We start from the raw sequence: 72,089 nt of genomic DNA, 5'->3' as shown, positions 1-72,089 counted from the left end.
CAAAGCCAGACCAGAGTTCAGAGGATGCCACAGCAGTGACTGCACCATAGATCTCCACAGATGTCAACTTTATCACTCAGTGCATGTCTCCCTGCTCCTCTTCCTTGACCACATTGTCCTGGTTACCTCTTCTCTTCTAGGTGTGGTGCTGAGAGGGTGCCAGAGCTGCTACCGCCCATGGGCCACATAAAACTGGCCCGTTGCTTCTGTAGGATATTAATCTTGGAAGTGGTGTCATGGTCCAGGATAAGCTGCTTTTCCCAAGGACAGTAGCTGACCTGAGAATACAAAACATACTGTTCCTCCTTCTCTGTTGGGAAGGTGCCCCACAAAACTGCCCAAAAAGCATAGGACAGAACTCAAGAGGGCTGCATACAGCCTTCAGTCTTAGGCAAAGTGCCATGGCTTATGCCAGCAGAGGAGAGCTGCTGCATGATCTTCTATCAACCATTTGAACTGGAGCCTGCATTTGGCTAAATCCACCATCTCTGGAATTTAATTTGCTGTTGAGTCTTCTTCTTACAGTGGAAAGGCAAAGCCTCTGGTGGGAATCCCCTTGCATGCAGACTCCTTGCATGATGCAGCAGGCACCTGATTTGGGGATGCTCTCTGTCCCCATCCCTGGTTCAGGGCTGGCACTGGCCCCTGCCGTGTGTGTGTGTACGCAGCTCTGTGCTTGCTGCAGTGATTTCCCAGTGGGCCAGGGAGGAAAAATGAAAAGGAAAACAAAATTGCAAAGCCACGTCTGCTCTGTGGGAAGTGCTCAGGTAGTATGAATTGCAGCAGAGATGAGGCAATCCCCTACCACTTTCTAAAAAGAGCCAGCAAGCATATGCAACAACACTAAAACTAAAATGATCGTCACCTTCCCCTTGAAGAACTCATACGCTTCTGAATTTATTTTCCTGATTGCTGTACGCTCTGTTCTTCTGCTCTTTTTTCCTTTCCTTTTTGTTCTTCTTTTGCTTTTTTTTTTTTTTTTGTAAATACAGTATCTTGTACCGCTCTTCTACAGTTTTACAAGAGATGGCAGCTTGACCACAGCTAGTCAGTGTGTAGATGCTGAAATCCAATGCAGCAGGCAGGGCCACAGCAAGGTCCCGCGGAGAGAAGCAGAAGTGAAAATGTCAGTGAAAAGTGAGAAGGTAGTGAAAAAGTGGTTGGAGAAGGAACAAGGGTGCCTGCGGGAAGTGATCCCATGTAGGCAGCCTCCTCTGTGTTTGTTTCTGTCCGGGCAGGCCCTGGGCTTTCATATGAGGCATTCAGATATGATCTCCTTAACACCTTTGCTTCTCAAAATCTCCATACCTGTAACCCCCTCCTTGCCTAGGATTTACTTGCACTGTTTCTGAAATGGCTTTCCTCTGGTGACATCCTTGTTGAATAATATGGACTTTGCAATATGTGAGATGGGAGCAGCTGAGTCATGTCTTTCCTCTGTGCTCCCCAAAGTGGGAAGCTGGTCAGGCCTAGAGGAAAAAGCAAGGTTTGCTTTTAGCTACCTGAAACAAGCGTGTTGTCTTCACTCATCACCTGAGGTGTTTTACTTAGTGCTCTATGCCAGAGCAAAGAGGGTGCAAGGCCATGACCTTACCAAAATGTTTCCCACCTCTGCTGTCCTGGGAGTCAGAACAGCAGGGAGAGGGGCTCACCGGAGTGCTCCAGATGTGCACATCTGCTGGGGGCCTTATGGGCAGTTGGAACAGCCACTAAGACTCCCAGTCCCCAAGTGTTTCAGCCACCACATCTTGACAATGGCAGGGAACACACCAACCCTTGAACCACAGGCCCCCAGCACAGCTTGGAGGACCACTTCCACCTATAGACAACAGGAAAACCCAGGTAGAAAACCAGTTTAATTCGATTCTACAAAATGGTGGTGTCAGGATGTCACGAACTCAGGAATTTCCTCCCTTTCTCGGTCCAGCTCAGAGCTCCTGCCCTCAAATAACCCTCCTGAGCAAGTTGTTCCCTTAGCCTTTAGCTACAGTGAAGAGTTTGCTCCTGGAGCCACTGTTTTTCCTTCCTAGAGGCAAACATGGCTTGACCTTTTTGCATGCTTTCTGGGAAATATTGGCTTTGGTTTAGCTCAGAAGGGCTCTGTGGTGCCTCAACAGAGCACCCCAAAGAGATGGAGATCGCCACAGTGTCCCATTAGGTTTTCTGCCTTTATGTATTTATTTTCCTGATTGTAATATACTTCTACGGCCAAAAAGAATTTGATAGTTCAGATAGAAGTCACTCTTTATTTTTATTCTAATATTTTATATTCATGGCAATAATTAAGGGTTAATTATGATGGTCTGCCTGCTTTCAACTTTTTATACTTCTGTAACAATTTCTGTAGCAAATTTCTTACGTACATGGAGCCATGTGGAGCTCACTCTGAAGGGCTCTGCAAAACTGTACAGTTATATATATATATATGTGCATTTTTATACTGCTTGGGAGTCAGATCTGAACTGAGGGTGATTAACAGAAATTCACCGTCACTGAAATATTTTCCAGCGCTGAGCACTTTACAAACCCTTCAGCCCACCTCTGTCTCTTCTATCATTTCATTTGTCTCTCTGTTTTTTTTAATCCAGGAGTTGATAGTTTCACTGGCCTTTTGCAACAGAGTCTTGTACAATATCATGACTGCTTTCTGTGAGAAAGCACTAAACAAATACAATCATAGAATCACACAACTGTTAAGGTTGGAAAAGACTCCCAAGATCAGCTGTCAACCCAGCACTGCCTAAACCATGTCCCTGAGTGCCACATCTATACATCTTTGTGCCTCCACAGATGGTGACTCAACCACTCCCTCAGGCAGTCTGTTCCAATACTTGATGATCCTTTCCATGAAGAAAATGTTCCTAATACCCAGTCTAAACCTTCTTTGGTGCAACCCGAAGCCATTTCCTCTTGTCCTATTGCTTATTACTCAGGAGAAGAGACTGATCCTCACCTTGCTAAAACTTCCTTTCAGATAGTTTTAGAGACCCATAAAGTCTCCCTTCAGCCTCCTTTTCTCCAGGCTAAACAACCCAAATTCCCTCAGCCCCCTGCCCCATATGACTTGTGCTTCAGAACCCTCACCTTCAGTCATGGAATCACAGAATAGCTGAGGCTGGAAGGGATATCTGGAGGTCATCTTGTAGTGCATGAAGCCTGGCTGATAGACCAAAAGTGTGATCCTCTTCCTGCTTGTGGCAATATAAATCAGAAGTTAACATTTTCTGCCAGCTTTAGGTTGCAGACCCATGGTTAAGCCTGAGTTGATTTGTTTTGGCGATGTGCTTGGATTGCTTTGGGAGGCAAACTCCAGAACTTCCCAGAGGATCTCAGAAGTGAAGCTTTGCCTATTCCCCCGTGATATCGACTTCCAATTAAGATAGGATTCATTTGCCGTGCAAAATATGAACTCTCATTTTGCACAGCAAGTGCAATATTACTGACTTACAGAGCCAAAGAAGTACTCAGGCTAGGTAGGACCAATGAAGCTCATCCCTCCACCAACTTTCCACAAACTGGGCGTGGGTGCAGTCCATCCCCTTCACCAGGCTATTGAGAGGCATCTGACAGGATTCTTATAGAAAATAGGAAAACATCTCCAGAGTATGGAGGTCAGTCTGGAGTCAGGAGGTACGACAGTGTAGGGAAGGAACAAACCTGAGCCAGGATCTGAGGCAGAGGCAGCCTGGCTGAGAGACCCACTGTTACCTGCATGCAGTGGCAGCACACTCATCAATTGCTGCCAGCAGTGCCAAATCCTATTTTCCAGGTCATCAATCTTACCAGTCACTGCAAAACATTATATAACTCCACTTGACTTGATATTCAGCTTTCGTCACATCTCTGTAAGGCTTAAGCCAAAGATGTGGGCAGATTTTGCAAAATCAGATCCAGCCCGTTAACAGGTGCCTCACATTTTTATTGCTGTGGCTTAGTGTGTGCTGCTCCCTTTCTCTGAGACACCATGCCTCATTCACATGGGTTGTATAAGGGCTGTCAGGCATCCCCCCAAAAGCTTACTAAAGTGTGCTGCCAAGCTTAATGTAGTGAGCCACCCTGTTAAATGTCTGGGAGAAGCAAATATCCGTGTGATGAAAAGAGTTACTCAGCTTTGTTGGAGTAGCTTTCTGTAGCGCTGGGCCTGTGGCAGGACCAGCACTGTCTGGCAGTACCCCAGCCTTGCCCTCCATCCTTGCTGATGGGAGAAGTACACAGCCCAAAGTGAAGAGTAAACAGGTAGGGTGTCCTAAGGGAGGAGCTCACCACTTTGAAACCCCAGTAAAAGGCTGAGTGCTGGTCAGAGCATTTCCCAAGGCATCCCTTAGGGCTGCCACACAGCCCACAGGGTTGGTTTTTTTGCTCCCTGCATCAGCAGTGCCTAAAATATCAACTCACCTTTGTTTCTGGTCCTTCAACCCACAGTCTTCAGTCCAAAGTCACCCAACCACACAGAGCTCTACAGTTCCCTGTATCTCTTCTACACCTTACCCTGTTTGGAAATTTTGCTAAAGGCAGAGGACAGTTTCAAGGTGGGACAACCTTAGCAGGCCAGACCAGAAGTTCATCTAAGCAAGAATTCTGATGATCTCTGGACCGAGGAGGAAGTTGATGCATAGGAAAGAGTGCAAAAACAGCATGGGAGAACCCACTGTACAGCTTTCCAGCTGGATAGCAAGTCTACTGCAGCTAATAACCATCCAAGACCATAAAAGTAGGAACAACCACAAATCTTCGCACTCCCTGTGTGCAAGATGCATTGCTGCGTTTTTTGCTCAGCATGCCGAGGGGGGGTGACAACAAAAACCAATAAAAATACTAAAAGTAAACTCTCCTCAAAAATCACCGTGGGGCTGCTAATGCAATTCTTTCCTGCAGGACCAGCTGGGGGATCAGCCACACCTGACAGATGTGAGTTGCTTTGCCAGGGCACCATTAGACAGCACTCGGATTCGGTGGAGATGAGGGTCATGGCCAACCCTGCCTGGAATTCACATGTGGCTCCTGTTCCCAAAATCTTTCCCGCCTGCTCTCTGCTAACATTTAGTATCTGTGCAGTTCATGTTCACAAACACTTCAAAGCCCTAGCTAGTCACCATAGGCTAACTCCACATTTAAATATTTGAGGAGAATAAATATCACATTATATGTTTAGGATAAGACAAATCGCTCTTTGCCTTGAGTTGGCTAGATGGATGACTGGTTGGTATGAATCACAAATGTTACAGTCCAATACATAATTCCAGACTGAGCACGGTGTTATGGCACATGGTTATGTTCCCTGATTTGATGGCTTATTTAACTAATCAGCACAGCAGGAGCAGCTCATTTCTACTATTCCAATAAATGAGAGCTCTGTAATTTGCACATGCAGCTGTAATAGTTGTAATGCTTCATTCCTGCTGTGCTGCTTAGTTACATAAACCATCTAGTTGGAATCAATACTTATTTACTGTACCTAATCAACACAGTTTGAATTATAAACATGGAGAATTTGCATATAAGCTGAGCCGCTGAGATTTCCCGCAGGTACAAATATCTGAGAGTTTCTTAATCCGTTCAAAAGGTCAGGAGAAAAGGATGTAAAAAGCAGCGGAATAACTAACAGCCCATGTGAAGGCTTTGTTAGATCTTTCATTGGAAATGCAGGGGTTTGACATTCATAACAAGAGGCTGCTGGAAGCCACGAAGGAAATACACAAGAGCAGTCTTTCCTGTGCTGCAGAAACTTTGACTAGTAATTTTCTGGCAGCTTTCAATTACCAGTGGATGGGCTGATGGGCTGGAGGCAGAAGGAGGAGATAAAGGTCTGGATCTCATCACGAAGCCTGGTGATATTTGACAGCACCTGAGGCAGGCAGCGGCTGGTGAAAACCTCCCTGCCCATCAGAGCTTCTGTATCACAGCTGGTGAACAGCACTCCCAGAGGAAGCCTGATAGTAATTGATCCTGTCTATTTCCTACCTGGTATCTAATAGATAGCAGAGATTCAATGTTCCTATCTAAGGCACACAGGGCTCATCCTGTGTAACACTGCTTCTCTTCAGAACGCCTCAAGCCTGAGCTCTTGCCAAAACTGGTATTAGCAGTGAAAGATAGTTTAGGCCATGGCTCACCACCCACTCCATAGCCCATTCTGGAATCTTCCTTGAAATGGTGGCTACTGGTTACCCTAGGTGCCATTGGGGTGAGCTGTGCTGGAGGCAGAGAGGTCTCTGTTCTCATGGGTTGAGAGGCCGCTGGGCCAGGTGGGGGCCAGGGCTCTGCTGGACCAGTCAAGGTGGCAGCCAGAATCTGCCTGACTTCCCCTCACAGTGCACACCTTGAAAGATTAAAAGAGCACTGTACCCTATGTCCATTTGAAAAGGAACGGTACAATTTTGATTCCTAAGATAATTTCCTCCTTTTATAAAAATAATACAGGGAAGAGGGGGGAAGTTGAAAAGGACTTCATCCTCAAAAGGACACAGTTTGGAACTCCCAGTTCTCAAACAGGTTTGCCTTGTCAGTTTTGTTTTGATTTCAATTTAAGATCCTTGTTTTAATAGAATATTCTCCTGGAGGAATGGACAGCCAGTTCGTCACAAACATGTGTAATCAGAGCAGATGGAGGGCAAAAGCTGGTGATTTCTGTGAGCTCATGTGCCTTCACATGGTGCATCTGGGGTTGTCTTTCAGAACTGACTCCGGGCTTCACAGTGGTCTATGCAAAATGGAGTTTTTCAGCCCAGAGCAGGCAGATGAAATGAGCTTGCCTGGGGAGGCAGGGTCACTGCCCTGGCTGCCCTGAGCTGGGAGAAGGTGTTGTCTCTGCTGGTGTCCCAGCATAGCCCCTGGCCCCTTTGGGAACAGCAAGCTGAGGAGCTCTGCTTCTCAGGGTGTCAGTGCTTGGTGCCTTAGCCCTCAAGCTGAACACTCCTCTTAGGTCACCTGCACAGGCATCTGAATCTGTTTTCAATGCTTCAGCATGTCTGAGATGTCTGTTTGGAATAGCAGCAGTGGCACAGGTCATGGGGCAGCAGCTAGGGGCAGATCTGGTTCATTGAAGTATCTTAAATGCTCATCTACTGAGCACCTTGTTTTAAAACAGAGATTAAAAGATGACCTTTCCTGGCAGAGAAACTGCTGGGTATTGTATTCCTGTATTTGGAAAGCACTAATATACATGGGAGAAGCATTTGGACTCAAAATGTCTCCCTGAAGTAGAGTGCCTGCTCCCTGCTCTTGCTGTGCCATGGAAAGAATATCCCAGTGCCACAGCAATACCTTGCAAACCACAGCCCTCTGGGCATTAGCTTGCTTTATGACTGTCCCTCTGGCTTTTCCAGCAGTGCTAAAGGAAATGACAGCAAACATGACAGCCTGCTTCCCTGGGCTTACCAGGGCATTACATGGCAGGTGCCTTTAAAGGGATAAAGGCTTTAAATGGGGGCTATCCCAGCAGATGAAGGCCAATGCCCCTGATATGAGGGTGGGTTTTGTTCCCATCCTACTGAAAGACTTCCTGAGGTGAAGACATGGCCTCTGCATGTGCTTTCCCCAGTAAACCACGACGAGACCTTTTTTGTAGCACAAAGTGAAGTGTGTGAGCCTCTGAGATCAGAAATTGGTGCTTCTAAGGCAAATGCAGCGCACCAGTGAGCACACATGGGTATCTCCTAGAAACAATTTTAAGATCAGCATGTAGAATATCATATCCTAGGGTTAATTTTTGCTATTATTTGAATTCTTTTACTAATAGGCATCCTGTGATGTACCTGGAATGAGCCTTGAACCCCCTCATCCCCACTACCTGTGACTGCAGAGCTGGACAGCTGCTCCGAAATTCAACAGAAAACCCTCCAAGCCCACAGTGTTGTAAGCAATAGTTGCATCGAGACACTTTGTTGCAGCATGTTTTCCACAGCATCCCATAACCTGAATGCATTTCCTAGCTGAGCTCCATGGGATGCTGGACAAAAAAAACTAATTTGAGCACTTCTCAGATCTCAGCTTGCCCTTGTACCCACAGTGTGTAAATCCTGTGACAAAAAGACACAGATTTAACACAAACCTGTACAGATTTTTCACCTACAAGTCCATACACTCTGAAGGCCTCTGCCTGAGTCTGAGGAAAATCTAGTTAGGCTAAGGAAATTAAATCTCAATATCACTTTGGGCATCACAGGATCCCCTTCATTAGGATACAGGTACAAGCCAAGGTAGGCAATTATCCCTATGAGCATCGCTATGAGCACGTGTGTTCCCAGTACACCAGTACAGAGGAGACCTGCACTGAGCTGCCCGGCTGTGCAGGTGCAAAGCCTTGAACACAGCCCAGAGGGTGCCTGCCCCTCTGTTCCTCCCCTCTTCCCTTATTTGCTGGCAATCTTCTGCACTTGCCAGTTTTACAGCATCCCAGGTTCCTGCAGGCTGGTAAGACTTCTTTTAAACACAGCACAGCTGCCATTGCATTTGCATCCTGAGTTTGTCCCCGTGCACTCAGGTTTGGGCTTTGGTGCATTGTCAGGGGGGTTCTGGTCAAAAAATCTGTGCATTCGGGTGCTTGTTGCCATGTTCAGGTTATGTGTGGAACCGGGCAGAAAAATGCAGGGGTCTCCCCCTTCACTTTTTATTTCACTCAAATGTGTTTTCAGTCATTAGTTATTTTGTGTCCATGAGCATTTCAAATAACTGAGTGGAGGTGGATGCTCAGATATATTAGCTCTGGCCTTGTTAACCACCTCGGACTGTGCTGGTTCAGCAGAGACAGGGCTCTCAGAACACTTCCTCCAAGACATAATAAAAAAATATAAAATAGTAGTACAAAATTATTGTGATAGTAATAGAAAACCCGTAAATATAAATATTATCAATTATATTGGTAATATAAAGGAATAGCATAATTATAATTGTAAATAACATGATATAAATATAAAATAACATGGTATAAACAATAACTAGTTTTGACCATTGCTCTGATGTTTCTGATACGTGTCTACACACGTTTTATAAGAACAGGGCTGGATAAGTTGCAGTTTAAACTGATGCTCATTTGATTAAATCTCAGTTTTTTAAATCTCCTTGATCTTGTTCTTTTTCTTCCTTGTGGGAGAATCATCCCTCTCTCTCTGCCAGTCCTCTAGCCATTTTCCTGATGAGCAGGACTGTGGCCATCACAACAGAGATTAGGAATCTTTACTGAACTTACTGACACAGCCTAGATTCTCCACAGGGCACCAAGTCTGAGGAGCCATCCCAAACAGATTAAGTGAATGTGAACCATGAATAAATTTAAAAGGATGTTTTTTAGAATAATTAAGAAAATATATATTTTTAAAAATGACTACATGAATAAAATGCAGTGGAAAATATTCTACACAGAGCTCCTGGTTTCTTCAGTAGTGGCTGCCCATACCTGCCCAGGTTTGCAGCAGACTGAGGCAGGGGCTGGGAACAATGGGCACTTTGTGCACCATGGGGTGTTCATTGGAGCAAAGCCCCCCACAGTGGGGCCAGCACTAGTCAGCAGAGGGCAATGCCAATATGTATTTTACACATACTTTAAAGGGTGGAGGATTTCTTCTTCAGCACAGTTGGTGGATGGTGAAGAGAGGATGGCTGCTGGGACATGACTTGACCAGCACCAGCAGAGCAATCTTAGCAGCCCAGGCTCAGGTTTCCCCTCTCTCCATGGCCATGACCAGGCAATGAAGCTCAGCTCTCAGCAAAGACAGCTGCCCCCCTCCCCTGTCCCTTTCCCCTGGCATGGTGCATTTATTAAAGTGTGTGTATGTTGGCTTCTTTGTACAGCTGCCTGTCAGGCATGTTGGCTGGTTTGTTATAATCCTAGCACGAAATGCAGCCAGATTCTATGAAGTATCATTTAAAATACTATTTATTAAGCCTGATAGTATAAAGGAAGAGGGCATAACATAGAGGAGCTTACATCCCTTTAGGTGCTGGGAGCCTCGCATTGAGCAGCATCCAACTGCCCTTCCATTGGCTGCAGCACAATGCGGAGACTGCCCGTAGAAAGGGTTACCTTATACTGGTCATTCAAGATATTACAGGGGTTTCTTACAAGAAAACATCTCTGTTCATCGTTTCTCCCACCCAACAGGCAGGCTGTTCACATGAGAACTTGTTGCTGCACTGTGAGATAAAGGCAAGGCCAAACAGGGGGTGTAATGTGGGACAGAGTGAGAGGTGCCTGTGGGATCCTCCACTGCAATGGCCCAGCTCAGTCTGTCCTGTATCAAGGGAGATGTGTCACAGCCCTGGAGCCAGCTGTGGGGACCACCAACCTTTCCCACTGGGATCACTACAGGCAGGAGCACCATACTTCCCTTTCTGCATTCCTTGGAGAAATAGTCATCATGTTGGTGCTTGGGTTTTCTCCACTGCTTCAGATACAGACAGCTGAAATCTAAGACTAGGAAAAATCAAAGCATTTAACAATGTTTTCATAGGGTTTTTTTTTTTGCTCAACAAAGGGTGCTATGTTTTCTTTATATGTTGGTCCCAGATTTTAAATAGCTGTCTTCCCTCCTGACAGCAGAAATTCTATCCTGTGAAAGACACTCCTTTCATTTTTGTCTCACATTTCTGCCAAAAACCATGTATATACCTATATTTAGTCAAATGTCTCTATCCATGACAGGCAAGAAAGCAATTCTGGCATGAATATACTTGTTCACATGCCGACTTTTCATTTGCTTGAATAAAATCCCTTCTCCAGACATCTGCTTACCCATCCATCCAACTACTCATCCATCCACACAAGCAGAAAAACCCATAAAATAGTTGCAGAAAAACAACCCAAAAGAGGTACAGTTACAGCTCTAATAAACTGTAGGTAATGGAGGATCCTATTTTTAGATTTTTGTGACAACCCATCCCCCCCGATATATGCTGTGCTGCCAGTATATTTATGATAGGAAAACTAGTTGAAGAAGATAACTAGTTGTTGGCTGAGCAGTTTTTAAAACTCTTCTGTAGTGCTGCTGTTTACCTTCTGAAATATTAGGAAACAGTCAGAAAAGATAACTTGGAGAGAAATTCCACTGAAATCTTTCCTCTGGTGTGTTTTTTCAGGCAGTTGTATTAAGTAATAAGAAGAGAGCTCTGCTTTCTGACAGAAGGCATGTAGGTAAGAAATACAAGTGTTTTAAGAATTAAGTTTGTCTAACCTCGAGAAGGGGAGGCTTGGGGGAGGGCTTACTGCTCTCTACAACGCTCTGAAAGGAGGGTGTAGTGAGGCTGATCTCTTCTACCATGAGATCTCTTCTGCAGTGAGAGGACCAGAGGAAACGGCCTTAGGATGAGACAGGGGAGATTCAGATTAGATATTAGAAAAAATTTTGCACTCTGATAGTGGTCAGGCCTTGGAAAAGGTTTCCCAGGGAGGTGGTGGAGTCACCATCCCTAGAAGTGTTTAAGAGGAGTCTGGATTTGGCACTGGGTGGTGTGGTTTAGTGGTCACAGTGGTAGTGCTGGACTTGATGATCTTATAGGCCTCTCCCAACCCTGATGCTTCTGTGATTCTGTGTGTGTCATTGTGATATGGGACACCCCAAGAACACTTAAAACATGCTAAATAAATGATCTTGGTATAAAATTATCAATTTTTTCAGCATCTTTCGCCTTCTCCCCTGCCTTCCTGTGTGCCTCATAATTTCTTAGCCTCACCTCCCACAAAAGCATGACCAAAAATAAGTGGTCTTACACTCCCTGTCCTTCACCAGGTCTTTGTTGCTTTATCTCCTCCTTGGGCTTGATGGATTTTGCCCAGCCACTCTCCCTGTAAAACAGCATCTCTCCAGCTCCTTCATACAAGACCCTTTTCGCTTTGGGTGGTCCCTGCTTCCCCCTTGGAATCCAACAGGAAGGTTGCAATAAACAGTAGGTGAGGGAGGTTCCTGATGGGAATTCCCCCCTCAGTCAGCTCCACTGAAGCCTCTGCTGGGAAGAGTCTTGGCCAGCTCAAGCACAGAAACATTTGCAAGCATGTGCTTCCAGGAAGATGATCTTGTATCTTTTTTAGGCAGACCTGACATCATAGGGACCATCCTTACCAAAGTCAGCATGGGACATGCCAAAATACAATCCTGAGCTTGTGCTGCTCTCTTGCCCTAACAGTGGCTCAGGACACCTTCCATGATTTATTCCTCACACACCAAAGCCATTGATTTATTGATATCTCCATTGTAAGGAAGTGTTTAGCTTCCCTGTGGCTTTGATATCATCAATAATTTAGATGTTGCTTCAGCTGTGAGCATTGCTTCTGCTGGTCCCTAAGGATTGTGCCCTGCCCTGCACTGCTCTGGCTTGGGTATCCTCATTATTTTACAGAGGATAGTTCATCTAGAAAAGCTATTGACAAATCTACCTCAGAAGGAAAGCAGAAAAATCCGTAAGTGATCAGACTTCCACATCTTTGGTTTTAACATTAAGACTGTAGCACATTTCAATACCATGTACTTTATGTTACCACTAGAAAGGCGTCTTGAAGCCTGTGGACTAAATAATCTTACAGGCTACTGGAACTTAGTCTCTAAATTAAGGAAATGGGGCAGTTCAGATGTAAAAATGGGATGTGGTGAGCTAACACAAGGAAAATCAATTCTCTGTTAGCTCCCAGCATTTCCAGGTCAGTTTAGGGCATGCACATCACAGAACCTGACAGTGGGTAGAACACAGGCATATTTCATTCCCTGCCTTTCAGATTTCAATATCAATGATGATCTCTGGCCAAAGCAGTTGCTTGGGAATTTATGATCAATTGAGGTTATTGGGCCTTGGTCTTAAGTCAAACAGGTCTCTAAGGGGTCATTAATATCTATTAAATGCTCTGCATCTCTTTTATTGCTGTTTAAATGATGAGTAACTGAATTATAAGAGTGTCTGCCATATATCAAGGGTTCAAGGTTGGTAAATCTGAAATACATTAACAGAGGCAAATTGAGCTCTAATTAGAAGTTTGTTACCATTCACTTGTACTTTCTGTCACCGTTTTGGTGGTTGGGCTGTACTGAAAGCTGATGTGAAATAAAACTTGCAATACTTTGCAGAAAGAAGAGAAAAGAAATACTGGAAAATACAATACAAAATTATCTTCTGCAATGCCATTTATTAAATGAGGTCTCTAGCCTCTTCTATCTGAGATACACTTTATATTGGCAGCATGAGTTTTGGAGAAGGCATAAAGATGGGGGAAACAACAAAAAAGGGAGTGTATTTTACATACCTTTCATTTTCAGCAAAAGAGAAATGAAAACATGAAATGAAAGTTTATTAATAGGTAATGCATTTTCAGTAGCAAAAAACCAAACCAAACCAAACCAAAAACCCCCCATGTTGTGAAGATCTTTATGTTAAATTGACCACAATTGACAAAGTAATATTTACATGATTTGAAGGGCAAAAACACAGTGTGAAAGAGAAGATGGTGTGAGCCACAGGTGTTATTTACCAAAATGAAAAGTCCAATATACCTCTCAGAAAAAAGCTGAGAGGTATTGTGTATGGGAAGTGCTTCTGGCCCTAAACTGAGAAATCCATATGAAATTTCCCAGTCTTGGGCATAAACATTTGCTGAGGCATCCCTCTCCTGGGTCACTTTTTCTGGTGCAGGGTTGTGTGTGCATTCTGGACTGGACACGGAGCAATTTTGGCAGCTATGATACCACTGACCTCTGCTGGGAGCAATCAGACACATTTAGCTTCTGTCATGGGTCCTGTGCTGCTCAGATGTGGTGCAGATTCCTCTGGCAGAGGCTGACCTGTGTGTGTGTGTGTATAAATGTAAGATATGCACACCTTTGTGCAGCTGCGTACACCTTCCATCCTTGCTGTCACTGCAATTTCCCAGGTGGCCAAGTGGTGCAAAGAAGTAAAATCCATCCCGGAAAAAGAAATTTTTACAAAAAGAAATTTTCTTTGCAGTGAGGAAGATTTAGACCTCCTAAAGAGAAGAATCCCTACCATTTTTCTCTAGAATATAACATCATACACATGTAAGCCTACAAGATTCATGGATCTTTGAGTTCCTAAGAGGTGAATGGTGATGACAGGAATCTAAAGGCTGGGCCTGTAACTGATGTGACTGAAAAGCAGAGGTGTTTGCGATGACTGGCACAACTTCCAGTTTCCTGATGGACACATTGCAAGTGAGCTGAGCATGAGCAATACAGTTCCAGTTAAGTAAAGGTTTAAACTGGCAAAGCACAAAATAGAGACAGATTGTGCAAATAAAAGAGCTCAGATAAAGAGGTGTCATAGAGGAATCATCACCTTTCCCATCAAAGTACAGCTAGCACTGAACCATTTTGTAAACAAAGAAAAAGATCTTTATCTGCATGACATCCAGTGTAGGCATGTTCAGTCGGTGGCTTGGAGAACACAAGCTGGAAGCAGCCCACTGGAGAAAGTGTTTTGATAGGAAGAGTCAGAGATTATAAACTGAATTAATTTGTTCCCTTATAATGAGTGGCATGAAGTAATTACTGTAGAGCAGAAAACAGATCAGATGACCCTACAATGAAGTAATAAAGGAAATTCAAAATACCGTATGAAATTTTGTTCAATAATGTTGAAAAGTGGTACTGGCTGTACAATTAACAGCACAGAGAACAGGACTACATCTAAGGTCTGCTTTGTCCATGAAGCAAAGTCAGGTTATGACGGAGTAACAAATCATTCAGATTGAACAAAAAAATGTAGACAAGCAGGATTTATTCCTGTACTGAAACATTCTAGCAGCATTCCACTTATCTATGTATTATAGGAATTTACTGTCATAAGGACGGAAGATGAATCAGGTGTTAACACTGGAGATAACAATGGAAAAAGACTGATCTTGATTACATTAAAAAAGAAATGACAAGATTTAATGAGACAAGATTTAGTGTGGTTGAAGGAGAGAGGAGAGGCCAGATTACAGGACAGAGACAAGAAAATGGAGTTGTCCACAGTGACAGATAATGCAGAAGAGGCCAAAGGGAAGAGATCTGGGTTTCATTGTAAGGAACTTACATTGAAATGGTGGATAGACATGCACGAATGTTGAAGGAATTAAATGCAAAGCTGAAAAAGAGAAGTTGAGCTGGGTTTGAAGCCTGGCCAGAAAAACAGTATCTGAAACTCTGGGAGAGGTTACAGTTGCCATTAGAAAATACACAAAAAGAGAAAACAGAGAAATGGAAGGAGGAATCATATTTTTAAATATGAAAGAAGTGTGTTTTCTTTTATAGACATTTGGATGATCTTGCAATATCTTCACCTAAGTTGTCTCATAAATATGGAGGGAAGCTGTTAGAAACAGAGGACGCCAGTTAGAAAGGACTGGAATTAAAAAGAGCTGGTTGGACTGTACCTCAAACTGCAGCAGGATTTAGTTCCATTTTCAGGCAGAAAATAATGAAGGTACCAGCTGCTAAGCATTACTGATCAGCCATGGAGATCCATCCTGTGCTAACAAAATTTCCATGTGACCTTCAAATAGCCACACAAGGCTGTTTAGCATTCTCCAGCTGGGAAGTGGCAGAAAAGACAAGTCCCACATGAAAAAGGAAAACCACATCCTTTGTGCTGTGCAATCAGAAAAGACAGAGGGCTATTTCACCTTCCTTCAGGCTCTATGGGTTGGTTTTTTTTAAAGCAGCTCAGCCTTTGACAAACCAGAGCCATCTGTGGGCTGTCATCCTGTCCTTCCCAATTGCAATGGCCATACAGATGCTGTCAAACTCCCACTTCCATCTCCTGGTGGGTAACACGGGTCTATGCTCAATGGCACAATATGGTCTTTCACCCACCTGTCTCTACTAAACACAAACTATAGTTCAACATCTTTACGTATTTTTAGGTTTTTTTGCTTATCTGAGGAGAAAGGACACTCACTTTAATCCTCTCACTGCTTAAAATGCCTAAATATTTCTAAATAAGTACTTTGGCCTATCCTTTCTGACCTTGAAGAACTTCTAGGCATGGCCACAGGGGCAGCTAGAATCAAGACTGTCTGCCTTTATGCAAGCCAGATGGTAGTGTTTTTTTCCCATGTACATTTTTGTCATATTCCATATTAAAGACACTGTTAGAGAGCTCTGCATTAGCACTGTGACCTGTCCCTGTGCATGTTTCTGGCAGCTCCTAAGTCCTTATGAGCACCCCATAGGAGACAGGAATGGATTTGCTATGTGAGATTGTCAGAGTCATAACCTAGCCATTCAGAAAGTCACTGGACAGAAGAGATTTTGCCAAAACCAGGTGCATGTAACGATCTCCCACTGGGTTTTGACTGTGCTGAAATACTGAACTAACCCCAGCTGTCGGGCAGTAATTTTGGAGCAAGGCAAGTAGCACAAAGTACTGGAACCAAAATTTCAGCAAAAAGCCTACAGCTTTTAAGAGCATAAAACCTGATATTAACGTGCAGCCAATATCATGCTTATTAATAACAAATACTGCAGAGTTATCCAGGAAGGAACACAGGACTAGTGTGGCAAAAGTTATTTTAGATTTGTTTATTTGGTTACCTGGAACACAGTATGGGTAGAAGCGGTAGGTGCCTCATACAGGCAGAGCAGCACAGGCTGTACTCATCAATATTAAAGCAATTACCTGTACAGATGTAATACCAGTGATTTGTTACAGCACTGAAATATAAAGTGTTACTATATTGCTATTACATGCTCATCTTGTCAAATGAATAGGGAAGGATCCTGGATGGGCAAATGCCAAAACCCTCTGTTCAGTCTTTGTCTTACGAGGTAATAGCTCAATTTACCAATCTGATTTGGTGGATTTCAATTTGGGAAGGAGACAAATAAAAGTGCTTGAGTGAGTGTTTTGTGGGTTGATTTGAGGCTTTGCTGATATTGATCAAACAGTACTGAAAACCCAGGGAAAAACGTGCAGTTGCAAATTTCTTTGTGATTTAGATATTTGGGGTGGTATCCAGGTCCAGCTTAGGTTCCTCCACCTGGGTGTCTATGCTGCCAGCTCCAGCCATGTGCATCTCATCACCTCATGCCCTCTGAGATGCCCTGTGGTCCCATGACACCTTCTCAGAGCTGGCAGATAAGACACTGTGATTACAGTAGGTCCATGCCCTGATACACCAGACAGGAAGGATATCCTGCACCATTTAAATCAACGTCAGGTTGACACCACAAATGGCTCCATGTTTGTAGAGATGTTTGGACAACTGAAACCCAGGTCTGTGTTGGTAAAGCCAGAGGAGCCTAATGGGCCTCTGAGCTGAGCAGTTTTGAGAGGGGAGTCTCTGTTAGCATCCGTCATACCCTGGGATACCCTTGGGTACCCCAAGGCTCATTGTCATGTCTCTTGGCCCTGTGATGATGTTGAAGGATCACTCAGTGGCACTGCATGTGAGTGGCTAAATTGAGCCTTGAATCACCGCTGTTGAAACTTGAGACTTCTCACTGACGCGGAGACTGATCTGCATCCTACCCCAGCTGTGTGTGACAGTAGGAGAGCACTGAGTGTGTGTGAACCTGCTGAGAAAGGGGTTTCCCTGCACCCTGAGATCTGACAGCCCCAAACAACAGCTCCAAGGCCAGAAGGTGAGCACCATCAGGCTTGCTTGGGAATGGACTCATTCCTAAGAGACTTCCCTCCTGCTAGTGAAAAGTCTTTGATAGACCAGATTTGTCTCATGCCTCTCCTAGGTGTGGTAGTTTGGACATGGCTATGCAATAAGAAGTTAAACAAATACTTGTGAGAAAGCTTTTTCCCAACAGCTTTTTCCAGGCTTCTCAGGCTTCCCTTATCTCAGTCCATGTGAATGGTAGGTGTTCAGGGAAATGGCCGTCTACTGCCCCAGCGCTCAACCATGCCCATGGTGTGGTTTGCTGTGCTCTGCTCTTTCCATCTCTTGTGACTGGCAAAGCACTTTCCTGGTGTAAGTAGGTGGTGTGCATTTGTGTGCGGACATTTATAACAGTTTACTCAACATCCAGGAAATTCCAATATAAAAGCAAGGCTTGCAGCAGCTTTTCAATTGTGTTGCCACTTAATCTGTCAGGTGTGGTATGATCTGGAGCTGCAAGTTCCTCAGCATGTAGACATTTTTCAAGTTAATGATAAGTAAATTATCAAGTATCCTGTTCATAATAGGGGGATAACTTAGCTGGGTATATTGATTACTCCCTTTGTTTAGATCACAGACAAATTTTTCTCTTGAGTTCTTGGGTTTTGGTCCTTGGTAGGAGGGCAGGTGTCTGTAAGCTGGCACATGCAGAGGGGTGCTGAATGGGTGAGATATACGGAGATGTGTCTGACTCCAACCAGACACCACAAATGAGAAAAACATTTTGAACTGCCACTCATGATACCTTAGTTCTGTGCATGTGCATGTATGAATGCGTACATGTGTGAGCGAGGGAATGATTTGAGACCTTATTGCACCATCTCTATGGAGAAACCCTTCCAGGCTCCCTCCACCTAACAAATCCAGTGGCATCTCCAAATAAGCAGAAAAACATCCTGATTTTCCACCTATTAGTTCTTCACCAGAAAGTCACTTTTCCTTGTACTGTGGGAAAACAAGATGTTTTATAATAGGAAGAAACACTGAATCTCTGTTTTTTTACCATGGCAATTACAGATTCCTGTACCCTGCTCCTGTTGCCAGTGCACAAATCCCACACTCTTTTGTATCCCTTACTATAAGAGAATGTCGATGGTGTAGCTGGAAGGACAAGTGATGGCAGCCTTTAACTCTGTAGAGCAGTGAATCTGGGTGTCTCTCATCTCCCCAATGTCATCATAAAACATACGTACCTTTAATATAAAGACCTATTTGTTAAAACCTTCACCCCTCCATTGTCAAATAGGGTCGTAACTGGCTTGCACATTCAGAAGTTAGTGCAGGGAAATGACAGGCTGATGAAATGGTCATTTAACTTTGTTTTTTTAGTGAAGAGAGGTAAAAATACAGATGACAGCAAGGACTTTCTGAGCTGAACTCCTGGAGAGAAGCAGAGGTGATGGTACAGTCAGGGCAGAAAAAACCTATCCCCAAAGGGGCTGCTGGGAAACACCATCAGTTAATCTCCTGGGTCCTCTGCTTTCGGCAGCTCTGGAAGTTTCTGGGATGTAGTTACCAGCTGTAGCAGGTGCTCAGATACCTCCTTCATCCATTTGCATCCTCCATTAGATGGGCTCAGACATGGATCATCTTTTACAAGACATTCCAGCTCAGGAGCACCCATGAGTATCTTCAAAATCTTTAACTGTGAGCAGGTAACAGGAGTGACCTATGATCATTTGAGGATATTTCCTTCAACTCTATTTCCTAACATGCTCCTTCTGCTCCTCCTCCCTCCAGGCTGTAGTCTGTGGGTAATGGGACTTGTCTGTGATAATCAATAATTCATTGCCTTATACATTTAAGCTGTATATTTTCCTTGCAGAGTTTCTTTGCATACAGCTGAAAGCACCAGAAGAAAATGACCCTAGAAGTGACTGTAACAATGCATTTCTCCTTCCTGATCACTTCATTTTCTAATGAAGAGTCTTTATTCACCTGGGTGCTTTCCCAGCTAATGGGCTATTAAAAAATCCACCACTAATATAGTGAAAAATATGTTTTCTCCCTCCAGAACAATGTCAACAGCTCTCACATTAGCTGCACCTGGCAATGGCTGATGCAGTGAACCCTAGTTTTTCCCACAGGCAAGGTCACAGGTAATAAAGCCACAACCCTTACAACTGGTTATTATTAATTGCAGCAACCTTCAGAACTGGGTCTGCTGGCCTGTGCAGCTCCTTCTTCTTGTACCTGACCCCCACATTCAGTCCAATTCTGCTGCTGTTGTTTCAGGAGCTTGAGATAAAACTGAATAGCCCCAAAAGAGCAGCTGAGGGAGCTCAGTCATGGACACATCCCAGCTTGTTGGGGATTTCCAAGTAGTCAGTCAGGTTCTTGTTTCTGCTGTCAATGGGGAGCTCTGGAGACTTGTGCTGCTCTTTGTGGACAGAGTCCTGCGGACCTCTGCTGCAAACTCTGGAAGTCTAGGGACAGGGCACGAAGAATCAATTTCTTTATCTATGTATGTATGTACGCGTATGAAGTAAAAGAAAACCATGTCAGGCTAGGGGGTTGCCATGTAAGTAGGAGGTCACATTGTTTGTGCCTTTGGCAGACACTTCGCTGAAGGACTGATTTTGTTCCATTTCCACATAAAGCAAGGCTAAGGCCATACACAACTGGACATGAGATCCCCAGAAATGAAGCCGGAACATAAAAATCTCCCATCTCTCAGATAGCGGTTGCTGGGAAGGCTTCTTGCCCAGCAAGGTCTCTGGTCTCACAGTCTTCAAGGAATTAATCTCTTTGGAAATGCAGGCAGGTAACAAGAAAATCTGGGATTTTCGGGATCCCCACAGCACCTTCACCCAGCTATTTTGGGTCCAAAATCCATGACAGCCATGGATTAGACTGCCAAGGTCAGTTCTGAATGTTTTTGCTGGATAATATCGCAGCATCTCACCTTGCTGCTCCTGTGCAGGACCATTTTTACAAGGTATGCTTGGATACAGTCCCTGTTCACTGAGAACATATATGGGATAATTTTATGAAAGAAGGAGCCTATAAATCCAAGCCAAGACATGTTGATTCTCTGTCCCAGGAGAACACAGTGCTCATCCTCAATAGTCATCCTGAAAGATCTATGTTCTCAAAGTGCTGAGCTTTGAGTCTTTGCTGTGAATTTCAGTTTTTTATCTTTCTGGATACATTGACATTTCCAAACTTTGTGCTGCTCAAGGAGTCTGATTGCTGGCAAGCCCCTCTCTTCTTGTCCTTTATCTGGAGTCCTGGTGACTGGAAAAGTAAGAACTCAGCCCTCCACTCATATGTCACTGTGCATCACCATCATCCCATCACTGTGGAACTGCTCTAGCATAGTGGGAGATGGAAAAGCCCAGCAGAACATCTTGACAGGACTGGTGGATATCTTTAATTGTTTAAGAGCGCCACTTTAACAGCCTTAAATCAGTCAGCGCTGACACAGGACTATATTTGTCCTCAAATCCCAGAGAGCTCCCTCTGCATTTTAATGTGTCGCTTGAGTGTATGCAATTTGCTGGTACAGTGTATTTTTAGCAAGAAAATAGGCTTTTGTATGGCTCAGATAGGTGAAAGTTTATCACTTAAAGAGCTTGGTGGTGTCATCTGTACCTAGGGATTTACTTGTATGAGCTTGCTCTGTCTGTTGCTATGTGATGGCTGCATTTTAAAAACTTGCATTGTTTTATTGAAAAATCATGTTTAGGAACGCCAGGCTGCATGCAGCAATTATTAGCATGAAGTTGATCTAAAAGTCTATGTGTTGGAACAGGATTTGCTTTATTTTTATTCACAGCCCTGCAAGGCTGCTCTCATTTCATAATCAGTTTCACCTGTAGGAATCTGAAGCATCATTGACCTCTGCGGCATTACACAGAGTTTATACATTGGTGCAACAAGGCAAAATTATTCATACTCTCAGGGCTCTACTTCCAGCTGAAATTCTTCAAACACTGAAAAAACCTCCTCACTTGCAGTTTAAGAATGGGGATATTAGAGTTACAGCTGCTGTTTTAAATAATACAGTTTTTCGTGGTAACTTGTTGCATTTTATTAATGGGAGAATTAAAAGGCTACACATTGAAGTGAGTGGTACCAAGTCACATGATCAAGAAGTAACAGAGTTTCCTTGCAGCAGAAGAGCAAAGGGGATAGTGCAAAGCGGGCTAAAGCACCAGGGCAGCTTCATCCTCTCCTTATTTTAGACATCTCCACTGTAATCAGTACCTCAACCCAAACCTTCCCCTGATGTCACTGGCAGAACCAGTAAAGAGAACAGTCCAGGGTCTCTTCTTTCACTCTGAGACTGAGTGGTGCAACATGGATTGTGTCCACAGGCTTAAACTCTCTTCCTCTTTGCTCCCATGTGAGTAAACCCTTTTAGACTGGGGTCTCAGGCCGTTTTGCCCTCTCTATCTCTCTAACATGCAGCCTGTAAGTGCTGAGTTGTATTGGGCTTATGTACAGATCATAGTGTGACTGATGTATATTAAGCTTTCCATGCTACTCCAATAGCAGCATGTATCTTCCTCTCTGTCACTGAATGGCTTTCCTTCTTTGGATTTCAGCAATAAGATTTTTTTTCTATCTGCTTTTCCCTCTCTCTTCTATCCCTTTTCTTTTGCTCATACATTTCTGTATCACCCACTGTTTTTCCTTTCTCTCCTAGTCCTCATTTCCACACCAACGTGTGCTTTCCTTCCCTTTGCTTCCCTCTTCCTTTCCTTGGATCTGTGCCCCACTCCAGTTTTCTGTGGCTGTAGAAGTGACATGTTTGAATGATGCCAGAAGTTAGCACCAAAACACAACTATAGCCATACTCCTAGACCAAGGAGCTTCTTTCAGCAACCATTCTGGTACAAAGATCTTATTCCCAAAGGTATTAATTTTATCAGCATCATCTTTACCTGATCCTCCTCATTGAGGCCAGAGCCTGGCCCTCTCCCAGCAGTAGCAGCAAGGAACTCAGGTCTGCCTGGCTGACTCCTCACACTTCCTCTTCTGGGACAAGCCATTCATTCAGACACTGACACCCATTTCTCATCTGACAGAAAAAAGGAAAGCCAAAGAGAATTGTCCTGTGACAAAAGTCCAGGTCTGGCACCTTAAGATGACTCATGCTATGATGAGTTATCCCTCTAACAAGTTTCTATTTCTGTTTTCTTTCCCATTTCCCTTTCTCCTTTCCCTTTCTCCTCACCACTGTTTTTCCTGCCTTCTGTTGTCCTCTGCTTCCTTCTCTTCACATTGCATTTTTTTGTGTGCATCCTGGTACAGCAGATGGGAAAGTCCCCACTTGACCATGTTAATCAATGTGGTCTTCCCAGAAGGCTGTTCCCTGCCAAATATTTTATAAACCTATCCCTTACTGGAACAATTTTGGGCTCCTTAAGTTCGTGTGACCACATTCACGTGTTCTGATGTCACCAGCAAGCAAAGCATTTCAGTATCTCTCTCAAGTGGGGGAGCACTTAATGATCAGCAGTTAGTACTGCTACTTAAGAAGGAGCAAAAGACATACAGGTAGATGAGTCCAACAAAAATCTAACAGACATTTATCCTTCTCTAAAGAAAGGTCACTGCAAGTAGTCCTGGGGGAAGGAGATTAAAGCTTGAAGGATCTTTGGACTGCAGACACTCCAGAATCAGACATGAAACTCACCCTTTTTTTACCTTATTATTGACAATACTAGCACTGAGTTTTGGTATATCATAGAGAATTTAAAGCAAAGAACTCTTGCGTCATCTTAAAAAGCCTGTGGGAAATGGAAATCAGGAGCAACTTTAGTAGTGCAAAACATGAAACCACATACTCTTTGAGTGTCTCCACATCACTAGATAGAAGAGAACCAGGCCAAGCCCAGAGGCTGATTATCTGCTTCTCTGCACCCTGTTTCACTCCTAACTCCATTTTGGAGGACTTCAGCTGGTTCTATCCAATGCACTTCTACATGACAGGGTCGGTGTGAGCTGGTCTGGGCTTCTTGGTCTCACCTTTATCCATCAGTGTAGGAATTGCCATAAAGACTGATGACAAAAAGCAGAAAAATGACCTTCCTCCAATGGAGAATAAACCTGTGGGGTGTATAGAAGTATGCTAGGTAGCCACAGGGCAAATATGAGCCCCAAGAACATGATGTAACCATGAGAAATCCATTGTGGTTTGGAGATTTACCAGTCAAGTCATTTATTGACAAGGCAAGAAAATGGGCCATTGCTACTTTTTCTTTCACTTGAGCTGAAACAACGTGTACAGTTCTAAACATCCACATCCAGGAAGATGCACTCAGCCTCAAGTGGAGATGATCAGGATGATCAAGGTGAATGGAAACACTGTCCCAAGAGTACGTGACTTGTTTAAGCTAGCAAAAACTAAACCAAAAATGTATCCCCTCAACACTACCTCTAGATGGAGAAGAACAGCTATGCAAAACACAGGAGAGAGTCAAACAGGAGAGTGGGAACAGGAAAATTATTTCTTGTCATCAAAGCACTGTCACCTGGAAAAGCTGTGACAAAGAAATATTTTTGGAAGTAGTGTAACTGCTTTTTAGGCAACTCTGATCAGTTTGTGTAGATGGACATATGGTGATGTTGTTGCTAGCAACAGGCACCATTTCCCAGAAGATCTCTTCCAGTGCTGTGTCCCTGCAGTATTCATGAGTGAGAACTGGAAGATTTAAGATGGGATGTGCCTTGCCCAAGTGTAGTTATTTGTAAGATAGAAAAAAGGATGGAGCTAATCACCCTGAGCTGCCATTAAAGCCAACGGGAGCAACTCCTGTCAGGATGACTCACAGAGCAAGTGGGGACACCTTGGCTGACATTAGCACTGCCCCAGTATCTGTCCACCAGCTGGGGATGCTTGGCTGGTGGAGTGACTGCTGCTGTGCTGCAGGCAGCCAGCCTGGGCAGAGATCAAGGGCAAAGGAGTCAACCTTTGCAAGGACAGAGCAAAATCCACCTGGCATGGGAGAGCTGACCTGAAGCAGTTCTTGCAATGAGGTGCACTGGGGAAATGTCAAGGAACTGGTGCTGGTTTCCTATACCAAGGATCTGGGGGAAATGGTGCCTTATTTTGCACTGAATTCTATGTTAAGAAACAGCACCATGTTTAATGTGCTGGAGTGTTTTCTTAAAACGTACTGGGGCTTCCTTCACAGCCCTCCACCTTGGGTCACACATCTCCAGCCAAGGTTATTCAGGGTGAATCTCCTGCACTGGAGTTTTATAGCTGACCGCGGGCAAAGGTACTTGGGATGCTTTAAGTGCACATCCTCACTATGCACTATTTCTGAACCTTGCACTATTATGATTTCTATCCTAATATGGTTTATGAAATGGAAATCCTTGCTTTTTAGGGCAGTGTCTTGCAGATTTCCACACAGTCATGGTTCAAACTTTGACTTTGTCTTGACACCCATCCTTTATAGGTTTACTGTACACCACAGTACGATACAGAAATATTAAGGTCTAAATAACCTGGCTAATTTTAATTAATCTTGCTTAATTCAGGTCAGGAAAGCATCTGACCACACCAAGCCACAAATTCATGCACATTAATTAATGTATGAAGAGTTATGCTCTTCATACTCACTTCTCTTCCTACTCAGACTTACTTTTTTACCTGTCTCCTCCCATAGAAATTAAGATAATTATCAACATGCTTTTCTATGTTTCTTGGGTTTGGACACTTACTTTCTAAATATTCTGTTTGGATTTTGAAAATCTAGCATCAGTGCAATTTGTATCTTATTTTATATTTTTCCAGAGTTGTTAGAGGCAGCTGGTCAATTCCACAGTGCATGAACAAAAGTCCCCAGAGCAGCAGAACAATCTGACTGTTCTGTTACCACCTCCACTTATGGCACATCTTTTCTGAAGCAATAAAATTTGATCGCTTCTTATACATTTGTGTATGAGAAGAAGATGTGATATCATCTTCTATTTGAAGAAGATTATATTGGCCTTCAAATCAATTTCAATTTTCTCATGAGTCTTCAATTTAATTTTATTTCATCTTTATTTTTGGGTATTACATTTTCATCACTTCATTCTACTTTAAAGATTGGAATTCTCCTGATGCCCTCCATGATGATAAATTAGTTGTAATTGGGAACATTGTCTTTGATGGGAGAGAGTAAGTTTAGTCCTAAACATTTTAATAGCTTTCTGCTTTCCTCTGAAGGTGTGGACCCTCCAACAGCACATTTGATCTGGCTAACTACAGATTCGATGTTTTTCTTACATACTGTAGTCTCTTAGAAGAATCTGTGGAGCCCATCAGCCTGCAGACCATAGGGTAAGAAACCTTATTTTATTATACTAGCATCAGACCAAAAACCTGTTCTTAATTTCATAGGTGTCAGTAGAGATTTTTGAAATCTTTTCCACATGGTTTTCCTGTGTGTGAAAAATAGACAGCTTGTCAACTTCTTAAAAAAGACAGCATGTCAAAGGTTTTACCTGTCACCTCAGGCCAAAGGAGGAGTCACAATGAAACTGGAAGTAGAAATTTTCTCATAATAGTAATGTCAAGCAAAATTTAGCAAGATGTAGGACAAGAGGTATTTGGGTTTGGGTTTGAATTCTCCCCTATTGAAGAATGCTCATCAGAGCAGGTAGGAATTTTGATACATCACTTAGGGAACAAGTTTCACTTTCTTATACTTCAGATCTACATTACAATTTCATGATGAAGCAGAGTTAGTCCTGAATATATTCTTTTTTTAAATCCATTACTGAGATATTAATGGAATAGGGTTATACAAGACATTAGTTTTGAGAGGTTTGACACTTATTGCTAAATATATATTCATTGACTTTGCAAATTAAGATCTGTGGTCATGTACATAAATATATAAACACATAAAAATGTAAAAAAAATTAAATAAATATGAGAATGTGTATGTGCCTGCATATGTGTGTATATCTATCTATCTATCTATTTCTCCAAGTTTTTTCATATTGCTATACATTACTGAAAATACTTAACTCTCTTACTTATTATGGTTAAAGTATTTTATTTTTCTGCTGCTGTCTTTAATTACTGGATGTGAAGTATAAAATCCAACACTAATAAATCACAGAATCACAGAATAGATGGGGTTGGAAGAGACCTCTGGAGATCATCCCATCCAACCCCCCTGCTAAAGCAGGCTCACCTGAAACATATTACTCAGGATTGTATCCAGATGACTCTTGAATATCTCCAATGAGGAGACGTCTCCAGACAATGTGTTCCAGTGCATGGTCACTTGCAAAGTAAAGAAGTTCTTCCTCATGTTCAGGTGGAGCTTTCTGTGTATCAGTTTCTGCCTGTTGTCTCTTGTCCCATTGCTCGGCACCACTGAGAAGATCCTGCCTCCATCCTCATGGCACTCTCCCTTCAGATACAGGTATACATTGTTGAGGTCCCCTCTCAGTTATCTCTTGTCAAGGCTGAGCAGACCCAACTCTCTTGGTCCATCCTCATAAGAGAGATGCTCCAGCCCCTCAACATCTTCATATCCCTCCACTGGACCCGCTCCAGTATTTCCTTTTCTTTCTTGAACTGGGAAACCCAGAACCGGACACAGTACTCCCAATGCAGTCTGAATAGAAAGGCAGGATTACCCCCCTCAACCTGCTGCAGTGCCCTTCCTAATGCACCCCAGGGTACCAGTGGCCTTCTTGGCCAAAAGGGCACTGCTTGGACAGCTTGTTGTTCACCAGGACCTCCAGGTCCTTCTCTGCAGAGCTGCTTTCCAGCAGGTTGGCCCCCAGCCTGTGCTGCTGTACGAGGTTATTCCTTCCCAGGTGCAGGGCCCTGCATTTGCCCTTGATGAACTTCATGAGGTTCCTCTCTGCCCAGCCGACCAGCTTGTCCAGCCCTCACTGGATGGCAGCACAACCTTCTGGTGTGTCGGTCACTCCTGCAGCTTTGTGTCATCAGCAAACTCCCTGAGGGCACAGGCTGTCCCTTCCGGCCATTGATGAATAAGCTGAACTAGACTGGACCCAGTATTGGCCCCTGGGGAACATCATTAGCTACAGGCCTCCAAGCCATTCAGGCAGTTCTCAATCCACCCCACTGTCCACTCATTTAACCTACACTTCCTGAGTTTCCCTATGAGGACATTATGGGACACAGTGACAAAAGCCTTGCTGAAGTGATGGTAGACAATGTGCACTGCTCTCTCCTCATCTATTTATTCAGTCATTCCATCCTAGAAGGCTATCAGATTGGTGAAGTGTGATTTTCCCTTGGTGTATCCATACTGACTACTCCTAAAAACCTTTTCGTTCTTCCACATGCTTAGAGGTGACATCCAGGATGAACTCTTCCATCACCTTTCTGGAGATGAAGATGAGGCTGACTGGCCTGTAGTTCCCTGGGTCCGCATTCTTGCCCTTTTTGAAGACTGGAGTGACATTGTCTTTCCTCCATTACCCAGGAATCTCCCCTCTTCTCCATGATCCTTTACAGATGATAGAGAGTAGCTTAGCAGTATCTGCCAGCTCCCTCAGCACTTGCTGGGGTGCATCCTGTCAGGACTCATGGATTTGTGGGTGTCAAGTTTGCCTAACTGATCTCTAACCTGATCCTCTCTGATGAAGGGAAAGTCTTTCCTTCTCCCTTGTTTCCAGGGTATGGGATTCCTGAGGGCTGGCCTCAGCAGTATTCATTAAGTGGTATTCTCAGGTGGTATTCATTGAGTCAACCTTCTCTGTTTCTTCATCTCTAGGGCACTAACCTCATTCAGCAGCAATCTCAAATTCTCCCTATTCTTCCTTTTGTTACTCAAGTACTCGAAGAAAAAAGGAATCAGGATGGCACTCTGAAGGCAAGTATATTATAGTACCACGCAATGGCAATGATAATGCCCACTGCAAGCCAGAAATCAAACATCTTGAAATGTACTGTATGTGAAACACAAAGAAAGTTCTTGCCTGTGAGGCACAGTCTGAGCAACAGAGGCATAGTTCTTTGTGGCTTTTGAGGCTCCTTTCTGGTACAGGAGTTCAAAGTAGATGAATTTCTAAAATGGAGATTTTGCCATGATTTTCTGTTCATGGAATCATAGAATCACAGAATACCTTTAATTGGAAGGGACCCATAAGGATCATTGAGTCCAACTCCTGGCCTTGCACCCCAAGAGTCACATCCTGTGCCTGAGAGCATTGTCCAAATGTTTCTTGAATGCTGTCAGGCTTAGTGCTGTGACCACTTCCCTAGGGAGCCTGTTCCAGTGCCCAACCACCCTCTGGTTGAAGAACCTTCTCCTAATATCCAAACTAAACCTCTCCTGACTCAGCTACTTGCCATCCCCTTAGTTCCTTTCACTGGTCACAGAAGCGAAGAGATCAGTGCCTGCCCCTCCTCTTCCCCTCACAAGGAAGTTGTAACTGCAAAGTTTCCTTCAGGCTGAACAGACTCAGTGACCTCAGGCACTCCTCATACGGCTTCCTCTCAAGGCCCTTCACCACATTTGTAGCCCTCCTTTGAACCCTCTCTAAGAGCTTAATATCTTTTTTATATTGTGGCCCCCAAAACTGCACATGGGACTTGAGGTGAGGCTGCCCAAGTGCAGAGCAGAGCGGGACAATCCCCTCCCTTGCCCGGCTGGCGATGCTGTGCCTGATGCCTCCCAGGACAGGGAGGCTGTCAGGGCACTGCTGACTCAGATTCAACTTGCCACTGATCAGAACCCCCAGGTGCTTTTCCAAGGTGCTGCTCTCCAGCCTCTCATTCCCCAGTCTGTCCATACATCCAGGCTTGCCCTGTCCTAGGTGCAGAATCTGGCACTTGTCTTTGTTAAACTTCATATGGTTGGTGATTGACCAGCTCTCTAATTTGTCAAGGTATCCCTGCAGGGCTTCTTTGCCTTCAAGGGAGTCAATAGCTCCTCCCAATTCCTGGAAGTATATATAGTATAGATATACTATAAAGAGTATTCCTCATAGAGGTTCCTAAGTTCCTTGATTTTTGGAGTTTTCTGAGAAAGTCTCTGGTATTCATGCCCTGACTGTTGATTTCTCTTTGCTAGGTGACCTTGGTTCCCTATGAAAAATGCAGCTGAGTCAGCCGTAGTCATGCTTAGTTCAATATTTTCCATCAGATTCTCTGCTCATTGGACTTTCAAGGCAAAAAAGTTGTCATTTGTCTGTGTGGAGAGGGGGACAAGGAAGATGGGCAGATGCCAGGGCATTGTTGATGCCCAAGTAGCTCAGGGCGTGTTGGAATGATTGCCATCATTGTCCTTTCTCTTCTGATCAGGCACAAATCTTCTGTCAACATGTCAAATTGTCTCCAAAACCATCTTACCCACATGGCCCCTGTCCTGAGATGAGGTACAGACTGTAGGGGTAGAAACAGCAAGGTGCACTAGACCAGGAGAGGTGTCCAAAGGGGGTATTTTGGCTTGGGAGCTTCCTTTTCTCAGTGGGCTTCTCTGAATAGATCTTACTGGCTTGGTTGAGTGGGTAGCTCTGTGTGCAGTCTTGCTTTAGAAGATGTCTTAAAAGAATACAGTTGCCTGAGGACTTTCAGCAGGAGATCCAGTGGCTTTTAAAGGGTCTTACTGATGGTTTATTCAGGGAAAGAGGCCTTACTTGGGGAGTGGTGTTGGGAAAGGCTTGTTTAGATGCTCTCTGTCTTTGCCTCAGCATGCTGGTGACCATGGTGTCAGCTCCACTGATGATGGGTTAGGAATAGCTCCACCTCCACAGCATTTGCAGTGCCTTGGATTAAAGCCAAGGGATGTCTTTGTGGTGGATGGTGGCTTTGAGGGCCTGATTTTTTTCATGGTCTTGGATAATTCCAAGACAATATGTGGGGAGACAGCAATAACACTTTTCACTAATAAGAATGTTTTGACTCTTGCAAGTGTAAATTGCATCACTGGAATTGGTGTCTGAGGCACGTCCAGCATTTTCACAATTTTTCCCTCCCATAGCACAGCCCAAAGAACATGTTCTCCTCCCCATTGCCAGGCTGCCTGTATCATGTCCTCCTGTGCTGCTGAGCTTTGCTGCTTTTGAGTCAGGTCTGCAGGATCCCTCCAGAAAGATAGACCATGCAAACTCTAGAACAGCTGGTCAGAAAATAGGAAGAGACACCACAGACCATGTCAGTAGTCATTGAGCTCATCTTTCTCCTTGCAAGCATGAAGAAAGATTCTCCCTGAGAGAGCATGGTCTGCTACTTGCTCTGTGATGGCCCTGACAGTAAATGCCACAATGAGAGATGGTTCTGCAGGTGGGCAGCAGCTCCTTTGTCTTTGGGCATTGGCTTGAATGTCCCATTCCTCTGAGAATGGGACAACAGGTTCTCCTATGCCATTCCCAGCTGGGCCATGTGCCCATCCACTCTTATGTTTCCCAGGGCAACCTTCACTTACGTAGCCCAGCTAGCTCAGGTGTAACTAAATGCCATTAGGAATTTGAAGGGAAAGGAACTGGGAAATGGCCAATCTTGAATTGTACCTGGCACTAACAAGTTGGTGGAGGTGGCATGACCAGACACAACACTCGGGTGTGTCATGTGTGCTGGTGACCTGCTGGAGCATGTCCTTCCCATCTAGTCTCTGCACCTGGTTTTCCTTTCCATGGCAACCAGGACACACAGGTGTGGGAAGGGCTGGGTTGGTGCTGGTGTGGAGTCAGGTGTATCTGGACTGCTGCAAAGCAATAGTAAGGTTCACAACCCTGGCTGGCCACAGGGCATCCTTCTGCCCAGCTCCACAGACTGCCCCCGTGACCGTGTGTCTGTGAAAGGCTGGGGTAGCAGCACCGAGCCAGGTACACACCTCTGCTTCTGGAGGATCCAGGTGTGCCTGTGCTGCTGCTAGCTGCTTTACCAAGTGAATTCCACAAGCTTCAATGTCTTCAGTGGTTAGGTGAGACTCAAAGTTAAGAAAAGAAAAAAAAAAAAGAAGCCTATCTGAGAGCACTGGTTTTTAGAGCATATTCTCATTCATTATCTGTGTTTATATTTTCGTTTTTAATGGTGAGGGACCACCAAAGGAGATTGCTCCAGCTGCAGTAATAAAGATCAGAAGATGTAGTATGATATCTGGTTCTTGAACTGGATTATTTTTCTCATTCCTTCTGGATTGTTTGTCCTGGTTGCCAAAAAGAAGCTTATTTACAGCATGTAAGGAGTATCTTACCAATGAGCAAAGCATCCTTAAACATCCTGAAACTCTTTTGAGACACTACTTGCAAGGAGAAACTAAACGCAAGAAGGGATTTATCTGTTATGGAGGGCTTTTTGGGCTGGACATCAGAGGGGTCCTGGAGCTGGCCTGCCAGAGACACTCTGGCTCCTTGCCTCCAGAACTGAAAACTGGTGATGATGTAAGAAAAATCTGCAGAGAACAAAGATCCCCTCTTCGGTGGTTCCTTTGCCAAAATTTTCATGTTACAAAACACAGCTCCGTGCTGAGTGAATCATCCCCAGTTGCATCTACCACGGCTGCTCAGAAGACATAATATCACCCAACAGTTAACGTGCTCAGCACCTCAGCATCTGGAAATTCAGACTGCAAATATGACAAGCAAACTGCCAGCCACCACTCTGAGCATTCAAGCCTTGAGTGATGCAGTATGAGAGGTGGACCAAGGTCCAGAGCTTTATTTCTCATCTTCAGAAGTAAAGGCTCACATTTTGCTCCTGTGAACAGGAATGTGACTTGTGTGACCAGGCCCCTGTGTTAGGCAGCTTTATCCTTTCAGCTGTAAAATCAAAGGAGAAGGAGTGGTGGAATTCTTGCCAGTTTTTCTGAAAGATGGAAATGGAAATTGGGACAAAGAAAGTTACTTGAATTCTTTGGCCTCCTTAAGCTGTTGACTGGTGGATGAACAGATGTAGCTACATGACATCAGCTGAATGCAATTAAACATACTGCTTGTCTTTGCAGATGTCCAGGGAGACTCCTGTATATACACAGCACAACATGTGAGAAGGACAGGACTGCACAGCACGTTGGGACAGTCACAGTGCCTAGCAGGTCATGCTCAGTGCTGGCCAGGAAGCTGAAGTACCTCAAACAATACCAGACTCTCTCAGGAAATCTGTTCTTGCACGGTCTTTTAATTAGGCCATCATTTAAAATGCCTCAGATACGATGCAGGAAATCAAAACACTAGCCCAGGGATGGTATCACTGTTGAAACAGCACCTGAATCCTCCTGACTGCGATTACACTCGGTTGTTTTGGATAGATCTTATTTCCATTCCTATCAGCAGCAGGTCATTCCTATCTTGACCATCCCAAAGGACCAAGAGATGCATCAACACTCTAAGATGGAGAAAAAGTCTGATGCCTGCTCTGCTGCCAGCACAGCGTGCTGCTGTAGCATAAAGGAATATGCACCTCAGAAGGAGATGCTGAGCAGCAAAATCTGCACCCATTTCTCCCAACACACTTAAGAGCCAAAGCAAAATACAAGCTGTGGTGACAGGATGTATGTTGAGGAAGGCAGAGGATATATCACGAAGATTAGCGGGATAATGCATTGATTAAAATACAAATAATAAAATCATAGAATGATATAATGGTTTGGAACCTCAGAGATCATCTAGTTTCAATCCCTGTACTGTGGTCAGGGACACATTTCATTAGACCAGTTTGCTCAAAGCCCGATCCAACCTGGCCTTGAACACTTTCAAGGGTGGAGCATCCACAACTTCTTTGGGCAACCTGTTCCAGTGACTCACCACCCCCACAGTAAAGAATTTCTTCTTAATTTCTAATCTAAACCTGCCCTCTTTCAGTTTCAAGCCTTTTCCTCTTGTCCTATCGCTACATTGTCTAAAGTCCCTTTCCAGCTCTCCTGTAGTCCCCTTTAGGTACTAGAAAGGGCTAGAAGGTCTCCCTGGAGCCTTCTTTTCTCCAGACTAAAATACCTCCAGCTCTCTCAGCCTGTCTTCATGGGTGAGGTTCTCCAGCCCTCTGACCATCTTTGTGGCCCTTTTCTGGACTCGCTCCAACAGGTCCAAGGCTTTGTCATGTTGGAGGCCCCAGAGGTGGACAGAGCTCTCTTGGTGGGATCTCATGAGAGCAGAGTGGAGGGGAAAGACCACAGTCATGCGATGCTCCCCTGCTTGCTGCAGCACCACTCCATCAGGCAGTCACAACCACACGTGGTCTCAAACTGGGGCTAAAATGCTAATGTGAAGAGTGACATTTCCTTCTGCTCTCTCTCTATGGTTCTAGCACAGCTTTGGACTGAAAAATTACCTTTGTCTAGAAGTACCAGTGGTTCCCTGAATGACAGGGAAACATGCATATGAAGGTAGATCATTTGCTGCTACTGCTTAAGGGTCACAGTCACTTAAAGACTTCATTTCCTCTTCTTATGTCTCCTTCAAGCTCACAAGTTTACTGTTGCTTTAATTGTCTATACACATAGCTATTCTTAGATTTTGCCTCCTGGAAATTTCAGGAAACATACCAAAGTACTTTTTAAGGGGTATGTGATCCCTTGAGGGACCTAGAGGCATTGCTAAGAATTTAACTGTCAGGAGCTTTATTTTTTAGAATAGATATGGTGATGCTTTTTAAACTACATTTTTACTACGATACTTCCACAGTGAAGAACACTAATCAGCTCTGTGAGTAGAGACATGCAAGAACAATAAATGGAGAAATGGCAGTAAATGGGAACATGGCATGTTATACAAGTGTTGTTAAAGCTTCATGAGAAGATCCCTAGCAAGGAGGGTCTTGAATCCTTTTTTAAATAAATCATAATTTAAAAAATCTATTCCTTTACCTGCACCTCAGATTTTGACTCATGTTCCTCACTATTTTGTTAGTAAAGTAAATAAGGCAGCAGGATGTTCTCACACCTCCAAGGACATTTCACCCTTGTGAAATAATGGCCCACTTACAGAAACTCAGTATCTGTTTCTTGTTCTTTCTCCCCCTGCACTCAGAGGAGATCCCTTGTTAGCTGTGCGATCAATAAAAAATATATCTTCAGCCACAAGTAAATCTACTTTATTAAAACACAGGTCTGCCAGTTAATTCAATTGCCAACAAAGTTGTAGCGTGGTCAATACAAAAAAAAGTGACTTCATAAGTGAGATACATATATCCTTTTGTTGCAAAATTATCTGATAATCGGATGCATTGGACAGATACAGACAGAAGTACGTTGGTGAGAATACACTGTGGCTAATTTTTTGCATTCTCTTGCAGTATTTGAAGTGTATGGTATCTCATGAGAGGCTTCAAGCTTGTCACTTGTTGATGCTCAGGTCCGCTCCTGACAGGTGAAAACCACAGAAGAAGAGTTTGCCCCTTCCTTCCAATTATGTGCCTGCTATATCTGCACAGGTTACCATCTCAATCATATTCCCATTGCAAACCACTGCTAATACTCCCTTTTTCACCAATAGCATGGGATCAAGGAGTTCACATGGCATCATTAGGTCAGCTCTTAGGTATGCTGATGCATTATTGAAATAAGAATTTGGAGCACGAACTTTAGTGAAGACTTCTGATAAAACTCTGTGCTTACATCAAAGGCAGCATCAAGTGACTGAAATAGATTGAACATAACTCTTAGATAGCCAAGAAAAAAATGTGCCTTTCCCAGTGTTTTGCCAAGCACTTTTCCACCTGACCAGCAATGATTTGTTTTCTGCATATTTCAGACAGAGCTAAAAATAGCTTGCTGCTGTTATTTTTGTTTGGGAGCAGTAACATTCAGTTTGTGAAGTACTTTCTCCATAAAAAGTTCAGAGCATTGAGAAGTACCTTCACAGGCAGAAACCTTCCTTTGGTTGAATTTCACAGTGAGGGAAGGCTTTCAGCATTTTTGTTAGTTTTCCTATAAGACTGGCTGCTTTCTTGGAAAATATGACTAAATTTCTTGTCTGTTTTTAGTAAACGATGAGGTAATTAAAACCAAAATCTAAATATGGTCAAAATGAGTTTGGAGCCTGTTTTCACTTAGGTCTGATTTTTAGAGAACATATTTTAGAAAATATTCAGAGACTTAAAAACACAGCCATTTGATGAAATTTTCCAAAGTACACATAGAAGTAGCTTCCCATTGCTTTCTAAAAATGCTCTCCTCCACCTTCTCTGTTGCCCATCTTTCTTCCTGTACCTGGGTTAGTGCTTTCTTGTTGCATTCGTTCATGTTTGATGTAAGGAAATTCAAACCAACTGGAAGTTAATCCTATGAAAAAAGGGATCAGTTTCCGCCTCAGAGGAGACAGAAGATGAGGGATTGGAGATGTCTTTGGCAGCAGTTTGCTGTCAGACTGATTTACTTGTGCAGAGGAAACCACTCCCTAGCTACCTGTTTGGACTAAAATAATTTTAAAAGTTTGTCTTTGGATCCCTGCATGGGAAAGGAAGTGCTTAGCCTCAGCTTTCTGAAAAGCACTGGCAACACTGGGCATAAAAACAAAGCGTTGCAATGACCTTGAAGGAATTGACGCCACATGAAGAGCTGCAGGATGCAGCCCAGTGCTCTGGGCGCCTGTATCCTGCCCTCACTGCCAGCAGTCATCTTACTCACAACACTCCATGGTGATGCCACTTACTTGAAATCATTCTCTCACTTGACAACCCATGAAAATGTTAAGCAGAATACCTTTGTGGCTGGCTCAGAGTGGAAAATTTAGAAATGTTAGTGACTTCCGAGCAGCCTGAGCCGGTGCTAGGTCCTGTTTGCCTCTCTTCCTGCTTTTTAAGTCAGTCTCAGCAGAAAGCATCATTGATGCTTTACATTTCTTTAATGTGCAACCCCTTTGCCAGTGTTTGCAAGGGGAACTGGCAGGCTACTGTGAATCTGTAGGGAATTGCACTGTCTGAACACAGCCTGTCATTGGATAGTATGAGCCCAGTCTAATTATCCCATCGGGACCACACATATATTGTTATGCAATTCTTCACCAGCTACCTGCAGCACAGACTTCTGATTTTTGCTTTGAAATTTTCAGCAGCAAAGTAATAGAGGATGGGATCAAGGCAGCTGTTCATGGCAGCGAGGCAGAGTGACCACCAGCGCTTTGTGCAGGTTGGCCTGGCTGCAGCTGCTGTACATCAGGTGGACAGTTCGCAGGACGTGATAGGGCAGGAAACAGATGAGGGAGAAGATGAGACTGATGATAATGGTTAACAGTGCCTTCTTGTGACAGATCGCCCTCTTGCTCTGCAGAGCCCTGGACTTGAGCAGCGCTCTGATGGCAAAGACATAGCAGAACACAATTGTGCAGAACGGCAGAATGAAGCCCACGACGAGGACAAAGCAGTTCATCATGAGGAGCCTGTGTGTGCTGGAGGGGTGGAGATCCAAGCATTTGACAGGGTTGCTGTAGCCAGCAACTCCCTTGTTTAAGAGAGGGCTGGAGGCTGCCAGCACGAAGATCCATATGGCCACGCAGGTTATCCTGGCATACTTCGTGTTGGTCAAGTTTCCGCGTTTGAACGGGTGGACGATGGCTATGAAACGAACCACACTGAGCACGGTGAGGAAATAAATGCTGCAGTACATATTCACGTACAAGGTGTAAGTCATGATCCTGCAGACAATATCACCAAATATCCAACGTGATCCCAAGAGGAAATATGTGGCCCGAAAGGGCAAAGTGCTCACAAACATGAGGTCTGAAATAGCCAAGTTCTGCATGTAAATGTTTACTGAGGTCCTTCGTGAAGTCTGGAAGAAAACATAAATGGAGAGGCCGTTTCCAACAGTGCCCAGGAAGAAGATAAAGAGATACATGATGGGATAAATTACTTGTTTGAAGTCGTCAACTGTACAGTTGGAGGAGCTGTTAGTGAAGTTGCCATCTAGCGTCACCTTGGAAATGTTCGTAGTCTGAGCCAGCGCCTCCATTTTTCTGCCAAAATGAAAAGAAGTGGTGTGAGTTCTGGGTTACGGGCTGGGCAGAGACTTTGGCTATGTGAGACTATTTCACTGAGGGCAGAAATTACAAGATGCAGACAACAGTGGGAAGTAAGGGTTCGTTAATGAATAATTACTTGTGATGTCCCAGTAAATACACATCTCAAGACACAAGGCCCCAAGTAAGCTCTAACGAGTTTCAGTATTACAGCAGCTGGTTGTTGTCTCAGCCTGTAAAAGTGCTACCTTTTAGAGGTGCTATCTGTGTGTTTTAATGACAAGTCTCTGATCTTCACTGTGCAAAACAAGCCAACTTGCTGTCAGCCATTTTGTGGCAGGGAGCTTCTGAGTTCCCAGTCACCTAGCATGGAAACATCAAAACCTGATCAGAAAAGAAATCACTGCCCACTGCTAAGTCTGCATTTCAAATTAGGATGGAAAGCTAAAAGAATTGAATTTGTCTTTTGGAACCAGGGAAATTTTTCTGGTATGTTTTTGGCAGTATTTCCTGAGCAATAGCAGACATATTTTGATACGTGTATCAATTAAGGACATTTTGACCTTAAACACTGGCAAACACTGTGCTAATTATGCATGGTTCCTTTTTTAACTCCCTCCTCCTCACACAGTATTTCTTCTTTTTTGTTAGCTTCTGGTGGCTTTCTGTCTCTATTTGTGGGGCCTTTGCTTCATGTACCACTCTCTTAACCTCTTTTATGCTCATCTGCTCTGCAGCAGTCAGTCATCTACACACACTGCAGCTTCCAGGACAGCGCACATTTGCAGCCCTAATGAAAATGGCCTCTAAGAAAATGGGCTGTGTTCACGGAGAGTGGCATTTTTCCTCCTGTGAGACTATAATTCAATCAAATCAAAACCACTCACCACTAAAACATTCTAAATAATAAATTAATTTTTTTCTCATTAGTGTCTGTTTCTTTTCTGATCTCTTGATTTCTAATCTCAGCTGTCCTGCAGCTAGTAGTATTTTCAAAGGAAGGTGTCAGTATTGCTTCTTGTTTGACAGTGGAAGCAATTCCCTCTTTGTATCTGCCAATATATTCTAAAGATGGGGTGTGGAAGTTTTTAGCCTGAAAACCACAACTACGTGGTATTTCCAGATGCATGGAAAAGAAGCTTTTAATTTGCTCCAGTGAGAGTGATAATGTGCCCAGGGTACATGACTGCACCCTATCTCTTATTCTGAACCTCACTGGCTTCACAATTTGAAACTAATTTGTACACATGGAGCCTCCCTGGGGGTAAATTTGGCTTTACATTTGGGTGCTCTGAATGCCCAGCTACCCAGTGTGGTATTCCCACTGTGCTATAAATGGGAACTAATTTGCAAACTGAAGCCATGGTGTGGGAGCCTGAACTATGTTCAGAAAAGCCCATGGTATCTCTGGAATGGCATCTCAGAGTCTGTCCAAGACCCTCAATATAGCAACCAGATGTGCCCAGCAGGCACCTTTCATCCAGCCCCACTGAGATGGGAAGCGTGGGAAGCACTTCCTCAGGCTGGGCTCCCAAGGAAGAGTTCCTGGATATTGGGTCTCAGCAAAGGCCTGGACTGAGGACTTTGCTGAGACCCAATATCCATGCTCCTAAAGTTAGTCTCTTCCTCATTTGAGATCCTCTTTCCTCACAGAGGAGAGAGAAAATATATTCTTCTTAAAAACAAATCTTTTGCAATCAAAGGACTTCTAAATGTTTTGTTTTTCTTTACAGAAAAATCGTCTGATATACACGTTTTCTGTATGGGATCAAAGACCAGCTTTTCTCCAGATTGAATATGATCCCCCCATTTTGCACAGAAATATTGCACCCTGAGGTACAGCAAAGAGAAGAGCCCTTCTGACAGTGTTTTCCTGTGGTCCAAGCATCCTTGCTTTTAGAAACTCCAAAACAGAAGAAAATATTAGGAAAGGGATCTGCCACCTGTTGAAGCATTCCCGTTGTGTGTGGAAGCTGTGAGATAGAGGAGTCAAATGAGTTTGGAGCCATGGATAAATTTCAAGCCCTGCTCAGCACTACGAGTGATGGCTTGTGCCCAATGCTATCTGATGAAGGATGGGATTGGGGCAATGAAAATTCAGTTGATGAAAAGCCCTTGGGTCCCTGCACCCTCGGGAGAGCACTACAAGCACAGGGGCTGAGGCACTTTGCTCAGGCTCCTCATATGAGGGTATCTAGGTAACGACTACCTATTCTGTCCTCTAACTGTATAAATGCTCCTCAATTCTCTTTCCGGCCAAAGACTGAGACTAAAAGTAGAATAGTGCATGTGCAATTGAGAAAATTCAGTATCCCTGAACCTGGCAAGAAAATCAGTTCTCAGACTCCTCTCCAAATTATTCAAACACAAGTTTCAAGCTGTTATGGGATGTCTAAGAGAAAGAAACCGGAGACCAGTCATCTGAAAGCTCTTAAAGCACCATGGTGCCTGCCCTCAGCAAAGGGCCAACAATGACACATGCCATTTTCCTATGTAGACACTCCTGTTAGCTGTGTTTTGACACACAGATCAAAGTAGAAAGGAAGGTGAAGTGAAAGATTTCACATGGGACTACCTCAACCAGCCACAGAGAATAAGGGGAGAATTTTAGCCCTTCTTGAATCCAGGAACTGTTATTAGCCAGTTAAGGTTAGGAAATGGCTCCTAGATATACAGAAAGAACAACCTATCTAAAGGCAGGCAATAAATTTGTTTTCAGCAAAAGTGTCCAGATGGTCTCCTGGATCGGGAATGAACAGGATGGGTTAAGAGTGAGAGACTGGACTTAGGACTTTTCTGGGTCCCCCAAAAGAAGGAAGATTTACAGTAAGATCTAACAGCCCTCTGAGAAAAAAAGGAGAGAAAGGACAAACTGAAATGGGATTCTCTCTTCAGTGGTACTGAAAGACTTCTGTGATAGAAATTCTCTAACAGGAGATTTTTTCTATATGTGAGTGTCAGTGACGGAAGCTATCAAATGGAAGCAGCTGACACATGTCCTGAGGCTCTGACAACCTCCCTGGCAGGAGAAAGAGAAGATCAGCTGAGCAAGAAAAAGGGAGCCTTTTCTGAAATAATTGCTGCATAAGTAGATTAGAGTTTGGGTGGGTTTTTGTCTTTTCTTCATCTCTGTGAAATCTTTAAAAAATATTTACAGCTTGATTAGTATGGATTTTATAAATAAATATTTACCTTTCATAACAAATTACATATATATTATAAACTGCATTTATTTATTACAAATATATATTTTGCCTTTTAGCTTAGCCTGGCTTGAGTTCAGTTTAAGGTAAGACGATAACAGAAAGACATTCCTTGACTAAGGTGAATTTTATGCCCTTACCAAATGGATGGGTGTGCAAGACAGGTGGGGGGCTGATAGAGCAAATGTAACAGGATATTTGTTTAATTGAAGGAGATAATAAGCTAATAAAAATGCCCCAAGCCCGTCATATTTTAAGCTCAGGATGCAGGTAGCAGTCTAGCAGCAGAGGTGAAGCTGCCCAGGGTGTGATATGTATGTCCACCTCACCAGGGTGTGTGTGTGGGGACACAGCGGGACAGGGCTGGCTGTCTTGAGGCAAGAGTGGCTCAGCAGGAGCAGGGGAGGAGCAGGTCTGCCCAAGGAACTGACCTTCTGAGGTTTCTATGCAGATAATTTGGGGGTGTGAGAGAGGAGCTGGTGGTGGCCGTAGTCATTGTGGGTACCAGGGATGAAGGCTGTGATGTTTGGGGCTCCGCTATGAGGCAAGAGAAGCTCAGTCAGACCCAGTACTGCAATGAACGGATGAGACAGTAGAGAGTAGAAATTTAGGTATGTGAGGAAGTGAGGGAACAAAGGCAAGCAATACGGGAAGGAGAGACTACACCATACCCGATGCAGATTCAGGCTGCTGGTGCTGCAGACTGAGAGGTTTGCAGAGGAGTGTTTAATTAGAAGCAACAAGGGAGCTGAGGGGCATAGGAGAGCAAAGGGCTGGACTGACAACACTTGTGAGGGCAGTGAACACGCATCCAGTGCACCTCTGAAAAGGCCAGGAGGGAAAAAACGTCCAACTGCAATAACTAGGGAAGGCAAATCCAACTGCCCACAAAGCCCAATAGACTGGCACATGCTATCTTGAATGCCTGATGAAAACCAAATCTTACGTGTAATTCTGCACTGATGCAGATTCAAACCTGAAAAAGAGACAGGGCACCTGTCAGGCTTGGCATGAAACCAAAACCCTGGTGCAAGGGAAACCTCAGAGACCTGCAGGAGCGAGGATAATCAATAGAAGCCTGTGTTGCCATGCTACCAGCTTTATGGTAATGATAGTGTAGGATGCTGGGTGGAGGAGTGGCACTGTGCATGAGGGACTACATTACTTGCAACAGTGTAAAAATATTGTGGCTAAAGAGAAGCACAACAGGGTTCTTGTAGGCAGACATCATATACTCTAATAATAAAAATATAGTACTAAGAGTGCACTACTGAACTCCTTATCATGATTATGACAGTTGCCAGAAAACATTAAGTGAGGGTAGGATGATGAAAGCAGGTAGCAACAGGAGGAGGCTTTGGGTGTCTTTATAAAGATGCAATGCTGCAGCAGAATGGGATGGGATGTCCATATGCAACAACTTCCTGGTTCCTTGAATAATTAGTCCTGCAAAAAAATGCCATTCTACCTTGGCATTCTACCTCTACAAGATGCCATTTGATCTTTAGTGCTGTACAGGCCCTAGTTCAAGCAGGTTTTGGTGGAGGGAGTTTTGTACTGCTAATCACAGTAGAGCTGGGCTCAGCAGCATTGTGGAACAGAGAAGTAGTCCGAAAAGAAAGAAGCCTACATAAATTTCGGGGCTGTTTAGGAAAACAAACAGAAAATTCAACAAGCCTACATTCCAAAAGAAATAGGTATTTTAAGAAATACTGATCTCAGTGTCTATCAGTGAAATGGTTACCAAGACTATTATAAGGAAAAGATCTCCATTTGGAAAGCAGAAGGCTTGTCAAAATGGGGAGAATGGGAAACATGACAGATTAAATGCGGAGAGGAAACTAGGAGCGTTAAAGAAAAATATAGTGAAGAGCTTCTGGTAAAGGGTGTTCTGATTGACAGTAAGTTTTGTAAAGCTACTGAAAGATGAAAACCACTTGGGAACTGGCAGGATTGCTTGGTGACAAAAGATCTCTTAGGGACAAGGTCATAGCAGGAAAACTCAGGGAATTCACTCTTTCCAACCAAAGATGTTGGGATATTTTCATGTCTGATGCAGTAAAAAGGTCAGAGGAGCCAGCTCCACTTGACAGATGTGGGCAGGAAGTATTAAACCAACCAGATAAGTGGGAGGCCAATAATTGAGACCAGATGGCACTCATATCAGTATCCCAAAGGATCTCAACTGTGAGACTGGTGGCCAAGGCACGTAACCAACCATTGTAATCAGGCACGGTGCCAGGGGACTGATGTGTCATCAGTGCAGCTCTCATTTACAAGAAAGGCTTGATAAGGCAGCTCAAGGCCATGAGCTGGTCATCAGTCCTGGGAACTAGTGACCACTGGGAACGATTTCCTCCTCTGGGACATTTTAGGGGCATCTGTAGTGAAGAATGAAGGCACTGAGGTCATTGAAATGCCAGTCTGCTGAGAAAGAGTCATGTCTTCTGAAAAGGGAGATCCTGTTCACTCACCCGCTGAAGGGCTGTGATGACAATGGATGAAGGGCACCCAGTGGCAATTTCATACATATATTTGGATGTACATATATGGCCGAGGGAGATTTTCCCCTCTACTTCACTCTTATGAGACCCCACCTGAGCACTGTGTTCAGCTCTGAAACCCTGACATAAGAACTTCATGGACCTGCTGGAGGGGGCCCAGAGCAGGGCCATGAAGATGATCAGAGGGCTAGAGCACATCTTGTGTGAAGACAGGTTGAGAGAGTTGGGGCTGTTCATCCTGGAGAAGAGAAGACCCCAGAGAGACCTTATAGCAGCCTTCCAGTACATAAAGGAGCCCTACAAGAGAGCTTGAGAGGGACTTTTCACAAGGGTATGTAGAGATAGGACAAGGGGGAATGGAATCCCTGGAAGTGTTCAAGGCCAAGCTGAATGGGGCTGTAAGCAACATGGCGCAGTGGAAGGTGTCCCTGCCCCTGGCAGGGGGTTTGGAGTGAGATGATCTCTAAGATCCCTTCCCACCCAAACCATTCTATGATTCTATGATACGTGTGCATTTGTAGAGTTGCATTTGTCAAAGCCTTCGACATAGCTCTGCAACAAAGGTTTCTTAAGTACCTAAGTTGCCAGAGAGCTGGAAGTCACGTTCTTTTGTGGGCTGAAAGCTCGCTGAAGTGTAGGAAGTGAAGTGAGGGCTCAATAAATCAGCAATGGAGTCCTCTAGGGTTTGCAACTCAGACTAGATTTATTCAATGTCCCTAACAACAGCCTGGAGATGATAATTCTCCAGGTTGGTAGATGCGGTGCTGGAAGGGTGGCAGATGAGAATCAGTATATTTTAATGTAAGGTGATGCATGCTACAGAAAAATAATCTAAATTGTGCCTAATTATATGAACTTTAAACTGGCTGTTGCATTCACAGTGTCTGGAAAGGGCACTTGGCACTTGGCCATTGCTGAAGTCATTGACCATTTGCTGAAGTCAGTTCTGCACTGGCTACAGCAACAGAAGCAACTAAAATTGTCAGCAAAATGAGGGACACCATCAAAGAGGCTATGGAGAACAGAGTAGGATGTCACCTTGTATAAAACCTTTATGCATTCCCATAGTGGGCAGCTCTTGTCTCTACACTGAAAACAGAGATTATGGAGTTAGAGAACATGCAGAGAGAGGCAAGTAAAGAAGTCAGCAGCCCTGGGCTACCCAAGTTCTTGCAGAGGGCAGTCAATCAAGTCATATGGCATCTCAGCAGAGAATGGGATGAGTTTCTGTGCCATGCCTGGACAGAAGGACACAGTCTTTTTGAAGATGTGTGGTGGAGGGGTGCTGCTGCTAAAGGCCTAAATACAAAACCTCCACTGTGCCTGGAGGTGTAAATACACTCTCAGTTTCTAAACTGCTGATCTGAGATCTGCTGCTCTGAAACACTGGGTTCACTCTAACATGAGGAATGACGAAACAACTTCATTTTAACAAGACATTCTTCATATGCAAAGTTAAATGGGGAAGTCAGGCTGTTCCATCAAAATATACTACTTTGCTATGTAAAGTGATAAGTATATAGAACCTCTTCTGTGCCAGGAAAAAAGATGGTCTTTGCATCTATCACAGTAACCCTTTGTCTGCAGAGGATCCCAGACACGTGAGTCTGTTGTTTATTACCCAAATAGGAAGGCAATTATAATATCTCTGCTATAGAGGAGATCACTTGCATTTGCCACTGCACTTCCAAGAAAAACAGTTCTCATGTCTTTTTAAAGTTCCTACTGGCTTTCTTGCAAATATTCACTTTGTGTTTCAGGAGCAGCATTACCAAGAATAAATGAAAAAAAATGCAATATTTGGAATTAACACTAAATTCATCAAAGCATGGCATATTATTAACCTTTCTAAATGCACAATAACAAAAAAAAAATCAAGAGTCTGACATTTAACACCTTTTATTTTTGAAGTTTGCCATAAGCCAAATGCATATTTTTCATCTAGTTAAAAAACAAGGCTCACTTAATCAGATCCACAACTTCATTGTTATCTTCCATCTGGCAAACAATCCTAGTTACATAAATCTACCCTTTTTTTCTGCCAAAAAAATTTCTCAACACCATCTTTGTCATGGAGAAGTTTGGTCAGCTATCACTGCTTCTGGCAAATAATACACTAACTGCAAATAATAAGAAAGAAAAGTAGGTTGTATTTTAATCTTTGCAACCATTTTATCTACAGCAGAGAAAGTAGACAAATCTTGTCCTACCTCAGCTCATGCGCCTTCTGGTGTGTTCAGTATTTCCTTCTTCTGCTTGCTGTTGCTCAGAGACTTCAGGATTTTTAATGGAAAGGAAACCCACAAAAACTTGATGCAAAAACCAAGTACTACTACTGCAGAAGCCAAAGAAAAACCATGAACAGGGTAAAGGGAAGTAAATCCTGGTTAAAAGTTCTTACATATTCTTAAAAGAGAAATGTTCTCAGCTCAGGGACTGGTGCTAGCAGTCACACGGCAATCTTTCGTTACTTTCACCCAATGAAAGAGACTCTACAGCTACATGGCATGCTGAGAAGCATTCTGAATTTCTGTGTTCGGGCCCACACTTCTATATATGTGCTTTCATTCCTCAGAGTTGCTCAAAATATTAAGAGGAGATGCCCATATAATCTTTGCATGAATCATTAAAGATATTCTTGGAATTAGGGAGAGGATATTTGTTTTGATTACTTCCCAGAAAACACACAAATAACAAAATCGTAAACAGTCTACTGGGATTTGGTGCATAATCTCATTCAACTCATAATTCAAGTCTGAGTTAACAAGCTGAGGGACTAATTTTCCTTGAATTTTTATAGGAACAGATATAGCTCTGTTAAGCCATGAGCAAATGGCTGCAGTGAATGCCTTACTCCCTTCTTATGTTTCACCACTTCTTAGTGGAGCAATGCTGACTGCACAGATGGGTGTTCAGAGCCCACTGCTGTTGTGAAATAGGTTTCTATACACACTACAGGTGTAAAAGCTTGATTATTTCTGTTCTGTGCTGTCAGCACGTGCAGGTGGACCAGACACATTCAAGTGCCTCCTGCTTGCTGCGCTGTATTTCATATTGGCAGCAGGTCAGGAGTCCACACATGGCTGCTTAGCACAGCAGATGGAGAGTCTCCAAAAAACCCAACTTTCTTGCCACCCACACTTGTAGATATCTACACCCCAAAGTGCTTTGGATAAAGATTTTAATCTCTCCTCTATATTACCCCTTGTACATGTAAACTTGAGAACATCCAAAATAGTGCTTTGGGTGTGCTCCCATGTGGGGTCATGGTGGCAACGTGCAGGCTGCAAAGACTGGTGTCACCAGAGCTCACAAATCCCTAGACCCACAAGCGGCTCTGTGGGTCCTCTTTTTTAGCATGGAGCTGATAAAGGACATAGAAAACCACCTTAGCTAAGAACTAGTCTAACTCTTTTGGTCTCCAAGGTGAGCACAAAAAGTGGGTTTTGACACTCACCTGTGTTTGAACTGACAGAGCAAAGCCAACTTAAAAAGCTTCACAGTAGAGATTCACATCACTTGAATTTTCAAGGCACAGCGTGACAACGAATTAGGACCCTCTTGAAACCACTGTTTGCCAACTCTTGTGGCATCTAAGCCCATGGATAAGTGCCCTCTTCCAGCTGTGGTTGTGCTGGCTGCTTTGGTTACTGTCACAGCTGTTTCCCTCTCTGCCAAGGTCTGCCTGCAGAGTGGCTCGTAGGTTCTCCCTAACCCCACCCAGTTGTTGAGGCAGGTACTGTAGACACCTGACTCAGGACGTATCTTCTCACCCAGCTCACATGGACTAAAGCAGGGTGGAAAAGATTCTGTGAGCTGCTCTGTGGACAGAGTCCTTTGGGAAAGAGCCATGACATGCATCAGGAACTGCGGCTGCTTCAGCCAGTGAGGTCACTGCCAAAAGGCAGCTCTGGCCTCGGTCTTCATTTGGGCAATGCCCCAGTAACTCAGACTGCATCTTATCTGCAGCTGGCAGAGACTAATTTAGGCATTGCAGTAGCAGTCTGATGACATCCCCATCACAAGGTGTGTGGCAATAATCACTTTGGGACTGATGGGCAGCCTGTTCTCAGATACAGGATCAGAGGCTGAAACATGCAGAAAAGTTAAGACACTGATCACATTTTATTTTCCTGAGATATTTTGAGAACATATTTTTCACCATGAGATATGAATATCTTCATTGCCTGGGTAATTTCCCACATTCACCTTCTTAAATGCCCTGCTTTCTGGAGAGTACTGCTTCCTCCCTTTTATAAAGTAATTCTGTGTTTTGCTTTTAGCCTGGCTTTGAACAAATGAGGTTGGCTGCCAACTCACCCTGCTCCTGATGAGCTAGATCCGGAGTGACTGCTTGGAATTTTTTAGAAACATTCACTGTATGACTCAGCTTCCGAGGGGAGTTTATTACATTTCTTACTAATAAAAACTTCAATAATTCTGGAGAAGACATCTCAGAATATCATGAAGAACCAAAGACTTTCATCACAAGATGCTGTGTGCTTATCATGTATTCAACAGCAGTTAAGAGCCTAGACTATTTCTGAATTTTGAGTCCCTAAAATGCATAGAGGTTTGAGGACACAGCAGAGTGCAAACGACCCCTCTGGGCTGCAGCTAGTCTCCATCCTGCCTCTGTTTCTGTTCCATTTTGCACTTCTGGCTCCACAACAGCCCAATTTCAAGACAGAAACGCAAGAGGGGGTTGTTCATACTATTCCTTCCCCTTTCTCATAAAACCCCATGCCTTCCAGCCCTGCACAGGGGTACTGGCCACAGAGGAGGGCTCCAAATGTGTGAAGAAGCCAGATTTTGGGTCTGAAATAAGTACTCCAGGCTAAGTAAAAGCAAAAATTCACACTCTCCTTCAGCTTTTCCAAGTTTTCTATAGGCTAGTTCAAGCGTCCTTTTGGGCTGAGCACTACCTGCTAGGGGTGCCAGTCAAGCGGCCTGTGTACCACACTCCCTGTATAGGACACCTTGGACATCCCAAATATACGTCACACCATCATGTGCTCCATAAGCCAGGCCTCCACCTCCAGCAGTACTGTGCCACCCTAAAGTCAGGTGACGTGCTGTCTCAGAGTGGTCCATCCCTACCCCCTTTTCTGGTGCATCCCTCCAGCACTGCAGTCTCACTGGGCAGTTTCATCTGCTCCACACCTCAACAGAGGGGCCAAGAGCACCTGAAACCCACACGGGTCTTGCTGGATGCACACAGCTCAACAGAGTCCTGAAAGTTCATCAGCTCACAGAGCATGGACACTCTTGCACAGCAGCTCCAGCACCTTGGCTTCCCACAGACACAAGGAGTGTGCATGGGAGACATGGAAATCCCCAGCACCAGGAGAGCTGGGGTGAGATACCAGGTCTCCCAGGCAACCCAGGTGAAGCAGCCTGCATATTTTTCCAGTTGCTCAATGTTTTGCTGTCTGGAGGCACAAACTTCTAGTGGCAAAGTTTCACTTCTTTTCATGCCAAAAAATTTTTGATAAAAATGGATCTGTCAAACAGACAGAAGGGATTACCTCCATTGAAGATTTTAGCACTGCATGACTTCAACACGGCAGTTTAGCCTACTAACACACATCTATTTCCAGAGACCAAAATTACAAGCCGACATTCATTTTCTGTGCAATCCAGAAAAAAACAGCATCCAATGTTAGTCGCTCATCTGCTGTCAGCCATAAGGCTGGATGGATGGGAAGACGAAAGTGACAGCTGCATGAAGAAGGGGGAAGAAGCATGGGCAATTTTAAAAGGAATTATACAGGAAGGAAAAGCACAGACGGTTTTCAAGCTGTTTCTTTTGCAACATTAGTAATGGCATCTTTTTTAATTGCCTGTGGTCCTTTCTTATTTGTTTGCAGTTCCTCGTTAAAATACTGTTGAGAGTGGAGGAGCGTTAATACATAGCTGGAATGGAAAAAGACATCTAATGCTGTCTTTAAGTAAAATAAACTGTTCTTTTTTAACTATGAAGCACTAAAACTGGTAATATTTTTGCCAGCTTCTTCAAAGGTGGCTGTGGGCCTCGGGAAAAATTGATTGTCTCCAAAAGCTGTGGAGATGATGGCAGCTGGGAGCATTAATGCTCTTCCCAGAGAATAATCGATCCAGTCTTTGATTCTGAAAAGACTGAACTGGAGTAGTCAACACCAAACAAAACACCAAACACCTTCTATGGTCTTCATCTAAAACCCATTGACATCACTGGAAAGAATAGCGTCTTTTAGGATTAAAACCTAAATAAGACAGACTCGGAAACCATGACTGGAAAAAAAACCAACTCTTTTTCTTTTTCCTTCAGCTAGCTAAAAGCATTTCAGATCTAACATGTGCAAACTTGTCAGTATGTCAGGTATATTCTGTCTTCTCCATGTAATGTACCTTTCAAAACCTTTCTGCAGCCATTTCTCTACCTACCAATCACCACGGTGCCAAAGTTGCTTTCTGCTTGTGTTATTTCTGGTTCGTGTGTTAGACATTACAGGATTGCACACTGCTGGGATAATGAAAGTGCAGAATTTGAAGGATTTGGCAATGAATCTAGTTACCTCTATCTTAAGATTTGGTCTTCCAAAGACTTGTTGATTGTATTTGGCACATGTATGCATGCATGCACACAGTGCTGTGTTTTGGTCTGTGTTTACCACATACTAAATGTTCTGTGAAACCTGAGAATTCTGCTGAACTCTCCTTCCACACAAATATAGAAACTCAAAGCAAGATAAGCTTCCTTTTTCTCTCTCTAATGACTCTTTCATGATATCCCTGACCCAAGAGCTGGATAAAATTCAATGACAACATTCTAACATCAGAATGCCCAGATGTAGGTGCTCTGCTTCTTATATCCAGTGGCCAAACACCCCTGTAAAATACAACCTGCGAGTCCTTCCACATAACCCATGACCACCAAGCCCACTTTCATGTCAATGTACTCATCAATGATAGTTAGCAAAAACTTTACGAGAGACTACAATGTGCCTCTCTGCACAATGTGGGACATAAGTCTCTTGTCATCTGAGGCTGATGGGTTCCATCTGCCAGAGGTCCCTCTCCCTGGAGCATGTGGGAAGTTCTTCCTGCAGGCACTGACTGCTGCTGACACGAAAAGTAAGTTTAAATTTTTGTCCTTGGTCTGGATTTTAACGATGTTTCTTCAGATAAAACTCAGATGGGATTAGATCTCAGTAGACACATTTTCTCTTCTACTGACTTTGGGAAATGGTTTATTGTGTGCTGTTTGATGTTTTTTAAGCTGTATTTTATAATGGCATATAAAAGTATCTATAGATGTGATTTTGAAAGAGATCATAACATGACCTTTTGTCCCTTTTTTTTGCTCAGAATTTCAGGAAAATATCCATGTGTCTGTGATGAGCCATAAATACATTGAAAAAAAACAAGGTCTATTCATAAATGGAATTTCTATCCTTGAAAATTGCTAGAATGACGTATTTCTTTTGTAATTAGTTTGCAACTAGTGTCCCCCCAGATAAGAGTGAGAATTCATTTAAGCTCATCTTTGTCCCAGGCTACATGTTTTTGTGATATGATTTCATGAAATCCTCTTGATAGTCATATACTGAAAACAAAACTGTCTAAGAAAGGCTGGCTATGGTGGTGACACAAGTGGGAGAGGGAAGGGTAAATTCTGAGGTGGCAGGGTCCTCCACCATTACAGGATGGGGATTGTTCAGTGCTAAGGGAAATCCACCACCCACACATCCCAACCTGCTGCTCTGGGAAGTTGCCATGCTGAGCTGATTAATGCAATCATTTCCGTTTACCTTAGACATTTAAATCATGGTGGACAACAAGCTGCCCATGAGCCAAAAGTGTGCTGAAGGCCAAGAAGGCCTACAGAATCCTGGGATGCATTAGGAAGAGCATTGCCAGCAGGTCAAGGGAGGTGACTGTGCCCCTCTACTCAGCCCTGCTGAGGCCACATCTGGAGTGCTGTGTCCAGTTCTGGGCTCCTCAGCACAAGAGAGACAGGGAGCTCCTGGAGCAGGTCCAGCGTAGGGCGATAAAGATGATGAAGGGCCCAGAGCATCTCTCCTGTGAGAAAAGGCTGAGGGAGCAGGGCCTGCTCAGCCTTGAGAAGAGACAGCTGAGAGGGGACCTCATCAATGTGTAGAAGTGTCTGAAGGGATGATGCCAAGAGGATGGAGCCAGGATCTTCTCAGTGGTGCCAAGCAATGGGACAAGAGACAACAGGCAGAAACTGAAGCACAGGAAGTTCCACCCGAATATGATGAAGAACTTACTGTGTAAGTGACCATGCACTGAAACAGATTGTCCAGAGAGGTTGTGGAGTCTCCTCTATTGAAGATAACCAAGAACCATCTGGATGCAATCCTGTGCAGTGTGCTCTAGGACAACTCTGCTTGAGCAGGGAGGTTGGACCAGATGATCCTCTGTGGACCCTTCCAACCTGACCCATTCTGTGTGTTTCTGTGAACTCTGGGTTTCTTTGCAGAAGACAAGAGAAGCCCGGGGTGAGCTCTCCTGCTTCATGTGCTCAGGCACCAAGCCCAGGGGCACTTCAGTGTCACTGAAATTGTCTGGATAGATTAAACCCTCCAACACTATCTTATAAGAGCTAGTTAGTTAGGCATTAGGGCAAGGATGTGTAGAAAATCACTCCAGCCACATGCACCCCCTTCAGGACTTTTCACTTATTTATTTATATATTTATATACTTTTAGCAAACAAAGACATTAATGCTCATTGGTTCTAAGTTACATAGTGAACCCTTTCCTAAGTTTACCCCATCCCCAATTTATCCCTAACCCATTTTTCACCCCATGGCTTCCCTATACAATTTCCTTTCCCTACAACTCCTCTCCAATGCCGAGGGGGGGATGAAAAGGGGGAGGGAAGAAATTAACTATTTTTGTTTAGCGTTCCAACAGGTACAAATAAAAGAAACCCTCTCCTGCCTCAGTTTCCCCACAAAGCATGCTCAGAGAGTCCTGCCTCCCTTCTGTCAGCCTTAAGATGTTCCACAGAATCTGTTAGGACATTTAAAGACTCAGGAGGATGGCTTGTTTTGTTTTGAAACTGTTCTTGTTATGTTTATCCAGTTGTTTTCAATGTTAAGTTTTAAATCTCTTTTTGTTAAAAATAAACGGGTGAAATGTTGGGGCCCTCCCCCCCCCTGCCCTGGGATCCTGGGAGAGGGGCCCTGGGGGGGAGGCACGGGGTTTCCCTGCCCCTGGTCAGCCTCGTTCCCCACTGGTTGGTTTGTGTTCCCTGTGTGGGCAGAAGGACCCTCGGGTCCCGTGACTGGAACAGTTCCTGGGCAGAGCTCCGGCCATGCGGCTGGAGAAATGAACATCTCCGAAAATATCCACCAAGAATCTGTCCTTATATTTCTTTTCTATGGGCCTCGTTGTCTGCTACATGTGTTACAGAATCCCCACTGTAACAACATAGTTTTCTTTATTAATTAGTATTCTATCCTCTATTGATTATTGATCTCTCACTCCTCAAGGTAATGAGTCCACATTTTTTTCATCCCTCTTATCTTTTTTTAAGACAGAATCTCCAACTCTCCCGGCTGTAATCTCCTCTGTATCTTCTGGTTACTCCAACATGTCCTTGAAGAGCCATAAATTTAAGATCCCAGATACCAATCTTTAACTCTCTCAGGCTTTGTTTATTGAAGCTTACCAGGGCAAGTTTAGCAAACTTCAGTTTTGGTGATTTAATGATCAAAATAACAATAAGAGTCTGTGAAAAAGAAACTTAACTTGGGCTGGCTACAAGTGGGCACTGCTTATGAATAATTAAAACAACTAATTTAAAATGAGTTAGATCATTTCCAATATCAGCACCACTCTTTGTGGTTGGTTGACATCAGCTGACCTTGTTCACCAGCTCAAGCTGTGTTTGGGAGCAGTCTGGGCAGCTCTGAGCAGCCTGACATGGACTGGCTACACAACAGGGTAATAGTCAGTCCATCTTGCATAGGATTTTATGGTGATGATTAAAGTACCTCATGTTTTGCTTTCAGAGTCCTCAGTGCAAGGTGGAGAAGCTGGGCAGAGTCTGACTGGTCTTCTGCTGGAAGTAGAAATAAAGATACTCTTTTAGTTTTGTTTGGCAGAGATGTTTCTTCTACTTTGTTGCTGTTGCTACAAGACCAAAGCTGTTGTCTATTCTCTGGAAATACAGAGCATGCCACCAGAGAAGAATTAGCGCAATGGTTTTAGTTTTATGCAACTTTCTCAACACCCAGTGACTGATCATTTAGATGAGAATAAACAAAATGAAGTAAGCTGTTTGTTCAGCATGTTCCAACACCCGTCCATCTGCTTGCTTTTGTACTCACAGTCCCTCAGCCACAACTTTTCTTATCAGCCACTTTCAAAAAATATGACTCATTTTTCACATAATAGACTGGGTGGAAAGTAGAGAAGTTTTTATATGTAATAAAGCTTTCTCTCGCCCAGGATCTCCTGCATTAGCTCATATTTTATTTCTCATTAAAGAGAATGACACAATGAAAATGTACTCCTTCTAGCCCTAGTTAGCTGCAGCAGGACTCACAGCCTGTGCCACAATTAGCTCGTCGTGACTCTTCTCGGAACCAGGTACATGAAGCTTTGGTATAGCTAATTCTAGGACAAGGAGGAGCCACAAGGGGACCAAGTGTTAGTACAGTTTATGCAGTCTCTCTACTCAGGCTTCTTGTTAGCTCAGCTAACACACTTCCATGGCTGCAAAGCAGAAGCCACTCTAAAGTGGGGACATTGGCCAAAACATCTGCCCACTCAGCTCCGTCAGGTTTTGAATATGTGTTGCAACACCATAAAAGCCATATCCCCAGGCAGATGAAACGGTTCCATGGGAAAGGTCTGTGTAGTCTGCCCTGCTGGTGACATCTTCAGTTACCATCCCTTTTCCATGGTGTCATGCTGTACTCTGCTGGCAACAAGGCTGATCCTGGTTTCCCAGGTGAAAGCTGTTTGCCTAGAACATTTATCCTCACTCTTGCTTTCCACATGCTAGTCTGGTTTTAACAACATCTTGCCTGGCTGAGAGACAAGAGGCAAAACACACAGCAGGCTGTCAGTAGATTTCCAGTTCAGATGAAATCCCTTGGGTTTTGTCACACAGATCTTGTGCTTTCTCCCAGTGAGACCCTCATATGCATCAGACAACCACTGCTGCTGCAGGAATCTCTCACAAGCTCAACCGATTTCCCTATGATCAGAACATCTCTTGCCAAGCAGAAAGGGGAGATACGCAGTAAACCCAGAGGTCCCCTCCTAAATCTGCTGGGACCTCTGACCCACTCGTGGGATGTATGTGGCACCCTGCTGGGCTAAGGAAAGCTCTTACCAGTGTAAACTATGTCTCAGACTGACAAACTGTTGTTTTGTATTTCTCGGTGTTGAGCAATGCAATTTTTCTTTTTTGCTCCAATCACTAGCACCCATGCACAGGACAAGAGTGGGACTGAGGCTCATCACATCTGCTTGAGATGCTCAAACTTTCCTGGGTTATTCTGTGACACTAAAGTTGCTACAGAAAGTCAAAGGCTTATGTAAAGAGGAAACAAGATGAAGTTAATATGCTTTAAAATCAAGGCAGCAGCTTACCTTTTGTATCTGATAATGACTTGATAGAACTACATGATGCAGACTCTAAAAAACATCACTGAGGAAAGCTCCAAAGAACAAGACCTTTATTATGTCTTTTGCACTTCATTTGCTCCATTCTGCATTTTAATTTCCTAAGTATCTCCTAAGTGTATTCAGTAGAATAGTAAGTATAATTCCTATGAGCTAGCTAAATTACTTCTAGCAAATTTGTATCAGCACTTATATTGCATTAGCGTCATTATATTATAATTTAAACCTTTCATTCCACCACTAATCAAAGACAATTTTTGCAAATAAACCGAATCTTCTAATTTGCCTACAGTATCATGTCTTACTTTCTTTTTTAATAATTAAGCATGGTCACTGTAGCCTCTGTAGGTAATAGTTTCCATGTATCAGAAACATTGCCTTTTGTCAAGCAAAATTCCTAGGTCTAATATCCTCTGCTTGCATCTCTGCAAAGCAGCATTATGTACAGTATCCACCCAATATAACACTGGAAAATTCTGCTTCCCTTTGACAGGCAATACGGAAAACATCTGCTGGTGTAAGCAAATTGGCTGAGGAAACGGCATGCTCCCACTTTAGGGATGTTTTCTGTTCATTTTTCATCTCTCTAGTGCATAGATCCATCACTTGTATTGCTGACACATATTAGAACGGGAATTGTAAGACTAAAGTGCTGGAATTATCCAAAAGATGAAAGCACAATTTTGCTATGTCAAGGGTTTGCAAATGGGTGATAGAGGCTCTTTTCTTTGAAATGGCAAACTGTAGTAAACCTAACACGGTTTTAAATATTTTAAAATGAAATCTTCCTTTGCTTCAGCACAAGAAATCTTAGCCACAGCTAGGATTCACATTTATAAAGATACCATCCAAACTATGTTTGGCTCTTTCTTGAGATACAATACACAATATACAATGTCTGCAGGCCATAGCTGTAGAAACATAAATATATTGCTTCTCTTTATGCAACTGTTCAATGGAAGGAAAAAAAGAAATCAAACTAGTGATGAAGAGCTGGTCCATATGTATTAAGTCACTGCTGGGTGACCATCAGGCCATGCTTGTGTTCACCAGCAAGAGTGGAGACTGCAGCTAGAAAGCCATGACTGCCTTTGATAGTGCACAACAGCAGCCTTATTTAAACCATGCAGAATGATAAGCTATACAATAAGAATTAGTCTTGTATCTCAGCCATTTCTGTGTGCTGCCAGCCGACTGTTAAAAAAAAAAAAGAAATTTTTATCCTGAAGACCAGGTTTTGGAAGATCAAACCTAGAGTTGTACACACACATTCTTCACATCATTGCAAGAGAAATTCAGACGTGAAGAAAGGCCACACAAAATCAGTCAAGATGCTCACTTTACCTGGCACCCTGAATGTGACAGGGACAAATCACAGATGCCTGCGGAGCAGTTCAATAAAAAACAAGTATGTAGTGATGTTTCCCTAGAACAGTCTTTCAGCTGTCTACGATTCTTGCTTAAAGATTTGCTGCAGGAGAACAGCCTAGATTTAGTAACCCTTGATGGGTTTTCCTCCAGTGAATGTCAGCCTTTGGCAACCCAACATCTTGCACAGAAGAATTCCTTTGAACAAGTACATACCATGGAAAATAAGTGCTGCAGAATTAGACCACGTACATTAGACATATCTATATATATATATATATATATACACATTAGAACTACCTGCATGAAATCACATTCTTTCATCTTGATTGAACCTGCTGGCTGTCACCTTTCTTTGAGACTCCTTGCTTCTTCCACTGAAAAAGGACAGGAAAAAACCGTTCCTTTCTACATATGAAGAAAACATTGGCTGGTTCAGAATGAGGATATACCTAGAGCAGCATCCAGTCTTCCGTGTGCATGACAGAGAAGGACAGGAACAAAGCAAACTTACATACTACTTCCCCTTAATATTCTCCCACCTTGCAATTATTTTTAGCATGGACAATTTTTTTTGTTTATTCTGAATTATTTTTGGGCCCCTTGAGCTGGTACAGAAAATCATGGTGCATTTGAAAGAAAGTGTGCATCTTTCAGTCATTAACAGAGGTGAAAGATTTTCTTTTATTTTCAAACTTTCTGTCAGTACAGTCAATTTGTAATCACCCCTTCCAGGCTGTAGACCTTTGACACAACTCCATGTCATGTCTGGCAGGCTGGAGGGTCCCAGCCTACACATGCATTCCATGTATAGAAGCCAGGTTGCTCACCTTGGTCATTTTTAACTGTAAACCTTTTTATTAACTTTTTAGAGTTAATAACCTCTGAACCGGGGCACTTGATGCTGCACAGGATGTTAAAAACTCTAGATTTACCCAGTGGTGCAGTAACTTGGGGTTTTTGTCTGCTCCTGAACTCCAAGGTCTCCTTACAACGAACTTTTGTGTTTGTGAGGCAGCCATGAGCTCAGAGCCCCCCATCTTAGGGCTAAAAGTAAAACTGCCAAGCATGGATGCTTCTGATGTGCATCACTTTGCATCTGTCTTTACTAAATTTCATGTGTCATTTAATTGCTCCGTTATTCATACTCACATGGTGCTTTTGCAGTTCTTCAAAGTCAATCCTCATCTTTGCTATTCTGCAGAATAGCGAAGAATGCTGCATATCATCGTCAAATTTTTTCTCCTCACCTTTTACCTTCTTTTCTAGATTATTTTATTATGTGGAACAGTTAAGGCCCAGGAAAGACTTCTCGAACACACTAGTAGCAACCCCCTTTTTGGCCTAAAAAATTACTATTTTCTTCTACCTTTCCTCCTGATTGTTAACACAAGGGCCTTCCCTTCTATGCACTAGCTGCTTAGCTGCTTGAAAGGCTTGCATTTAGATTCTTCAGTATTCTTTAGACATCATCAGATATGCTGAATCCAGACCTCCTTTATTCTCATAACTTTTCATTCAGAGGAACTCAATATATTTTTTGCAACACAATTTATCAGTCTAAAATTTCTTCCTCAATAGAAAAAAGTTCTTCCTCACACTGTCTGGTTTATGCATCTATTCACTAATTCTCTATGTTTTTTTAAGAGCATTACTAGTAATTTTCCCAGTACACATGCCAGGTTTCCAAATTAGTAGCTTAATTTTTTCACATTAACTCTCTTCCATTCCTTTGGTAGTAAGACATCTCTAAGTGCCATGTTATACATTACAGTGAGAAATGCAGCACTTTGTGCCTGGAGCTTCTTGGGTGCACTTTGGATAAAAACATCAAGTAATGGGGACTCATTAATGTTAATACTGTCTGCTTCTTCCAAGACACTAAAATTAAAATTGAGACATGTCCACTGATACATTCTCTGCAAGAAGGGCTATCCAGACTCTTTTTCAGTGGATAGATCCAAAAAGTATGAATACTTTTTTTTTCTGTCTGGGGCTTTTTCTTGCCAGTAGCTCACTGGGAAGTGAGCTACTGAAACAAACCTCTGACAGGCTTTCTGCTCCTGACATGGTTTTAGGATTTATTAATTGATTTTAGTAAATAATTCCCTGGATTATTTGAATTTGGAAGGGGGGATGTTCAGGACGAAGTTTCTTGGCTTGCCTTGCTACACTTTCGCACTTAATTACAGCAAACAGATATTCCCTTTCACCCTATTTGGGCACAACTTCAGCTGCTCAGAGGAAGTCTTCTTGTCTGTAACAGGATTCCTTTCAATGGCTTCTATGTGTGCTGCCTTCCTTCTGTGCTTTCTCGAATCTTTTTTGATTAGCAGAAAGTATTTGCTTTCTTCCTCCACTATGGTACTCTTACCTGGTACTAAAGTTGTATGCAGAGATTTAAAATAAACACTTTTTTAATAGGCGTCCTCTCCTTTATATAGCTCCCCTTTGCAAAATTTCAAAGCTGTAAGGCAGTTGTTGCTTCTTTGAGCATTCTTGCTTCTTTTGATCCTGAAAGTGCTGTAAGTTCATGTACATCAGGGTCATAACCACCAAATGGCTCTTCCACAATAAGTCACTATATGCTATTATTGTTCCTCCATGAAGTCCCAGGTAGTCTACTCCAGCTGAGGCAGAGCAATTGGACTAGATCATATCCAGAGGTGCCTGCAACTGTTCTGTGATATTATTAAGTGATTTTATTTAGTAACAATAATATACCAGAAAATAATGTATATGGTGTTGTGATTTAACCATGATGTGGTTGGCTGAGATAAGAACAGTGTAACAATTGAAATAAAATTAAATATAATACTACTGCTAATACCAATTGTAATGGAAAGGGAGATAACAAAAAACGAGAAATTAATAAAACCATACATAATACATTTACTTAGCCACCCATTGACCAATGCCTAGCCAGTCCCTGTGCAGCCATCAGCCCCTATTAACTATCTCCCCCCAGCTGGAATTGCATCTCTGCCTCTTCTTAGGCTTGCACAATGTGCCAGGAGCCTTTTAGACAGTACAGCCAGGGATATCCTGATACTCAGCATCCTGCTGAACATAGGTCACAAGTACCAACATCTCTCCAATATTTCCTAGAAGCTGGTTCAGATGCACTTTAAGGTTCACTTGGCAAGCAAGCCACTGCTATGAGTTCAGTTATTTATATGGGTGATGATCAAACTGGCCGCTGGTACAGCTTTTCCTCCCTTCCGTGGGTATCTCTGCCTCCAGAGCAGCTTAATTCTGATATATAAGACTTGGGGGAGGGAAGGGAGTGATGGCAGCTACTTCATTCTGGTTAGTAAGGGAAATACAGCAATATCAGGGCACCCCTGGGAAAAGATTCATCTTCTTGTGGTTTCCACTGTAAGGTAGAAATATTTCAGTATTAAGTTACTCCTGAAAGAGTTATTTAGGGACTTAATAAAGGACTCAATTCCTCAAATTAAAGACCAGGGGATTAATTCTGACCTGAAAAGTATATGTCTGATGCAGGAGAATCTGTTTTTATAGAAGCCAGTAGGCCAGCTAGTAGGCCACACTTGGGCCATACTAAAAATGAAATGCCTTCCTAAGTGACATTAAAACTCCATGGCAAAAAAAGGGAAGGTTTTAAGACTGAAGATTTAACTGAAACACTGCAGGGGGGCTTCTTGAAGCACAGGAAGAGCTAAAAGGAATCAAGGGATTTTTTTTCATTTTAATAGCACAAGATGACTAACTCAGACATGTTTAGTAGTTGTCAGACTGTGACTGGAAGGGCTCAGAAGGTGGGCAGAGATCTCTCCCAATGGCATCACTAATCAAAAGATAAAGACAGGCTGAAGGGCAAAGCACAATGATCAACACTAAGACCTGACAGAGACAAGGAATTGTCTTGTAGGAGTTATGGCTTGTTCATAGCAATGATGCCTGCTTGTACTTGGAAAAGTATTAACACAATGCGGACAGCAATAGAATGAGGTGGATTGTTGCTAACACAGCTATGAAAGAATATTGAGATTGCAAATGCTTGTTTCTCTCCCAGGAACTGGGCTAGTAAAGCTGGGTTTGGTGGAACCTTGAGTATTATCATTCAAAATAGTGCTGGGAGAGAATGAGGCCTTTGGTGCCCAGATTAATTCATTAGGAGCATGAGTCAGGTTCTTTGAAGGCTGTCTTGGGTTTGAGCATCCAATTGCTGCATGGGTAAAATTCAGCCCCACAGGAGGACAAGACCCAAGGTATGTAAATTGCTGAGGGTGACCTCTTAAATCAAGAAACAAAGGAAAGAATAGTTTTGTTGACAGATTTCATCCACTTGTAGGAAGGATACCAAAGAAAGTCTGCAACAGATAGACAGGGCTGGGTACACCAGGGGAATACAGTGAGCAAAGAAATATCCTCAGCTTCTGAGCCAGGGGAAGACGGTCAGCAGGGTCATCAGTGTACTGTATCCACTGAAAGCTGTCCCTGGGATCTCCTCAAACAGAGGTGAGGAGGTTCTGGCAGCAATTACCAATTTGCAGTAGAAAAAATGCTAACCTTAGATGTTATTTCTGGAAAAACCCCCATTGGGAAATCTCATAAATGGATATTTCTAGGAAGAGCAAGAGTCTATGAAACAGCTATTTTAAGACATGCAGGCTACAATTAGAAGAATGAAACGATACATGCCCAGAGATATTCTCAGATGTCAGAAATGTTCCCAGATGGTCTACACTGCTAAATGGTTAAAACAATCTGCTACTGGGAGTGCCAGCCTGGGGTCTTCCGATTTCCATGTATGTTTTGGAAATTACCAGGGTCATTACAATAGCTCATTTTGAAAACAGAGAGTCATAAAGACTGAAGCAGTCAAAGTTTTGCAATGTGCATGTAGGCAGTTCTGCTCAGTGTGAGAGGACAGTTCAGCACACTTATTAGTATAGCCAGAACCACGGCAATTGTGATAGGTCTGGGAAGTGAGCTGAAAAATAGGAATGACTAAAACCTATCAGAGCAGACTCATCTTCTCTGGTAACTCAAAGATTCAGGACAAGAGCTGAGGCACGATCTGGTAGGGAAACAACAGATTTCTGAGTAAATAAAAAATGAGTTTATAAGAAAACAGACAGATCTGAATTGAGGGAGAGGCTCCTTGGCTGCAAAAACTATTTAGGGTGGCTCCCAAAGCAGGGAAAAGACATTTAAAAATACACTAATTATTGCCTGCCATGCAATGGCACTAACACTAATTGCAATGAACTGAGCATTCCTACTTTTAATATAAGTATCTTGTCCATGAAGTAGATTACAAGGAGATTTTACAAAACCACTGCCACTTGGCAGGCATGCATACTGACTCAGCAGTTATGGGACTTGAAACATATCCCTTTAAAAGCAAAAGAGAGAAAAACCTAAGTGGAGATGTCCAGGAGAAGAGAGACTTTGCCAAAGGAGTTGCTTTTTTGGGAGACATTACTAAATTGTACCTCAAATCCACGATGATGAATGAATTAGCCATTGAGCCCCAATTCCCCTTTCCCTCAGTGCAACAAACATGCAGAGAACACTGTCAAGGCTATGAACTTTTGTTGATTTGACTGCGGCAGAGAAAACAACAATATCAGAATTCTGATAGACAATATTCCAGTTAATATGAAAGGTGCCTGTTGGTACTTTGTTTCTGGTGATGCGCAAACACTTGTCTATTGGCACAGGGTGCTGCTTGCAGTCTAGTTGAAGAATTATTTGCCTGAGCCAAGGTAACCTATGGAGCTGGGGTGAGCAAAGCCTTGCAGAAGTACAAGCAAAATGTGTACAAAGGAAAATGAAGACTAGTCTTACAACCCACCCATCTGTGGCATTTCTGTCCGAAAGACCGGGTATTCTATAAATGTAAGCTTCATTTTGACTCCAGAGCAAGTCTTGAACTGACACTTTGATGTCTCATCTTTGTGACTGTACCTCTGACAGGCGGTGCAGTGATATTTCACTAAGCAGGGTATGTGCACAAACTCAAGTTTACTAGATGCAGATGGCTTCTTATATAATCTATTGTAAAGCTCCTAAAATAAGCTCAAGGAACAGCCTGAGTTATTTTACAGTGCATCTGACTGAGGAGCTGGACTACCTATACTAAACCAAATCTTTGTCTACTGAAAATTACTTGGATATTTTTTTGGTTTAAGACTGGTTGTTCTTGGCAACTTATTAGCAAAAGCAACAAAAAGCCTTCAGATAATGGCCTAAGGACTTTGATCTAATCAGTTAGCAAGCTAAAACTACAGATGTCTAGTGCATGCATGGATGAATAGGAAAGGGTCTTTTTTTAAGGCAAAATTACTTACCTATGCAGTAAGAAAGGTTCTTTGAAGTGAATGCATTCATTTCTGATACACATTAAAATCACGGCTTCATCAGTGAGAAAATCACGACAGTGAATAAAAGGCAAGATTATTAATTTTGAAAAAGTTTGGGCTGTTGTCTCATTATGATTGTATGCCAGAAGAAAGTAATGTTCGAGAGACTTTGTAGATCTTGCCTTTCCAGCCTACCTGTGGAAGGAACGTCTACTAAGCAGCCGTCTTCATAAAGGTATCGAAAATAAATCTGGAAAATACCAAGGAACAGCTAAAATATATCTATTTAGGGAAATATCTAGAGGAGACTTCACTTAGAGTGCTTCCCTCCCACACTCTGGTACATTGGTAACTGCACTGCCTACCTGAAGTGTCCAGGAAAATGAAGATTGCAAAATACTGAAATGTTCATTAAGGCACAGAGACTCAGATTCTCAAATGCAGTATTTTCTTTTCAATTGTATATGCTTTTTGTTACTAACTATGGGTAAATTATATGGCACCTAAAATAGTCCCTCCAGTACTGTTCTATTGCAAGGAATGGTTGTACTGTGCCCAGCACGTCAGCTCCCAAGCCAAGGCTTGAGGACAATGTCACAAAGTACACCAAGTTCATTTTGTGCTTGCTCTCTTTCCTTGCCAGGTGCTAATGAAGAGTGATGGGCTTTGCTGGGTTTACTGTGGGTGAGAGATGATGCGCCAAGGTCGATCTGAGAGGTGACAAATGCCTGACTGTCAGAAGGGACACAGTGTTCAAAGATGCCAGGGGTGCTGCAGCCCCTGAACTGAACAGCCCAGCAGAGCTGGAGTGCTCCAAAGAAATTAGACTGTTGCAGTTTAATTTTAAAGGGCCAAATTTCAGATGGTGGCCTCCTCAATGCAGTGCTCCTTGCATTTCAGGTCTCCAGTTCAATATCTTTGTGTAGACAGAGGAAAAAAAAATCTGAAAAACAAGCCTGAGCAAAGAACTGAAAGCAGAGTTGTGGTTTCAGAAGACATATTTTAATGTATCTGCAGTTTTCTAAACCACCAAAACAAGCATACGCAGACACTGCATTAAGAAGTACTTCAACACCCTCTACAGGAACCAGAAATGAAAAAGAATATAATTTATACTTGTAGTTAATTCTGACAAAATTTAACAAAAAGACTAAAATTATTTTAGATTACTCAGCTAATCTTGGAATTCTCATTTTTCTGACCAGGTCAATAAGTGTGTTATATCCTAGAACCTATTACATGTCTTGTTTATGTCTCAGAAAAGATGTTGGCTTGAAGGATACAAACCTTCCTCACCTTGTCACTTGTCACTTTCTTCTTTCTTGGTTTTAGGAATGGGTTGTTACCATCATGAACTTTCTGAAGAACTTTGTAATGTTAATGTTTGAAAGTAAATTTAGCCCAAGCTGTCCATGCCATATCTAGAAGCCAAATGTACCTCTTGGCCAGCATCTACTGACAACATTGTAGATAGTTTCTGTGTTAAATTCTATGCCCTAACTTATTTTGGAAGTGCTGGGAGGGATTTACTCCATTCCTATTAGTTCCTATTGTGCCTCAGCATATGAAAACCTTGTTTTCACCAAGGTGGCTTCCTCCTGTCGCTGAACAAGGGAGAACAAGAGAAGGTGCCCATGAGATAACACAGACAAACAGACAAACCACCAGCACACTGAGGGCTTCTTCCGGCATGAGGTAAAGGCCTGAAGGCCTTCTTCCACAGAAGGAGCTTACAAGCCTCAGACAAAAGCAGCACAACTCAGGAGCACCCATGGACATGACAGACCACATGCCTAGGCCATGGGAGAGGCGGAACAACTGTTGTTGGGGATTTATACTTGGGTGTGATGAAGGAGTGGGATGGGATTTGGGAGCTCTAATGCAACAAGTCAGGATGCAAGGCACACACAGTCAAGGAATATACATTTTATTTCTACTTCCCCTGCCAGGCTTAACACATTTGTTCTCCTTCCTCACTCACAGACACCGCAGGCAAAGCCGGGGCTCTCATGGGCAGTCTCCTGAGAAAGCCCTGCAGCAGCCACAGAAGCCTGCATCTGCAGTCTGGTACGCTGGGTGCCCAAGGGGAGCCTGCCCAGGGCACTTCAGCAGGACACAGGAAGCATCAAGAGAACCTTTGATGGCCACAGCTCCACAGATCTCGCTGTATCCCTAGTCCATGGCACAGTGAGGTTCCCCAAAGAAGTGTGGCTTCCCTGTGTGCCCAAGTGGAACTCGTGGGAGATGTCAGACACATGTACACTCAACTCACATTCCAGGGGAAATCACCAGGGCAAAATCAGGGTTTCAATTCTGTTGTCTGGGTTTTCTATCGCCATCTATTCTTTAAATCTGGCCATGTGCTGCAATGCTCTGTGCCCTAAAGGCCTGTCTATCTGTGCTGTCTCTGTCAAAATGCTGGGTGGGTGATGAGATACGTTCAAGCCAGGACAGGCTGTGGCTGCAAACAGCAGCTACTCAAGCATAAAATCTCTTCAGGCACATACCTGTTGTGAGGTAAATTTGAGTCCCTTGGCAGTGGGGCAGCACTGAGGCAGGAGATGCCATTGAGGGGTGGTGCAAGGTCTGAGCAAGGCCAGATGTGCCAGCTGTGTTCTACTGGGAAAGTCTGTCCTTGACAGCAGAAGAGAGGAGCTCAGCTATTCTGGTGTGTGACAGCACTTGGACAGCACGGAAAGATGCAGGAATGATGCAGGAATGATGCAGGATTTGGTCTGGGGTACTGCTGACAGGGTAGTACCTGTGTAAATATAGGTGGAATGCCAGCACATGCAGACACAGTGCCCACAAGCTTAAATATCTCACATAGAATTGGATAGTTTGTTAGCCACAAGCATCTTTCCCCTTCTTGTAGCTGACTTTTATTAGCTTCTTCTAACAGATTTGATGTAATTTAAGACCTGGGATGGCAAAGCCTCTATTAGCCAGAGCTGTTCACAGTGAAGCTTCAGTTCATCTTTGAAAAGGTCAGACTTCTCACTTGTGTGTTTGGAAAAAGAAGCAATTGTGTTATTGAAATACTAAAAATACCTAAAAACTGACTTGGAATTACTTCTCAAAGAGGTGTCAATCTGCGTGCTAAGTGAATTGGTCTGAATAGGGAGAGTTGGTGTGAATAGGGAGAGCAGAATTTCAGGCATGCTGGTTCTTGCAGTCTCTTAATGGATGCTTATTTGTTGTATAATTTTGCCATTTGCTATTTGATTAAGGGGTTTTTAACTTTTCCAGTAATCTGCTGAATTATGTGTGATCTGTGGGTGTGAGCATTCTTTGATCTCCATTTATATCTACAGAGTTAGCAAAGTCCCTGCCAGTTCTTGTTGAAGGAAGAAAGCAAGTTCTTACATGTAGAGTGGTTCATATGACACTTTGCAATCGTCTGGATTAAAACAGTGCTTTTTTTTACTGAAGTGGCTTTAGGATTAAAACTCCTCAGTGAAGCCTTTTTCAGTCCAAACTCAAAACTTGCTTTTATATACACTTGTATTCTCTCTCTCTCTTTAATGTATGCTGAAAGAGAGACCAGGGAGTCTTGTTCTTTCATACAGTTGAAGCATGTGGGCTATTTTTAGGGACACCACAGTGTCACTGCAGGATGGCAGAGGGCTGACATCTTTGTGCTTATGTTGCACAAAGAATGTTCAGAGAGGTGCACATGCAGTTCTGTTTGCAGGATCTGCAGCTGATGGCTGACATCCACTCTAATGCTGAAAGTTTGTTTTTGGAAGAAATAAAAACACACCGCAGGAGAGAGAAGGGAGAAAATGAAAACTGTCTGAGTGACCAGTTAGACCAGGAAGAGCAGTGATGGAGACCCAGATGAACATCCTCCTCTGGTTGCCCCTTATGTGCAAGCATTGCATGTAAATTACTGGATAAATTCATTGAGTATTTAAATTATTTCTATCTACTTTACTAAAAACTATGTTTTGGCTTTCTCTGATTCAAATCAAAAATCTACAAAATGAGAGATAAGGAAAAAGGGGAAATAAGGTGGCAGACTCATGTCAGTGGTAATTGTCATCTGTGAAAATACATTATAACCACGTCTGGGTTTGTAGGTACAAAAACAACGAAAAGAGCACGAAAAACAACAAAAGCATGAGCCCAACAAGGGAAAGGCCCCTCTTCAGAAGCTCTGAAATCTGCTGCCACAACAGCTGTGGGGAGAGGTTGCAGAGCTGGGAGTAAAATGCAGGCTGCAGGGCTGCAAATAGCAGGCCCTCAGCACGACCAAGGCAGAGGTATTGAGGTATTGAAGGTGCAGAGCAACACCCATCCTAGAAGCTGGGCAGAAAAGCAGGTCCAGGGCACAGACACCTGCCACAGCAAGGCCACCTCTTCCCTGTGCCACCCAGGCAGCTGCTGGCTGCTGAAACAAATCTCAGCATCAAAGCAATGAGTCACAGACAGATGTTTTCAGTTCAAGATTGCCAATGGGGAATGAAATCCTGAAGGAAATCAAAATGATAAAAACTGTGATTAACCTTCAGGTATGCTGCAAAATCTTCCTTCTTCTTTCAACATTCCTACTAGAAAAGCCAGAAAATCCCAGTTCCACTGAGGGCATTTGGGGTTTTGGATGACACATGCTGTAGAAAACCTTGTGACAGGCATGGATTTTGATTAGCAGAGCAACATAATAAAAAAAATCTGTTCAGCAGGATGGGTAGACAAAAAAATGTTGGTCCAGACTTTAGAAAGCAACATCACCCTTATAACAAAAACCATTACTTTAAGGAATAGTTCTTTTAACCTAACAGCTCCTTTTCTTGGATCTTTGTGTGATTTATCTGAAAGTAAAAGGCATCAGCTTTTCTTGAAACAACTCAGTGTGGAAAATTGCATTTTTTTTGTAACCAGAGACATGTATCCTGCAGGAAGAACCAATTTACTTTAGGTGGTAAAGCGTTTAAAACTACAGCAGCACAGAGAAGACAAACTGAACTGCACCAGCTACATGTGAAAGGATACCACAAACCCCCTGATGTCGGCCTTACACATGAACTGCAATGCCTCAGTATACACAGGCTTCATTCTGCTCTTCGAGAATGTCGGTTCCTATGGGGCCGCTCCCCTGAGGGCCCAGGAGCACGGAAAAATTGGAATAATATCATTAATCTTCTTTCCTATTTCACGTTAACTGGCATGTTCCATTTAACAATAAGAAGGCATAAAACAGGTGTAAAATATATACTAAAAACATGAACACCTGTAGAAAATATTCCATACCATAAAGTCAAGACTGTGTGAAAAATAATAGCCACTGGCAAAAGTTAGCAGAACAGGATGCAAACCTGAGTCTTGGAAAACACCTATTTTAGTCCTTTACCTAAGCAGTCATAAAAACATAAAAATAAGATAATGGAGAGGAAGGAGACATATCAGTAATGAGACACTAGCGCCATCTAGAAGAGGAATAAAACACACACCGAAAAAAAAGTGAAGTGGAGCATAAAAAGCAGCTCAGCCTGGTTTACAGAGTGTGAAAGGCATTTTGCATACACAGTATTTTTATGAATTACAAGAACACATTTCGGTGAAAACTGTTCTCTGCTTTTCCAACCCTCAGTGATTCTAAAAATACTTAAAGTGCCTTAATCCTGTTTTTACACATATTTTTCATATGACTTAGACCCTAGAAGTTTCTGCCCCATGGAGCAGGAATTTTCAGGGGAGACTTAGGCAGCTCCTACTCTCACTTTTCCTGTCACTGGGAGGGCCACAGCAAGGCTGACAGAAGCACTGTGAATTGCAGAGGTCTGTGTGTCTGTGGCTTGCTGCTGGGGAAGCTTAGGGAGGAGCGAGGGGAGGAATTATGGCTTTTTTCCTTCTTTGCCACAGCAGACAATTTAGGACAGATGAGGAACCATTTCCAGATGGGAGAGCAAAGGTGGGAAATTGGTTTAGGTGGCATGTTGAAAAGTAACTCTTCATTCTGTCCTTATTGCAGTCTGGTATTCACAAACATTTTGGACATTCCTGAACCTTATGACACAACAGTCACCACTCAGATATATAATGGATAGGTGGAGTGTCTCCCCTCTTCTCATGAGGGAGATGCTGCATGACATTACTGCAACAAGGAGATACAGCAGATGCAGCTTGTCCTATCTGCTAATAGAGCAATAGAGGAGAGAGATGGTGACCAGATGAGCCATAGCACAGCTCAAACTAGCCTGATCACCAGGAACCAGAGGATCAGCTATCCGAGATATCCCACTTGCTGGGAATTCCCATCTGCAACTGCCATGTCTTGAAAGCATCTACTTCAGCTGTGTTTCTACATGTTTCTCTAATTTTGCAATCCTCTCTTCCTCTTCATGTGCTGTTGTGCTAAAGACAGAAGAACTGACTGCTCTTCTTAGCTCCACTTTCAATAAACAAAATGTTCTGTCCTTTCACTTATAAAGGACAAATCAAAGACTTTAATGGATGCCCTCTTTCAGGTTTAAATTCCATCTGACATCTGCTTGTGTTCAAATGACTTTCGGTTTGCTTCTGGGTTTTTTGTGTGCTTGAGTCAACAAATTTCATAACTGTGGTAGAAAGTCTCTAGAGTGTTTCCACAAGACTAGACAGGCCATAATTTCTGAGTTCAAAACCTGCCTGCACATCCATGTTGCTCAGAGAGTGTGTTCAATCCATAAATTAGCTAAAAAAAGGGAGAAAGAAAATATAGAAGTATTATAATCTGTGGTTCCAGTAGAGAACATTTAGGCAAGACGGTACTAAACAAGGAGAGCTTTAAATGCCTATCTACCAGAAAGTTTGTGTGTGATTTATGTGCCTCATGCATTCATTCACTCAGTAAAACCCAGGGCAGAAGCCTTTAACGAGGGTCATTTTACAGGGTCATGGAGGTTCACAGAGTTAGCTACTAGAAACACCAGGGACAGTTTTACCAGCAGTGTGGGAGTAGCTGAGTGAAAGTGAGTATAATGCATCTACCTCTTGGCTGCCAAATTACCAGCTGGACGAGGCTGTGGGTTTGAGCTGCACGCTGCTGACCATATCAGCTGGTCACTGCTGCAGTGCAGACAGGGCAGCTCGAGAGGCCAAGGTGGCTGAGACCCTGCTTGAGGTGTTGTAAGGGAGGTATCGACCATCTGTCTTTGAAACAGCAGCTCTCATGAGATGTGTGTAAGGTTGCTGAGAGCTTTCAAGGTCCCAATGCAGCCATAATGACATAGATATAAATTAACTGATGATTGACCTGTTGGAAACAGCTACAAAATATCCAGAAAATTAGATGATTTGGGCCTTAAAAGGCAGTGGCTGAGGAATGCTTTTAGAATGCCCTCCAAACTCACTGCTCTACATCTGCTCTTTCTCTTCTTCTGGCCTGAAAAGCAGCTTATGAGCATAAAAAAATATAATAAGCTAATATAAAATTATTCTTTGTGATTTTAATGTATTGTAACAATTATTAACTCTACCTCCTGATTTCCGTTCAACTAAGCTTCTAACTTCAGTGTTAAACCCTTACAAATGAGTCATTCCTAGCTAAAGTAAGTGTTTTGTTGGCACTATGTCCAAACTCAATCTAATCACATGGAATTCTGTATGTTTAATTCCAAGAGCACTGAGATTAAATTAAAATACAAAAGTGGACTCCAGACTTCCTGGTCTCTGAATTTTCAAAACATACCGACTTGGTTCAAGATGTTGATGTGGAAAACCTGAAACGTAGGAAAGTTGGCAATTGTGTTGGATTCTACCTCTGAACTTTGAAGGCTGGCACACTCTTTTCCCCGGTGGTAAGCGTAAAGTAATAGCAGTTATGACATGACACAAAGTCCATAGGGCCAATATTTTAATGAGGTCAGGATTTTCTTTGGATGAGAAACCAACAAGCAAAGCCAAAATGTGACAAGAAAAACCACTGCAAGTGGGAGATAATTTATCTGAACCAGAGTCTCAACTCAGTGCTGGAGCTGGCTTACTCACTGCTGGACATTCTATATTTCAGATGTAGCTTCAAACAGGAGCCAAGACGGTTGCTTAATGCCAAGACATTTTTAAAGAAGATTCCTGTAAAGAGCTATTCCTGGGAGACCCTTCCACTGTACTGAGGTAGCTGAGGAAGTTTCCTGATGTGGCTCAGGGGAAAAAAAGGCCCAGACTGAGGTAGCTGGAGAAGTGAAGAGGGCCAAGAGGAAGGCAGATCTGGAGCAGGAAGACCTGAACTAACAGAAATTGTAAGACAACTGATGAATGAGGTAAGGGAAGGAGAAGAAAGCCATGCAGTTCAGCCAATGGAAAGATGCCATGGAGAAGGAAACTGCCCTTTCCAGGAGATACCATCCTGAAAGGTGCTTGGCAGATCATTTACTCCAGACTACTCATGGCGGCTCACAAGTGCACTTTTCTGGGCTTGCCCTGAATCCTGTGAGGTGATCTGGATGTGTATTGGCACAGAGCTACAGCCAAAGGTAATGAGAACTCCCTCTTAATTTACATATAATGCACATTACACAGAAGCCAAAATTAACAGGGCTTTTTTATTGTTACTCAGGATATCAGCTCTCAACAGACAAATGGGAGTTGTGTTATTCCCTCATTTTAGAGGACCCTGAAAAATAGTTATAATTTGCAAAGCATTGAGATACTGAAGCAATATGTATCATGGCAAATGACAAATGGGAAATTAGCCATTGTTTGGAGAAAAGGAACAGAACAATTTCTGTAAACAAGGCTTATGGAACAGCTTTTTCTCACCTAAATAAATGCTCATTTAAAGTGCATGATAAAGCATTTATTCACCTTACGCTCCCTGCTGCAGAAAGCTGAGAAAGAAATGCTGTGAGAAAGTAACTTGAAATCTACACTGAACTGAAAAACTCTGAGGAAGCACTAATGTCTCACCACTGACTCCAGAGGGAGCTTTGGACAACTGTCCTCTAATTCCAGTGCCAGTGCCAGGCTAAAGCAGGACAAAACAAACTGTTGAGAAGCAGCTCTCGAATAATCAGCACTCTTCCTTCGTGCAGATCAAGGCAGAAATTCTTTAAAGGAAAAGTAAAAGCTAAAGTCCATATTATAACATGTCTGTAGAAAGGGGAAAAACCAAGGTTGCCTGTGCTTTTTTTTCCCTGGCACTTCCTAACTTTTTAGAGGTTGGATCCAAAGCATTCATGTTCTTTTAGCACAGCTTGGTGTGCCAGATGTGCAGATAGCTCTCATGTTTTCAGGCTGTCTCTGTTGCTAGCTCTAAATACATCAGTCTCAACTTATTGGCCAAAATGGTAACCAAAGACCAGTCATAATACTTGGCCTTTTTTCTTTTTGTTACCTTTCAATTTTCAGTTTTCAGATGGATACAGGATTTCGTTAAACTTCAGAATTGCTCTGTCAATGTCTAAGCTAGGTTTTAGATCATATAATCTCTTATTTTAAATACAATATGCCGAGGTATATTATAATACACAGTATTATAAAAACATACTGGAGTAAAAAGGTTTTTTAGAGGAAATAACAACATCCCAGTGATGACTGGATTCTGGTTTTCCTTTAGTTTTTGTGAGAGGAAGAAATGTGCCTTTGACAGACCCCTGTTCTATACCTGTGTTAAAGGCAACGGAGATACT

General features: G+C 43.1%; 1 protein-coding gene across 1 annotated transcript; it reads right to left on the bottom strand.

Moving 5' to 3' along the window:
• Window positions 1-34,534: 34,534 nt before the first annotated feature.
• CYSLTR2 (cysteinyl leukotriene receptor 2) lies at window positions 34,535-45,667 on the bottom strand. The gene is made up of 2 exons (XM_042014318.1): window positions 45,338-45,667; window positions 34,535-37,417 (listed from the first exon to the last, which is right to left on the bottom strand). Exon 2 carries the CDS (start codon window positions 37,411-37,413, stop codon window positions 36,538-36,540), a length of 876 nt encoding a protein of 291 aa, XP_041870252.1. The 5' UTR covers window positions 37,414-37,417; window positions 45,338-45,667; the 3' UTR covers window positions 34,535-36,537.
• Window positions 45,668-72,089: the final 26,422 nt, after the last annotated feature.

The sequence above is a fragment of the Corvus kubaryi genome, unplaced genomic scaffold, assembly GCF_017639235.1.
Source record: "Corvus kubaryi isolate FWS band 111438036 unplaced genomic scaffold, C.kubaryi_AGA036_p1.0 split1-65, whole genome shotgun sequence".
In the NCBI taxonomy this organism is placed as follows: domain Eukaryota; kingdom Metazoa; phylum Chordata; class Aves; order Passeriformes; family Corvidae; genus Corvus; species Corvus kubaryi.
This window is presented reverse-complemented; position numbering and strand designations above follow the sequence as displayed.

What these genes read in the sequence shown, in the direction of transcription:
- CYSLTR2 (XM_042014318.1), bottom strand. Translation starts at nt 37,413, where the DNA reads ATGGAGGCGCTGGCTCAGACTACGAACATTTCCAAGGTGACGCTAGAT.